The following is a 53064-nucleotide window of genomic DNA, read 5'->3' on the forward strand; positions in this document are numbered from 1 at the left end:
TTCACAAAGAGAGTAACTGATGCTACAGAGCCAGATGTCAGGGGAGAAGCTCCAGGTGGTATCAGATTAAGTACCTTTGCGTCATACTTAATGCCAACCTCTTTTAAAAAGCAGATGAAAAAGCTAAAATAACAATTCAACCCAGCTAATTCCCAATTCATACCACATTGTTTGACTAGAGGTAGCAAAACTGAACTTCAATGCTGTGATACTCCCCCACTCACACTGCTTGAATAGTTGGGCCTCAACTTTCTACACATTAAAACCAATTCAGTCGGTCTACAAACCGGCTCTCAAATTCTTGGTAGACAGCCCAATAGCCATCACTGTTACATCCTCAGAAAGAATTGCACTCCCGAGTTGGGAAAATCTTGTGTAATACACACACACACACACACCTTGTATTCAAGATCCTAAATGGCCTAGATCCTCCTCCACTTAGTTTTGTCAAACAGAAAACCCAAATCCATGGCAGCAGATCTGAGAAGTTTCTCATGACAGACCTCTCAGGTCTGCCATGAGAGGTGACTAATAGTTCCCTTAGGGGAAAAACACCTTTAGACAATCTACTTTCTCTGTGAGAGCTTCCCATGTCCAGAACACTGCCACCAGACAAACTGTACCACCTATCACACCTTCACCAAAAAAAAAAAAAAAAAAAAAGACGTAGTTAAAGGACAATCAGAGTTGTGAACATAAATCTCTAGCTGTGTATTGCTGCTATCCATGTTCTGTAGTTTGTGAGGTGTGGCAACACTTGCTTTTATGTATCTTGTTTTGTGGTATTACTGTCTGCGTGCTAACGTTACATGTCATATCTCACTCTGCATGTGCTCACTGCTTGTAGGTATTGTTATTGTAATTGTTTTGAATGAACTGCCCAGGGACTGCGTTTGAAAATTTGCCGGCTAGCTGAAACTGGCACTAACTGAAACGCTGATTCATGTGCACTGTCCCTGTAAAAGCCTTTTTGTATACACATTTTAAACTAAATAAGTGATATTTCCTGGGGAAAGAAAAAGGCACTACATTGTAGTAATGACCCAGCTGTCTAGCCAACGTTCGCTGCTGAATGAAGGGAAGTGAGTATTCAGCAGTAGCTAGCTACCCACCCGAGGCTAACCCAGCTAAACAGTAATCATTATGCAGATTCTGTTGCAAAATGAAACGGTTCACCCCAAACAGAAGAAGCAAACAAGTTTGTTGGACAAATCCAGGGAGGTCCCTTCCCATTTGGTTCTTAAACTAAACAGTTTCTGTAATGAATACACCCCTAGTAATCACACACAGGCACAGATGAAAACTTTTATTGTTTGCTTTGAATAAAAAACCCAGTCCACTGAGGCCCACAGAAGAGGACGTCATGCTGGGTTTAGAGACAACTGTTAGAAAAATGGACCCAAATAAACAAGCTTAAAGTCTGTATGTAATTTATATATTTGATGCTCAAACAAACTACCCCCAGCACAGACATTTTAGTGAGTTATTGCATTGTATCCTTGCTGTGTCATGAGTGGCTTGAGCCAGACCCTCATGCAGGCTTCTGTGCAACAATGAGAAATGGAGATACAGGACATCCCTTTGAACTAGGCACTTGATCCTATGGGTGAACCGAAACTGTGTTGCCTTGATTCCTCGTCTCCCCAAAACACATTGGCGCAGAAGAACAGAGGTTCCTCCCCTCTGATCTTCTGCTACGATATGTTTTGAGAAGACAAGAGGAAGTAAAGAATCAAGGCAATACAGTTTAGGTTCACCCCATCCCACCACCCATTCTACTGTACCACCCTTCATCTTAGACAAGATAATTTTAAGGCTGCGTTTATACACGCAGCCAATTCTGTTCTTTTTCATAGCTGCTCCAAATAACAATTAGTGAACAGCAGAATTGGGCTGCCTGTATAAAACAACCTAAGACACAACCCCATTTAGCAATCAATATTCTTTCTGTATGTTGGTCTCATTTTAAATTACTGAAAGCTTTCAAAACCTTAATGGGGGCAGAATCCAACACACTTTGCACTACAGTGCATCAAAGCCAGAGAATAAATTTAATTTGACTATACACTCCGTTATTAGTTCAAATGTAGTATTCTAGTTATTCACTGGCATTAAGGCACAACAAGAAATTATTCTTAACTCCCTGAGGACACTAAAAGAAACGCAATACTGAACTTGTAGTTTAAGACCTGTTCACACGGGGGGGCAGGTACCATAACATCGTCAGTATCATCCCAAATAGCATCCTATTCCCTGTAAAGTGAACTACTTTTGACCAGAGCCAAGCAGTGCACTATATAGGGCTGCCATTTGGGACTCACAGGTCATCCACAGTTAGCAGAACTGGAATACAATCTCAGGATTAACAGAAGACACCATTATATAAAACAACTTCAATAGTAAAAAGTGCAACTGTGTACATTTCCTGCAAGATATAAATTCCCAAATCTAGCTAGTATTTTCTATTTAAATCATGCCTGGCCAAGATAGCATCAGACATTGTCAGAGTTCATTACTTCCCATCAACCAATCTTCACCCAATTTGTGCCCAATCATTCAAACCCTCCAAAACATTAGCTTCAATATTGCTATGTAACTAATACGCTAAAACCAAAGGGCTCTACAATTAAATCAAATATTTTAACCAATTAGGTTGACATCACTTGTGTAGCTTAGCAAGCCACCAACCACCATGCAGTGCCATGGGACAGAGTCAGAGGCATCCAATCAAGAGTTCAATCAGGGTATTGTTTCTCTCCGTCAGACATCAAGTACGGTTGGTGGGTCAAATTCTTTCTGGCATTCTGGTTTCTTTGAGAGGAACGAGGATGTGGAGTTCAGGATGAGGTTAACAAACTGACAAAGAGGTATAAGGGAATAACAATTTGGAAAGCTCCTTAGAAATGTTGGAAACCAAAATGTGACCTAAATGTCAGGAAGAAGCATACTTAGATGGCCTGCTTTAGCGAGCTCTTGTAGCAGTTTACATAGATTACGCTAAAGATATAACCGTAGCAAACAGCAGCACTGTGCAACTCTAGTTACACAATATCAGTAGCCTCGAGTACAGGGCAATCTACAGAAATCTTTAAAAAAAAAAAAGTTCTGACCTATGATCCATCTTTCCCTATACCTAGTTATGCAACCAGAGTTAAACTGTCACCAAACAAGAAGAGTATAGCCAAGTTCATCTAGCACCATCACTAGTGAAGACATGGAAGTAAATAAAACAGAATATCATTTACAAAAAGTTTATATCTAGCTAAAATCACAAACGCTGCCATTTGGAGGACATGGATAGCTAGCAGACTAGGTACAGGTACAGTTTTTGTGTGGTTGAAAAATACACAGAAAGCTGTGACAGACCCCACTGGCTATTTTGGTACATTACAGGTTACCCCAAAAAAATGAAGCTGTCAGCGATCCTCAGTCATTCGGCCTTCTACACCTAACAGAATATAATCAAATACCTGTTACAAGAAAAAAAAGAAAAAAACTCATTGCTGAAAAGGACATCCCTCAAATATTTGTATACACAATTTAGCCACCTGGAAGTTTTGAAGAGATCGATGGATTGCATCATTTCCATTATTAAAAGATATGGAAAAGTGGCATTCAAAACAGTCTACCCCAGTGATGTTGACAAATATACAATCTTTTAGTCAAAAGTATAAAAAAACTATTTCTAAAGATGAGGCGTCGCCCCTCTGGATCTGTCCTCCATGCAGCCACCAGTATCCTTCAGGAATGAAGGGGAAATATTAGACAGCTTTTTGATGACTTCATTATGGTTAACACCGTTACGCACGTATGGTTAACAGAGTTATGTAAAAGCGCATTTGCTATATTGTGAATTTCATTTGTAAACTCCATAATTAAAAGCATTACAAGGGACAACTTAACTCTAGGATTTTGCAAATGTATTCGTTGATGATACCTTTGGCAACAATGGCATCCATCTATACAATAAGTAAAAAACATCTACATTACCCTGTACTCAAAGTTCTCTGAAAACTCCCATCCTCCCTGGCTTGTTGGATTGAATCCTCCCCTGTAGCAGTGGCTTCCGCGGGGGGGACCGAAGGACCCTCTGCTGGCGGAGCGACCCCTGCGGAAGCCCATACCACCACGCCCACGGTAGCCTCCACGGGCCTGACCCCCACGCAGGGGGATGCCAAACGTCTCAGAGTTGATACGCCTCTCCTCAGCCCAGGTCTGCCTCCGCTGCCTGCCAATCACAATTTAGACGCTCAACCGGGGGTTGGAGGACGCCGACAGTACCTGATTGAATCCACTATGGTCCTACATACAGTATACGCCATATATCAATAACGCCACATTGTATAGTATCAAAACATTAGCATGGGATAGAACAGATCTGAGAGAAAAGAGACTCACAGTGGGAAACCAGAGCTTCCTCCAGGTTTTTCTGCAGCTTTCCTGAAAAAACAGAATAGCTCTTTATCACGTATTGCCTAAGGGAAGACTATTTGGTATTGTTAATTCTCAAACTAAATCTACAAGATAGAAGGGACAGAGGTTACCGCTATAAAAACATTGGAGAGAGATGATATGGGCAGTTGTCGCCTACCTGCTGTAATCACAGGAGACTTTGTCGAAGAAAGACTTTGACTTGTCGTAGTAAACTTGAAGTGTTGGTGCCTCCAGCCCTTCATCAGCGTTGCCCTTGCTGTTCTGAGTCTCCACACTGGAGTTACCCTGATCCTCCACGTTCCCTGCTGCCTTCTCCGTCTCATCTTGAGAAGAAATGGACAAACACATTCACTCCACAATGGCCAATTACTGTTCTGCACATTTATTTATTTAACTAGACAAGTCAGTTAAGAACACATTCTTATTTACAATTACTGCCTATCCGGCCAAACTCGGACAACGCTGGGCCAATTGTGCACAGCCCTATGGGACTCCCAATCACGGCCGGATGCGATACAGCCTGGAATCAAACCAGGTACTGCAGTGACACCTCTTGCACTGAGATGCAGTGTCCTAGACCACTGCACCACATGAGAGCCACACATGGAGTTCAGCCAAATAGATAAAGTATGCATCGAGGCTGCCCTGAACAAACTACATTGGTGGAATTTAGGCATTTGAATGTACCAGAGGCCATCAGAAATACACAGCGAAATAATCTCCCAGATTGGAAAGATTAGTGAGTCTACAATTTAAATGACTAACAATTCATACATTTTCAGTATTAGGCATTGTCCAGACTTATTTGATCGAGACTTTCACATACAGGCGTTCAAAAGTTCGGGGTCAGTTAGAAATGTCCTCGCTTTTGAAAGAAAAGCTAATTGAATATCTCGTACAATGCTGTGTACTACTTCCTTCACCGAACAGCACAAACTGGCGCTAACCAGTGTAGGGGTGGGAGGGCCTGGTGTACAACTGAGCAAGAGGACAAGTACCTTAGTGTCTAGTTTGAGAAACACACGCCTCACAAATCCTCAACTGGCAGCTTCATTAAATAATACCCTTCTAGGCAGAGTTCCTCTGTACAGTGTGTTCTTTTGCCCATCTTGATCTTTTATTTTTATTGGCCAGTCTGAAATATGGCTCTTTGGCACTCTGCCTAGAAGGCCAGCATCCCGGAGTCACCTCTTCACTGTTGACTTTGAGACTGGTGTTTTGCAGGTACTATCGAATGAAGCTGCCAGTTGAGAACTTGGTGTTGGTTTCTCAAACTAGATACTCTAATGTACTTGTCCTCTTGCTCAGTTGTGCACCGGGGCTTCCCATTCTATTCTGGTTAGAGACAGTTTGAGCTGTTCTGTGAAGGGATAAGTACATAGCGTTGTACAAGATCTTCAGTTTCTTAGCAATTTCTCACATGAAATAGCCTTCCTTTCTTAGAACAAGAATAGATTGACGAGTTTCAGAAGTGCTTTGTTTCTGGCCTTTTGAGCCGGTCATCAGACCCACAAATGCTGATGCGCCAGATACTCAACTAGTCTAAAGGAGGCCAGTTGTATTGCTTCTTTAAAATAAGAACAGTTTTCAGCTGTGCAAACATAATTGCAAAAAAGGGTTTTCTAATGATCAATTAGCCTTTTAAAATGATAAACTTGGATTAGCTAACAATGTGCCATTGGAACACAGGAGTGATGGTTGCTGATAATGGGTCTCTGTACGCCCATTTAGATATTCCATAAATCTGCCATTTCCAGCTATAGTCATAAACAACATATTTCTGATAAAATACATTTAAAATGGACAAAAAAAATAAGGGATTCTTTCAAAAACAAGGACATTTCTAAGTGACCCAAACTTTTGAACGGTTGTGTGTGTGTGTAATACAGACATATTCAGAAAGTATTCAGACCATGACTTTTTCAAAATTTCTAAAATGGATTCAATTGTCCCTCACCCCAATCTACACACAACACTCCATAATGACAAAGCAAAAACAGTTTAGCAATTTCTGTAAATGTATTAAAAATAATTACATAAGTTTCCAGCCCCTTTACTCAGTACTTTGTTTAAGCTCCATTGGAAGTGATTACAGACGCGAGTCTTCTTGGTATGACGCTACAAGCTTGGCACACCTATATTAGGTGACTTTCTCACATTCTTCGCAAGCTCTGTCAGGTTGGATGTGGAGCATTGCTGCACAGATATTTTCAGGTCTCTCCAGAGATGTTCGATAGGGTTCAAGTCCAGACTCTAGCTGGGCCACTCAAGGACATTCAGAGACATGTCCCGAAGCCAAGACAACACAGGCATGGCTGTGTGCTTCAGGTCATTGTCCAGTTGGAAGGTGAACCATCGCTCCAGTCTGACGTTCTGGAGCAGGTTTTCAATAAAGGATCGCTCTGTACTTTGCTCCGTTAATCTTTCCCTCAATCCTGACTAGTCTCCCAGTCCCCTTAGGCTGAAAAACAGCAACAGCATGATGCCATCAAAGGAATGTGCCAAGCGTCACGTCTGGAGGAAACCTGGCACATCAGGCCAAAAAGATCAATCTTGGTTTCATCAGACCAGAGAATCTTGTTTCTCATGGTTTGAGACTTTAGGTGCCTTTTGTCAAACTCCAAGCGGGCTGTCATGTGCATTTTACTGAGGAGCAGCTACCGTCTTGCCACTCGACCATATAGGCCTGATTGGTGGAGTGCTGCAGAGATGGTTGTCCTTCTGGAAGTTTCTCCCATCTCCACAGAGAAACTATAAAGCAACCATCAGGTTCTTGGTCACCGGCCTTTCTCCCCCGATTGCTCAATTTGGCTGGGCGGCCAGCTCTAGGAAGTCTTGGTGGTTCCAAACTTCTTCCATTTGAGAATGATGGAAGGCCACTGTATTCTTGGAGACCTTCAATGCTGCAGATATTTTGGTACCTTTCCCCAGATCGGTGCCTCGACACAATCCTGTCGGAGCTCTTCGAACAATTCCTTCAACCTCATGGCTTGGATTTTGCTCTGACATGCACTGTCAACTGTGGGACCATCATATAGACAGGTGTGCCTTTCCAAATCATGTCCAAGCAATAGAATTTACCACAAGGAAACCACAAATTTCAAGTCTCATAGCAAAGGGTATGAGTACTTGTGTAAATCTGGTATCTGATCTTTTACTTGGAATAAATGAGCAAATGTGTCAAAAAACATAAATCCACTTTAAATAATTCAGGCTGTAAAACAAAACGTGGAAAAAGTGAAGGGGTCCGAATACTTTCTGAAAGCACTGTAAGATCTACTTTATTCAGTCAGACACCTTTTATATACTAGTCAAGTTTGCTGTTCGTCAATCAAAGCACAGTAAGTAACCTATGCGCCACCGCTCTGTGGCTGCATATATGAAACAAGTGAAAGAAAATAAATATGCCAGAAAATAGGCCAAGTTGATTCACAGACAATGAGTGCATCATGTGCTCTCCAGCCATGTGTAAAAAAAAAGAAAAACAATTGACTGCAATGACAGCACACACACGGGGAGGGGGAACAGAAGACTGTCAAACCAGCATTGTTTCCCTGTCATTGCTCACTTTGTGACTAACAGGCTCCTGTCCTATCAATACATTGAATGATAGGCATCTTCTAGCGGGAGAGGGCTCGGCTGACTTTTCTGACTAGCGAATTGACAAGTAGTCTCGTTAATTGAAGTGGAAAAAGTAGCCGGCTGAAAATTTGTCTGTAATCGTCTGTTTAGCCGACAGACCGCGCTAGTGGAACACCCTGCAACTTGGCTACATTGTGCTCAGGCTTGCCTCGTGTTAATCTCGGTCCCCTGAACACAATCACACATGCTTCGGATGCCGGCCATGTTTTGCCTGTCTGAAGAAACCAGCCTTGCATGCATGACCTGTCCTCAAAAACACTAGGCTAAATCGAGCTCCTTCACCCATAAGTGTTGGATCAAATGTTATGAGGGCCTGATCTGTACAGTTCTGGTACCTTTTAGTTTGAGCTTGCTCTGGAACTCCCTGTCAATTTCTTCCTTGTCGAACTGGGCGTTGGCACTCTCAAAGTCGAAGTCCTTCTCGAACTTCATGGGTCCATCTAGGCGCACGTTGAAGCGGCCCCTGCCGCGTTGTCTTCCCCCACGACCACGCCTCTGAGGTGGGCGGCCGCCAACTGGGAAACAGGAAGAATAGACAACATTACCACCAGAAACATGTAGTAAACGCCAAACAATACAATGATGCCACAAAATTATTATAATAAGTTACCCCAAAAGCAGTGCCCCTTGTTCAAAACCGAACCATGAAGAATATGAATAAACAAAATGCAGGAAAATGTCCACTATAGCATAGATTGGAGGTTTGCTGTGCTTCTATCTACCAATTGACAGAATAAAGCAATGGCTTGCCATCCATCACAACAGAATACTTAAAATGTCACCCTAACAGATTTATACAAATAGAAATTCCAGCAGCATATAAATAGCATGAAAAGCATTACCCATCCATACAACATTAAAATTGCCAAAATATGGCGTAACAGAATTACCATAACACACGAAACAGAGCAGTGATTTTTTTGACTTCCGGCGCCGACAGAAATGGCCGCCTCGCTTCGCGTTCCTAGGAAACTATGCAGTTTTTTTTGTTGTTTTTTGTCATTTTACACTAGTACCCCAGGTCATCTTAGGTTTCATCACATACAGCCGAGAAGAACTACTGAATATAAGTTCAGCGTCAACTCACCATCAGTACGACCAAGAATATGTTTTTCGCGATGCGGATCCTGTGTTCTGCCTTACAACCAGTGCCACGGGATGGTTCCCATGCAGCGACCCAAAAAAACGACTCAGAAAAAGAGGGAAACGAAGCGGTCTTCTGGTCAGACTCCGGAGACGGGCACATCGTGCACCACTCCCTAGCATTCTTCTTGCCAATGTCCAGTCTCTTGACAACAAGGTTGATGAAATCCGAGCAAGGGTAGCATTCCAGAGGGACATCAGAGACTGGAACGTTCTCTGCTTCACGGAAACATGGCTAACTGGAGAGACGCAATCCGAAGCAGTGCAGCCAGCAGGTTTCTCCACGCATCGCGCCGACAGAAACGAACATCTTTCTGGTAAGAGGGGCGGGGGCGTATGCCTTATGGCCAACGTGACATGGTGTGATGAAAGAAACATACAGGAATCCTTCTGTTCACCTGATTTAGAATTCCTCACAATCAAATGTAGACCGCATTATCTACCAAGAGAATTCTCTTCGATTATAATCACAGCCGTATATATTCCCCCCCCCCCAAGCAGACACATCGATGGCTCTGAACGAACTTTATTTAACTCTGCAAACTGGAAACGATTTATCCGGAGGCTGCATTCATTGTAGCTGGGGATTTTAACAAGGCTAATCTGAAAACAAGACTCCCTAAATTTTATCAGCATATCGATTGCGCAACCAGGGGTGGAAAGACCCTGGATCATTGTTATTCTAACTTCCGCGACGCATATAAGGCCCTGCCCCGCCCCCCTTTCGGAAAAGCTGACCACGACTCCATTTTGTTGATCCCTGCCTACAGACAGAAACTAAAACAAGAAGCTCCCACGCTGAGGTCTGTCCAACGCTGGTCCGACCAAGCTGACTCCACACTCCAAGACTGCTTCCATCACGCGGACTGGGAGATGTTTCGTATTGCGTCAGACAACAACATTGACGAATACGCTGATTCGGTGTGCGAGTTCATTAGAACGTGCGTTGAAGATGTCGTTCCCATAGCAACGATTAAAACATTCCCTAACCAGAAACCGTGGATTGATGGCAGCATTCGTGTGGAACTGAAGGCGCGAACCACTGCTTTTAATCAGGGCAAGGTGTCTGTTAACATGACTGAATACAAACAGTGCAGCTATTCCCTCCGCAAGGCTATCAAACAAGCTAAGCGCCAGTACAGAGACAAAGTAGAATCTCAATTCAACGGCTCAGACACAAGAGGCATGTGGCAGGGTCTACAGTCAATCACGGACTACAGGAAGAAACCCAGCCCAGTCACGGACCAGGATGTCTTGCTCCCAGGCAGACTAAATAACTTTTTTGCCCGCTTTGAGGACAATACAGTGCCACTGACACGGCCTGCAACGAAAACATGCGGTCTCTCCTTCACTGCAGCCGAAGTGAGTAAGACATTTAAACGTGTTAACCCTCGCAAGGCTGCAGGCCCAGACGGCATCCCCAGCCGCGCCCTCAGAGCATGCGCAGACCAGCTGGCCGGTGTGTTTACGGACATATTCAACCAATCCCTACACCAGTCTGCTGTTCCCACATGCTTCAAGAGGGCCACCATTGTTCCTGTTCCCAAGAAAGCTAAGGTAACTGAGCTAAACGACTACCGCCCCGTAGCACTCACATCCGTCATCATGAAGTGCTTTGAGAGACTAGTCAAGGACCATATCACCTCCACCCTACCTGACACCCTTGACCCACTCCAATTTGCTTACCGCCCAAATAGGTCCACAGACGATGCAATCTCAACCACACTGCCCTAACCCATCTGGACAAGAGGAATACCTATGTGAGAATGCTGTTCATCGACTACAGCTCGGCATTCAACACCATAGTACCCTCCAAGCTCGTCATCAAGCTCGAGACCCTGGGTCTCGACCCCGCCCTGTGCAACTGGGTACTGGACTTCCTGACGGGCCGCCCCCAGGTGGTGAGGGTAGGCAACAACATCTCCTCCACACTGATCCTCAACACTGGGGCCCCACAAGGGTGCGTTCTGAGCCCTCTCCTGTACTCCCTGTTCACCCACGACTGCGTGGCCACGCACGCCTCCAACTCAATCATCAAGTTTGCGGACGACACAGTGGTAGGCTTGATTACCAACAAAGACGAGACGGCCTACAGGGAGGAGGTGAGGGCCCTCGGAGTGTGGTGTCAGGAAAATAACCTCACACTCAACGTCAACAAAACTAAGGAGATGATTGTGGACTTCAGGAAACAGCAGAGGGAACACCCCCCCCCCATCCACATCGATGGAACAGTAGTGGAGAGGGTAGCAAGTTTTAAGTTCCTCGGCATACACATCACAGACAAACTGAATTGGTCCACTCACACAGACAGCATCGTGAGGAAGGCGCAGCAGCGCCTCTTCAACCTCAGGAGGCTGAAGAAATTCGGCTTGTCACCAAAAGCACTCAAACTTCTACAGATGCATAATCGAGAGCATCCTGGCGGGCTGTATCACCGCCTGGTATGGCAACTGCACCGCCCTCAACCGTAAGGCTCTCCAGAGGGTAGTGAGGTCTGCACAACGCATCACCGGGGGCAAACTACCTGCCCTCCAGGACACCTACACCACCCGATGCTACAGAAAGGCCATAAAGATCATCAAGGACATCAACCACCCGAGCCACTGCCTGTTCACCCCGCTGTCATCCAGAAGGAGAGGTCAGTACAGGTGCATCAAAGCTGGGACCGAGAGACTGAAAAACAGCTTCTATCTCAAGGCCATCAGACTGTTAAACAGCCACCACTAACATTGAGTGGCTACTGCCAACACACTGTCAATGACAGTGACTCTACTCCAGCCACTTTAATCATGGAAATTGATGGGAAATGTAAATATATCACTAGCCACTTTAAACAATGCTACCTTATATAATGTTACTTACCCTACATTATTCATCTCATATGCATACGTAGATACTGTACTCTATATCATCGACTGCATCCTTATGTAATACATGTATCACTAGCCACTTTAACTATGCCACTTGGTTTACATACTCATCTCATATGTATATGCTGCTCTGTACCATCACTCATATATCCTTATGTACATATTCTTTATCCCCTTACACTGTGTATAAGACAGTAGTTTTTTGGGGAATTGTTAGTTAGATTACTTGTTCGTTATTACTGCATTGTCGGAACTAGAAGCACAAGCATTTCGCTACACTCGCATTAACATCTGCTAACCATGTGTATGTGACAAATAAATTTGATTTGATCGCCATCTCAACTTGTCAATCTGCACAGCAATGCAGACAGTTGCAAGCAATGGACCACCATGTAACCTACTACAGCACACAGGATGGTGGAGTTGTGTAAACGAACGTGGGCTTGACAGTTTAAGTAAAAGTCACTACGGCATGCAGAGTCTGAAACGGCATGGAGCTGAGCACAGAGGACGGTTAGAGCAGAGGTGCTCAGTTAACCTGCAGGCCGTTGACTGGCTTCCCTGCCTTCACCTTGCGGCTGCTGCTCAGACACTGCTCTGAGTGCTTTCTGGGCCTGGAATGGTACAGTCCATTAGTTTAGAGAGCTCAGCTCAACTTTAATAAAGAGATTTAGCCCCACACTATTGACTACCTATAGAAACAGGCAAAAGTTGTTAAAATGTTGAAACTCCGACAGACTGTTAAGAGTTACAAAAAATGTCAGGGGTCATTTGTTTTTAGGGGTTGCAGCACAACAAAACACAGGTAGCGCCTCCGATAGGTCTCACCTACGGAGCTAAATATAGAGTTGGTAAGCCCTACAGTGGTATAGCGTTGGTGAGAAATGGGCGCGTTGCAGGGCGCACCCCAGGCCTGGTTACTGCGGGCCCCGCTGACTGTCTCACCCTGGTGATGGTGCTGCTGCTGGGCATGGCCGGCGGCTGGAGCCGAGGGGGTCGTTTGGCCTGGAGCGGGACTCCTACGGCCCAAGCTGGGAGGCGGAGCGTAGGGGGCCGACGGGGCTGCCTGTTCTACTGTGGGGCTCTTCCTCAGGGGGTCCAGGTGGGGGCTGGTGTGGCCTGGGTGAACAGAGGGTTAGTGTTACACTGGGCTACTCAACACATGAATCAGACTCAACACTGGTTCGTCAAGAGTTAAGCTTTATATCCATGAAGTGTAAGTTATTAAACGCGTTGAAGGTTGTGTGTTGTGAAAAGCAATCTGTAATTTTATTGAGAAGAGGCAACAAAAAAAAGAGACAGTGATAAAGGGGGGGGAATGCCATTTTGAACCACATTCTAGTATTCCAAAGCAGTATTGGGTGACATTATGCTCTCACAAGATGATACATAGGCCTAACATACAGTACCAGTCAAAAGTTGACACAGCTACTCATTCAAGGGTTTTTCTTAATTTGACTATTTTCTACATCAAAACACATTTGGTTACTACATGATTCCATAAGTTTTTATATTTTGAGATTCTTCAAAGTAGCCACCCTTTGCCTTGACAGCTTTGCACGCTCTTGGCATTCTCTCAACCAGCTTCATGAGGTAGTCACCAGGAATGCATTTCAATTAACAGGTGTCCTTTGTTAAGTTAATTTGTGTCATTTCTTTCCATCTTAATGCGTTTGAGCCAATCAGTTGTGTTGTGACAAGGTAGAGGTGGTACACAGAAGACAGCCCTATTTGGTAAAAGACCAAGTCTATATTACGGCAAGAACAGCTCAAATAAGCTAAGAGAAACGACAGTACATTACTTTAAGACATGAAAAAAATCCAAGAGCTTTGGAAGTTTCTTCAAGTGCAGTCGCAAGAACCAGAAAGCGCTATGATGAAACTGGCTATCATGAGGACCGCTACAGGAAAGGAAAACTGAGTTACCTCTGCTGCAGAGGATAAGTTCATTAGAGAGTTACCAGCCTCCAATTACAGCCCCCCCAAAAATGCTTCACAGAATTCAAGTAACAGACAAATCTCAACATCAACTGTTCAGAGACTGCGTGAATCAGGCCTTCATGGTTGAATTTCTGCAAAGAAACCACTACTAAAGTACACCTATAAAAAAAGGAAACAAGCAATGGACATTAGACAGGTGGAAATCTGTCCTTTGGTCTGAGGAGTCTAAATGTGAGACTTTTTGGTCTTTGTGAGATGCAGAATAGGTGATCAGATGTGTGCTTCCCACCGAGAAGCATGATGGAGGTGAGGTGATGGTGTGGGGGTGCTTTGCTGGTGATACTGATTTATTTAGAACACCTCCATTTAACCAGCATGGCTACCACAGCATTCTAAAGTGATACGCCATCCCGTCTGGTTTGCGCTTAGTGGGACTATCATTTGTTTTTCCAACAGACCAATGACCCAACACACCTCCAGGCTGTGTAAGGGCTATTTGACAAGGAAGGAGAGTGATGAGTGCTGCATCAGATGACCTGGCCTCCACAATTACCCAACCTCCACCCAATTGAAACAGTTCGGGATGAGTTGGACCGCAGAGTGACAGGAAAGCAGCCAACAAGTGCTCAGCATATGTGGGAACTCCTTCAAGACTGTTGGAAAAGCATTCCCAATGAAGCTGGTTGAGAGCAAAGGGTGGTTACTTTGAAGAATCTGAAATATGTGTTATTTCATAGATATTTACAATGTAGAAAATAGTAAAAATAAAGAAAATCCCTTGAGTAGGTGTCCATGTGCCACAAGAAAGGAAATATTCAGGTTAGCCATCCCTTGAAAGAAAACGACCATGTGCTCTACAGATGAGTTGTAGGGAGGGAATAGGTTAAATCTACAGCTAGTTTCAAATGAGTTTGTTTCACCAAGGTGAGTACGTAGTAGAACAAATCAGTGTTTCTCTTCCTCGTGTGTGTCCTTTACCTTTAGATACAAGGACAGTAGCAGTACCCAGAGAGTGTGAATCAGTGGGGAGAGCAGCGCCAATAGCACTGCTCTGGGACTGGGTTGCAGCGGAGCTTGTGTCGCTCCCAAAGGAGGAGGGCGTCACTGATCTTCCTGTATGGAGAGGAACAGCAGGTGTAGAGTATTGAGGGCAAGAACTGCACAAGTGTGAAGAGTCCTCTCTGATTCTTTCAATTATTCTTTTTTATATCTCACGTGCGATTCACCCGAATCTCGAAGAACCAATTACAAATGTCAGTTGGTCGAAAGGTGAATGAGGTGAGCCCCTCCCATTATCTAAGGAGCGACTCACCTGTCCTATGGTAATTCTCACGAGTACTTCTCTAAGCTTTCCTCAGCACGAAAATATATGTTTAACTGTTTCGCAAGTGCCGCGAGGTTACACCACCGAGCGCAGAAATTTCAGCTCTAGTCTTGTGTTGAGTAACTTACCAAAAACATGTTGCTTTGTCTCCTGTGTTAGCACGCTATGCTATTAGCCCACTAGGTGAACACTAGCTAGAAAACACAAGCCTTAACGGATAAACGTCGACTAGCACACACGTTACCAATACTTATAAAATGGGCCGCCGTACCCATGGGAAATAAACATGCTCAGGCAGCTCTAACTAGACAAGCGAGTTGAGGTTCACTAAATACTGGCCAGTGCTACCTTAAGCCACACCACTAGCCGTCACAATGAATGCTAGCTACAACCATCTTGCTATTGCTAGCTTAGCTCCCATTTTCTAGTTCGCCTAGCATTAAGTTGCTTTGTGCCTACTAACTGAACCAGTCCCACCACACTGTGACCCAGTCTACAAGACTGCCTGTAACAGGCTAGCTAAGGCAGCAAGTCTGGCTGTACCGCTAACCTAGACTGGGCAAAACGCTCACATGGCCTACCTCAGCTAGTTCAGTTATTTTGTATGGTTTAGATAACGCTGTCATTTTTATACTTACCGACTACAACTACTAGGTTCTCAGGTTCAAGAGAGTCAAAAACCAGGTCAGCTACAGTATCAAGGCCAGGCTTGCCACCACCTGCCCGGCAGATCTAGATATAATGGCAACCTGGTCTCCAATCGCTCTATGAGCCAAGGTGCTGCAGCTGGGAGAAGGGCAGTTCTCTAGCACCAGTGCTAACTGAGTGACCAGCAATGTAGCGTGCTGCAAACCAACAGTCCAACTTGTCGCACAGATCAGTGGGGGAGCAGTCCCATTTAGCTGATTTCCCTGTAGGGAAGAAGGTGCGCCAGACCTAGGGGTACACCCCAGCGCCTGTGTGCTGAGCTGCCACCTCAGGTGGACCAGACCGGACAAAGCGGGCTGTTATGTGCCTTTTACTGAGGAGTGGCTTCCATCTGGCCACATTAGTGGAGTGCTGCAGAGATGGTTGTCCTTCTGGAACTTCAGAGGAACTCTGGAGCTCTGTCAGAACAACCATTGGGTTCTTGGTCACCTCCCTGACCAAGGCCCTCCCCCGATTGCTCAGCATGGCGACCAGCCCTAGGAAGAGTCTTGGTGGTTCCAAATTTCTTCCATTTAAAAATGTTGGCGGCTACTGTGTTCTTGGGGACCTTCAATGCTGCAGAAATGTTTTGGTACCCTTCCCCAGATCTGTGCCTCGAAACAATCTTGTAGGACAAATCAGTCGACCTCATGGCTTGGTTTTTGCTCCGACATGAACTGTCAACTATGGGACCTTATATAGACAGGTGTGTGCCTTTCCAAATCATATCCAATCAATTGAATTTACCACAGGTGGACTCCAATCAAGTTGTAGAAACATCTTAAGGATGATCAATAGAAACAGGATGACCCTGAGCTCATTTTCTAGTCTCATAGCAAAGGGTCTGAATACTTATGTAAATTAGATGTGTTTATTTTTAATAAAACGCGTTCATTTCTAAAAACCTGTTTTCGATTTGTCATTGTGGGGTAGTGTCAATTGATGAGGATTTTTTCAAATGTATTTAATCCATTTTAGAAGGCAGCTGTAACGTAACAAAATTAGAAAAAAAGGGGGTCTGAATACTTTCCAAATGCACTGTATATTTTTGGGGTGGGGGAAAATACCTCAAGAAAAAAAAAGTACAAATTAAAAATGGACCTTCAAATCATACAGTTTCTTGATTGTGTCCAGCTTGATAATAAATCACAGAAATGACAGCTAGACAGTGAGGTAAGAGTCATTCATCTTGATAGCCCCTCGATGGCCAGGCAAGCTCTGGTTAGCGGAGATCATTCTCGTGCTGTACGACAAGCCCTGGCAACTGGGGGGGGGAATCTTCTGACCCAAGCAAACAAAGATTTATTTCCACCCTCACTCAAACACAATGGCCTTCTGGGCCTGGCCCATGAGGTCAAATCTGAATGTGACAGGCCTGCCTCAGTCATTGACTATCCAGAGTGTCAGGGCCCCTTCTACACACTCGCTGTATGCAAACAAGTGGTGCATTTGAGAAAATGTGACAACAAAAAAAAAGTTGTGCTTTTTGCAGGTCCTTATTGCTTTGTCCTTATTGCTTTCTCCTCAGTCTATCTAGACACTATTTTGGCCTGTCATATAGGCTTTGGAAATAAGTGGTTAGAGCGTTGGACTAGTAACCGGAAGGTTGAGAGTTCAAACCCCGAGCTGACAAAGTACAAATCTGTCGTTCTGCCCCTGAACAGGCAGTTAACCCACTGTTCCCAGGCCGTCATTGAAAATAAGAATGTGTTCTTAACTGACTTGCCTGGTTAAATAAAAAACTTAAGTTCACAAAGCAAGTATGTGAGCCGCATGCGCCGTCAGTTCACCATTGGTGCCTACAGTTTGCCCCAGGCTTTTCCCCGGTTTCAATCGTCTCACCTTGGAGCTTGTGGCTTTCCACCCACCACTTCTACAGAAGAACTTCACCATTTGTGTCCAGTACGCATATTGTGCATTTACTTGGATACACCAAGAGCGTCGCCAAGGGGAGGCCACACTCGTCAACAGTTATCACATTGGATTGTGGACGCTATTTTATTGGCCTATAATAACAAGGGATTACAGCCGCCGGACAGTAGAGGTATGGCTACCTCTTGGGCACAGTTCAAAGGGCATCTACTTACAGGAGATTTGCAATGCAGCTTGTTGGGAATCCCTGCATACATGCACAGGTTCTACCGGCTAGACATCACTGCAACTTCCTTGGTACATAGTGTCCTCAGTGTCAGGGCCTCTGAGGGTTGATATGTTAAGACTACCTGGCTTTGGAGAGCATGTTTGCAATAATGGAGTTGGCCATATCCCAAGTGCAATATGGGGACAAATAATTGAGAGAAATCAAGGTTACTTTCATTACCATGGTTCTCTGATGTTATGAGTGAGATATTCCCCTACTTGTAAGAGCGTGACGAAGTTCGGCATGCTCGAGAATCACCACAGGGTGAGCAAGTAGCTCCTTATTATGAACGGAGGGGTTCACCTCCCTTCGACTGGTCTGTCTAACAGACGTGTGTAAATGGTTCCTCAAGATTCAGCTGAATCCCACGTGAGATCTCACTCATAATATCAGAGAATCAGGGTTACAGAAGTAACCTGACTGGGCTCATTGTTTCCTGATTTGCTTCCTGACCTGTGACCCTTCGCTGAGTACTAGCAGCATCTTCGTAATGGAGCGGAAATGGCGAGTACTATCACACTGAATATCAAATGTGTAAAACATAAGGGAGCCGACAGTCTACGTGACTCTTTTGGCATAGTGGAGCCCAGTCAAACCTTCTGCATCTGAAATGCCCAGCTTGATCCAAGAGCCATGTGGCAGCCTGCAACCCTTGGAAAGCATAAATGACTGTCACTTCCTGACAGAGCTTAAAACATACCTGCATTTGACAGGTAGATCGCTTAATGCATAGCATTAGCTTGCATTTGAAGGTATAACGTGACTGACAATATAAGCTTTAGAACACAGTTGACATTAGTAAAGTATGACTGACTAATATCAGACCTTGAACACACTAGTGATTAACCTAGCTAGCGGTCCCTTCCTCACCATATCCAGGCTTTGTGTTGCTGTGGCTCTTACCGTCACCAACGGTGCCAAACTGCATTGACACCAGGGGGCTGGTGTTACACTGGTTGTACAGGGGCACGGGAGCTCGGTTGAACAGGCCGTTGGAGCCCACCGACTGGAATGGAGCTGAAGTGGCAGCAGGAGCAGGTGGAGGGGCTGAGCACACAGAGGACTGGAGAGGAAGAAAGCGAGAAAGGGAGTTGAAGCCAAATATCACTGCACAGGTGCACTTATTAGGGTTGTGCATCTCTAGTTTCATGAATGAGTCGATACGCATCTAGATGCACGGGCTTTGATACTTTAGATTGAAACGATCTGGTACGATTTAGTTTGATTAGTGGAACGAATTGATGCACTAACATTTTTAGCATAAACACCTTAATTTTCCATTTTAAAATTAAATATCTGCTGCCTATGAGAGTTCAGGAGCTGGGCCTCTTTGTGCTACATCTGTCTGAGATTACTACTCTAAGCTGAGTGACCCTGTGTGTGTGTGTGTGTGTGTGTGTGTGTGTGCACCTGAGCTGAGCCATTGGGCAGACCACCCCACTATCAGATTAGGAGTGGGAAATGTACAGTATGTTCATCCCCCTCATTTATCTATTCACCACCTGATTAATTTAATCATTTTTTCAGATTGAAAATGTTGAGCTAGTACCATGTCAATATTTTTTTTGAAACCATCTTGGCATTTAGACAGTTAATATAATGCAGCTTTGGATTTGACCTGTCTCGAAAGCAAATAGTTTAGAAGTTTACAGAGCTTCTCCCGCTCTGACTAATGAATGAGAAATGATAGCGGTCCTTTTTGAAATTCTTATTCATGTAAAAATGACCAAATACACTGACTGTTTAAAGCAAAACTTTCAAAGCTATTTCTTATGGTGAACCTGAATAATCTAAATAATTTTTTTTTGGAATGATTGAAAACCCCAATCAGCAGTTGGATGAGAGTTGCGGACTTCGGTAGGTTACACAACTCTGGTAAGACACGCATTTGGTAACAATGACCCAGCTAATTACATTGGTTGTCACTCTAATAATGCCTATGATTTGACATTGCGAAAGCAATTTTACAAGCATCTGAATGCTGAAGGTGCCAAATGTACAAATAACCTATTAGGCCCATCTCTCGTTGGCGCGGGCATCTGCATCTCCCACACCATTGCTCTGTCAGCCATATGCAGTTATATGCATAAAGTTGGATAGGCTACTGAACTGAAGGAGAGGACGCATCATTTCAGTCATAACAGAGGAGTTATTTCCAGAACAAGACCATATGGTGACCCGATTCAGGAAACTAGGCGTATGCCGCAAGTCTGGACAGTTGTGAAGAGGGCACAACAAAACCGATTCTCCCTCAGGAGACTGAAAGGATTTGGCATAAGTCCTCAGATCCTCAAGTTTCTACAGATGCACCATTGAGAGCATCCGGACTGTTCGCATTCTTATCCATATTTTTTTTAAACTGCATTGTTGGTTAGTAAGTAAGCATTTCACTGTTGTATTCGGTGCATGTGGCTAATAAAATTTGATTTGAAGTCATGACTTCAGACTGAAACTAAAAAAATAATTTATCAAAATGCTTTTGGAGGCAAAAATGCCTTCTAACATGTGAACTGTCATGTGCCTTAATAACAAACTTATGGCATCTGTAAATACAAATAATATTGTTGAATTACTAGAGCCTAGTTGATTTAGCCAAAGACAGGAACCTTCCTGCTAGCCATGATTGGCTGAGACGAGTGGGCTGGACATGCCGAGAGATGAGTTTCAGATTGGTCTGCGGTGTAGCATCTTGTGTCTATAAAATGAGCTGCTCGTTATGCGTAGATAATCCATTCTACTGCCGTTTGAAAGATGAAATTAGCCATGGAGAACTACAAATATGTTGCTACTGCTCTCAATAACATTACTGCCCTGAATTTCAGGCGCTATCGACAAAGGTCAGTGGGGAAAAGTTGTGATGGACTTTCTGGAGGATGATCGTGCCATGTCGACTCTCTGAAAATGGATCAAATCGATGAGGAAATCCCTGATTTAGGTAAAAACATTTATTGAAGGAGACATTGTCAGAAGACTCCACAGTGATGGGGAAGAAACTGCGATCAACAGTGTTGTCACGGAAGAAGTTGACACAGTTTGCACAACTTGTTTGGCCTAAACGGAAACGACCAAGGACATCTTATTTAATAAAAAGGGGTTGCAGTCTGCTGTGAAGCTTTCATCCATTGAACCGCGTAAGAATTTAGCTACAGTTTCAGATATGTTTCTAATTTTGTCAGAAAGTTGTTTCATTGCAAGTTGAAGCTTGCTGGTTGGCTTGTTAGCTAAAGATGGAACCTATTTGGTTAACTATGACAATCGGTTTGTATTACTAGTAACACTACTATGGATTACAGTTCATTTTTTAGAAGCTAACGTGACATCTAAACAAAAGACCAAGTTAGTTTGCTGTTAGCTAGCTAGCGTTAGATGGCTGGCTTGCTAGCTAATATTAACTTACTTGTATTAAGTAAGTGTGTAACGTTAGGAATGTTCTCAGAGTGCCATTTAACATTGAACCTATAACTAGCAATGTTAACTAGATATTTGTATCTGGGATTTGTCCTTCAGGATCAGTAGAACACACCTGACCTCTCCACCAGTCATACTAGGAGAAAGTTCTAATGCTTCCCATCAACAAGAGAGCTGGCCCAAACAAGCAAAGGCAGCAGAGCAGTCAACGACATGTAGCATTGTCACTAACTACAGAATTGGGGAAATGCGTGAGGACCTGAAGTGTGATAACTGCAGTGGCCAAAACAAGAACAAGATTGTGCACTGGTATTGTGCCTGGTGGACCATGCACAAGCTCCACCATAGTCTTGGACCTTCACTTCCTGATCACAGGCCACACCAAGTCCGACTGGTGCTTCAGCCTTAAGTAGCGCTTCAGAAAGACCCAAGTGAACACTGTCGGAGATGGCTGGTGTTGTGAAGGGCAGCACCTTGACAGGGGTCAACATCCCACAGCTAGTTGGACTGGAGGATGGTACAGTGCTGGTGGAAAGCTATGGCGGGCAACACCTGACTCCATACCACTGCCACAGATCAAGCAGTACCAGCACTTCAGGGGAAAATAATTGTCATTGCATTGTATGAGGTTATTATTCTGCTCTAAACTTAGGTCAATTGATGTTGTGCAGGGTTGTAATGTATGATTTTTTTGTGATTGTTCCGTTTCACAGCTTCGGTGCTCTGGAGCCTGGTGTTGTCGCCAAGGAGCGTTTGGACTGTCAGGACCAGGTTTCAGCGCGACTCTGACATCCTTCCTCCCATAGATAGTCTGCCTGTACAAGGACCACCTGGACTGGACACAGCTAGACAAACTTATCTTTGAGAAGATCAGGGAGTTGTGACGAAGAGGCAAATCGACATCACATGCCCAGCATCAAAGTCAAGGGCAGGACAGAAACAGGCTCTCCAAATACAGATTCCCTTGTTCATGCGTGGTTCGGACAGACCAGTCATCAGCACTATCGGCAGTGCCTCTATTCTAACACTACTGCTCAGCCACTTTACCCCTGATTGTATGCATATCATCTATCACGGATATCGTTATTGTACATACCGGTACTGTATATCATTTGTATTGACACCATTTTTTGAAATTGCTGCTATGCAAGTAACCATTTGGCTGTGCCGTTTACACCTTTTGTAGAGACCCATTCACTTAGCAAAATATTGATATAAAATGAATGTGGTCGTATGATTTTGTGACATACAATCATGTGACTGTATCAAGTGTCAACCACAAATATGGAGGATGCATCTGTTTATGTACTGTACATTTGCACCTCAAATCATGTTTCAACTCAGGTTGCATGGCCTTATCACATAGTATTGCATACATAAGTTGTGTAACAGTATTTCAAATATGCTAATGTACTGGTGTGAATGCATTTTGGCAGTGGTGTAAAGTACTTCAGTATTTTTTTTTTTGGGGGGGGTATCTGTACATTACTTTACCATTTATATTTTTGGCAACTTACTTAACTACATTCCCGAAAGAAAACAAAAAAAGTAGTTTTTACTACATACAGTGGGGAGAACAAGTATTTGACAACCTGCAAAATCGGCAGTGTTTCCTACTTACAAAGCATGTAGAGGTCTAATTTTTATCATTAGGTACACTTCAACTGTGAGGGAATCTAAAACAAAAACCAAGAAAATCACATTGTATGATTTTTAAGTAATTAATTTGCATTTTATTGCATGACATAAGTATTTGATACATCAGAAAAGCAGAACTTAATATTTGGTACAGAAACCTTTGTTTGCAATTACAGAGATCATACGTTTCCTGTAGTTCTTGACCAGGTTTGCACACACTGCAGCAAGGGAGTTTGGCCCACTCCTCCATACAGACCTTCTCCAGATCCTTCAGGTTTCGGGGCTGTCGCTGGGAAATATACTTTTATATGGATTTTCTATTGGGTTCAGGTCTGGAGACTTGCTAGGCCACTCCAGGACCTTGAGATACTTCTTACGGACCACTCCTTAGTTGCCTTGGCTGTGTGTTTCGGATCGTTGTCATGCTGGAAGACCCAGCCACAACCCATCTTCAATGCTCTTACTGAGGGGAAGAGGTTGTTGGTCAAGATCTCGCGATACATGGCCCCATCCATCCTCCCCTCAATACGGTGCAGTCGGCCTGTCCCCTTTGCAGAAAAGCATCCTCCCCAAAGGAGGATGTTTCCACCTCCATGCTTCACAGTTGGGATGGTGTTCTTGGGGTCGTACTCATCCTTCCTCCAAACACAGCAAGTGGAGTTTAGACCAAAAAGCTCTATTTTCTTCTCATCAGACCACATGACCTTCTCCCATTCCTCCTCTGGATCATCTAGATGGTCATTGGCAAACTTCAGACGGGCCTGGACATGCACTGGCTTGAGCAGGGGGATCTTGCGTGCGCTGCAAGATTTTAATCCATGACGGCGTAGTGTTACTAATGGTTCTCTTTGAGACTGTGGTCCCAGCGCTCTTCAGGTCATTGACCAGGTCCTGCCGTGTAGTTTTTGGCTGATCCCTCACGATAATTGATGCCCCACGAGGTGAGATTTTACATGGAGCCCCAGACCGAGGGTGATTGACTGTCATCTTGAACTTCTTCCATTTTCGAATAATTGCGCCAACAGTTGTTGCCTTCTCACCAAGCTGCTTGCCTATTGTCCTGTAGCCCATCCCAGCCTTGTGCAGGTCTACAATTTTATCCCTGATATCCTTACACAGCTCTCTGGTCTTGGCCATTGTGGAGAGGTTGGAGTCTGTTTGAGTGTGTGGACAGGTGCAGTTAATACAGGTAATGAGTGGAGAACAGGAGGGCTTCTTAAAGAAAACTAACAATTCTTACTGGTTGGTAGGTGATCAAATACTTATGTCATGCAATAAAATGCAAATTAAATTACTTAATTATACAATATGATTTTCTGGATTTTTGTTTTAGATTCCATCTCACAGTTGAAATGTACCTATGATAAAATGAGACCTCTACATGCTTTGTAAGTAGGAAAACCTGCAAAATCGGCAGTGTATCAAATACTTGTTCTCCCACTGTACATTTTCCCTGACTCCCAAAAGTACTCGTCACATTTTGACAGGAAAATTGACATGGACACATTGACACACTTAGAGAACATCCCTGGTCATCCCTACTGCATCTGATCTGGCAGACTCACTAAACACAAATGTTTAGTTAATTATGTCTGAGTGTTGGTGTGCCCCCTGGTCAAAAATAATAAGACGAATGTTGGATAGGGGTTATAGCATTTCTTTCACATGACCCATCAATTTAGACAAGCGTGTCTGGGTAAGCATGTAATATTTATAAAATATTTGTTTAGCTGGAATTTTTCCCTATTGTAGGCTCCTACCACTTTTAGTCTTAATCTTCACTACACTACTCACTGTTTAGCACATGACCTCACATGTGAATACTTAAAGATAGGTGGAACTGGCTTAAGAGGGTGGGAACAAGGCTGAATGGGTGTAGACAAAGGAGAGCTCTCCAGTAGGTCCCAAAACAGTCAATGGCCCTTCTCAAAAGTAAGTTTGCAAGTTTATCAACTTTCAAAGCAGAATTACTTTCCCATCGCTCTTCAAAAATGCAGTGTATTATATACACCATTTTGTAGCTATGTAAAAAACTCATTTTAAATTTTGCTAAATAAGACTGATTTGAGCCATTCAGTCACATGCCTAAAAAATGAAAATAAGTGAAACCGGTTCTGACTGATGCATGTTTAATTTGTATCGGTTTGGGCTCCCACAGACCGATGCATTCATATCGTAAACATTTGAACCGGGGACCAAGGCAAATCGTATCGGTACATCGCTATGTGTTACGTTCCACAGCAAGAAAACCAAAATGTAGCTCAAACAGAAGAGGGTACAAACAAAGTCACCGACCAATAACCGAAACAGGTGGGGTTTTAAGATGGGTTCTGAAAGACACTCATGGGGGTGTCCACTGAAAGTTGACGAGTAACAACTGGAACCTAAAAAAGACACCCACTATGATGGCCCACTAAATTTGCCCAACAAGAGGCAAACAAAAAGGCACAGGTGAAACACCTTCACACCAATGAGATAACCAGCACAGGTGTAACCATACTGACTAACGAGGTGACAATCGGTGCACCCTATGTGCTAACGAGCTAAAGTCCAACCTCAAAACATAAATGGAGAAACCAAAGCCTGTAACATGAATAATGCTTTCTATAATAGAATGCAAATTGACACTTAGCTGATTCTTGACTTTTACTACATATGTCTGTTTTACAAGGGTGTACTTAGGATATTGAAGTACTTTGTGGTTGGGAGAAGCTGTACCTGGACGATGGCAGGGTCCTGCGGGAAAGAGCATGTTGGCTTTGGCGGCTCACACACAGTCAGGTCCTTGATGTCACTGCCTCTGAAGATTATGTACTCAAAGATCTCATCTCGGGGCGGGATGGGCCTATCAGTGGGCCGATCCTCAGTGCCAAAAGACCGAACTAAATGGGGAAAGACAAAGCATTCAGTTAGCATAAGCAGTGACATGACATGCAATGTGTAGCCAAAATGTACTTTGAGTCAGGTGTACTGTTGGACTGGGGGAAAAAAAAAAAGTTGTTCACCCCCTCGCAAAATAAATGTACACATACATGTTATTTAATCATTGCACCCACACTGTTTGCGCGCTTCGTGGCCAAGCGCCAAAAGAGAAATTGGTTTGATTTGTGACGCGCAACGCCCCGCAAGTCTGGCCTCTCCCATCTCCTCATTGGTTTTTAGAGCATATACCCACGTGGGTGATTGAAAATGAACTTTAGGTCCACACTCTGGTCGGTTATAGTAATGCTGTAAAGTTGGTTTCCAACCGCCATATAAAAAAGGCCAAAGAAAAAGAAGCCTGAAGGAGGAGAGATGACATTTTTTTAATTTTATATCTGTGGATTAATTGTCGGAGTAGAGGACAGGGTGCATTTCAGGTAAAATAACAACCCAATGTTTATATTCCAGGACAAATTAGCTAGCTAACTAGGGGACTTTAAGTAGCAACCACCTAGTAGACCAGGTATGGTAACTGCTGGTGGTGAAAGAGAACAGAGGTAAAGAGTAGAGGGTAAAGATACTTTTATGTTATGCACTAGAAACTAATTAAACCCTTTAAAGACATTTGTTTATTACAAAAAGCTAAAATATTACATTTCAACCACAGGTTTTTGTATTAAGTAAATTGTGGAATATTATGCTTGTACAAAAGCACTACCTATGTATTAGTGTTGTCAGTGTTATTTTATTTACCTGTAGCATAATCTGACAGAATTAGATTGACGGTAAATCAAACAATTGGCAATTGCGATAGAGCTGTGACTGACCACAATGAAATTGGAAGCAATTATCTAAACATGGCCATTAATAATTGAACAACAACAAGGCTACAGCCTATAACTTCAGTTTGTAACCTTCCCACTAGCCATGATTGGCTGAAATAAGTGGGCTGGACATGCCGAGAGAGGAGTTTGGATTGGTCTGTCGTATAGAAGGCTTTTGTCTATTGGAGTTGGTCAGTCTGTTGGTAAACTCAGCGTGAATGTAAGTAGGGTATTATGCCCTCTGATCACATGCAGTTATACTCCAGTTATCAGAATGCATGATTGCAGTGCTTTAGAGAACATAAGTACACCCGAAATACACTGCTCAAAAAAATAAAAGGGAACACTTAAACAACACAATGTAACTCCAAGTCAATCACACTTCTGTGAAATCAAACTGTCCACTTAGGAAGCAACACTGATTGAAAATAAATTTCACATCCTGTTGTGCAAATGGAATAAACAACAGGTGGAAATTATAGGCAATTAGCAAGACACCCCCAATAAAGGAGTGGTTCTGCAGGTGGCAACCACAGACCGACCACTTCTCAGTTCCTATGCTTCCTGGCTGAAGTTTGTCACTTTTGAATGCTGGCGGTGCTTTCACTCTAGTGGTAGCATGAGACGGAGTCTACAACCCACACAAGTGGCTCAGGTAGTGCAGCTCATCCAGGATGGCATGAGTCTGCTCAAACGGTCAGAAACAGACTCCATGAGGGTGGTATGAGGGCCAGACATCCACAGGTAGGGGTTGTGCTTACAGCCCAACGCCGTGCAGGACGTTTGGCATTTGCCAGAGAACACCAAGATTGGCAAATTCGCCACTGGCGCCCTGTGCTCGTCACAGATGAAAGCAGGTTCACACTGAGCATGTGACAGTCTGGAGACGCCGTGGAGAACGTTCTGCTGCCGAAACATCCTCCAGCATGACCGGTTTGGCGGTGGGTCAGTCATGTTGTGGGGTGGCATTTCTTTGGGGAGGCCGCACAGCCCTCCATGTGCTCGCCAGAGGTAGCCTGACTGCCATTAGGTACCGAGATGAGATCCTCAGACCCCTTGTGAGACCATATGCTGGTGCGGTTGGCCCTGGGTTCCTCCTAATGCAAGACCTCATGTGGCTGGAGTGTGTCAGCAGTTCCTGCAAGAGGAAGGCATTGATGCTATGGACTGGCCCGCCCGTTCCCCAGACCTGAATCCAATTGAGCACATCTGGGACATCATGTCTCGCTCCATCGTTGCACCACAGACTGTCCAGGAGTTGGCGGATGCTTTAGTCCAGGTCTGGGAGGAGATCCCTCAGGAGACCATCCGCCACCTCATCAGGAGCATGCCCAGGCATTGTAGGGAGGTCATACAGGCACGTGGAGGCCACACACACACTACTGAACCTCATTTTGACTTGTTTTAAGGACATTACATCAAAGTTGGATCAGCCTGTAGTGTGATTTTCCACTTTAAATTTTAAGTGTGACTCCAAATCCAGACCTCCATGGGTTGATAAATTTGATTTCCATTGAGAATTTGTGTGATTGTTGTCAGCACAGTCAACGATGTAAAGAAAAGTGTTTAATAAGAATATTTCATTCAGATCCAGGATGTGTTATTTTAGTGTTCCCTCTCTTTTTTTGAGCAGTGTACATCACACAGATAAAAAGATTGGCCGCTAGCTTCTTTGCTAACAAACACACTTCGGAAGCAGTAAGAAGGGTAGTTCATGAGCGTGTTATGCTGCGATGCTGACTAGTCAGTCATTGATCATGTTATGAAGCGTGCGTAACACTTAGAACAAATACTGATAAAGAGAAAGGTGATGTATAATTGGTTTCCTAAGCCCTTGATGAAAGTGCGCATACAATCATACTTGAAAACATCCATTACAACAACATTCCCTTAAAAACATTAGATGTGACACACTGCCTGTTCAAATCAGTGTTCCATCTTCACTAGAATTCTATACTAGCACTCAATGAGCAAAAATTTGTTTGATATTGTTTCATTAACTTTCCGACTTGGTCAGAAACACAGGGGGACAGATGCGAGTACCAAAATAAGTTATGTAAACCATTGCCAAAAGATATTTAATCTGGTTGACTGAATACTTACGACTTTCTTTCCAACTTTGTTGTAACAATAACAATTTGGCAAATAAGAGATGAAATGTAGTCTACTTCAAAATGCACACATTCAAGGTAAATATGAAAGTAGTTTAATTAGGATATAAGCCATATAAATTTGTTTTAAACTCGTTTTTCACTCTCAAAATGACAATTGTTCATAGAGAAACAACGAAATGTGAGCCGAGTCCATGTCAATGGTTAAAATCACATGAACCTTTTTTTTTAGGTCTGAAAGAATGTATATTTGAGTGTAAATGCCATCATTGTAAATACAAATGTTCTTAACGGATTTGCCTAGTTAAATCAAATTTATATTTTAAAAAATGCCCCTTTAAATTGCGAGTGAGTAATGGGCCTTGGATGTCATCTAGCTATGGTTCTGTACTGCGGCTGCTCATTTCATGGCAAAGTTAATAAATATAAATTATATACACTTCTGCCAGGTAAGCCTACTTCGCAGGTAACATTTCATTGAGAAGGTTGAGGAAAATATTTCTGTCCACCCTCAAGAAGTTTAACACAACTGGCTACACGGAGTGTTAGACAAATGTGCGCACCACTGACAGCCACTATATTGCTGGAAATTAATTGGCAGATTGTGTTAGGTTTGGCATTTTAAGACAATAGTGGCTAACCGGGGGTGGAATTATGTCAATATTGCATTGATTAAATAGTAGATGGGAGCTTGCAGTGTCAGATACTTGTGAGGTTTGTTTATGACTGCATGAGAAGGAACACATGGAAAAAGTGCATATACTTCTGGAAATGTTTAGTGAGTTAGTCGTAGGTGGGCTGTGAAAGGGAGATACCTAGTTAGTTGTCCAACTGAATGTAGTCAACTGAAATGTGTCATTCACATTTAACACCAACCCCTCTGAATCAAAGCTACCGGTAGCATGCGATTTACCTGTTGGAGACCCCTGAATAGATTCTACCAGTGTCTGGAACTATTGGAGAGATGCAACACCCTTCCACAAAACATTCCATAATTTGGTGGAAAACTGTCTCAGGCACCACTCCAGAATCTGCTATAATTGTTCAATTGGGTTGAGATCTGGTGATCTACCTTTACAAGTGACTGAGACAGACACTTTAAACCCTCTATGCTCCATTGAAACACCTCTTATGTCATAGTAGCCAAAATAAATGGGAAACTGGCCATTTTTAGACTTGACTCCATGATGAGATGTTAAGTGCGTAATTAACTCAGGAATCACACCTGTGTGGTAGCGCTTGTTTTCAATATACTTTGCCTGCAGTCCAAACACTTAAGACATACCCATGTCCACTTACCATATACCCTTGGGGGAATCCCCGTCACCATCTTGGAGGGCGGTCCAATTGATTAGCCAAGCAAGGCAAGTTTGCAGCGTAAGCACCCCAGCCCTCATTTTTAGTCAGCTCTGAGAATGTACAATTATGTTCACGCCGGGGCCATGAAACTCCCCATAATTCAATTTGCGACGATTGTACATCCGCTACATAAAAACATCAATGGAGAAGTCAACATACAAGTGTAAGTAAAAACGAAAGCAAATAAGTTAGTGTGCTCCTAATGCACATGACGGCACAAACAAGACCCGTAAAAATGTTTGGTTATCTTTTGGGAATTGTAGAAAACATTTTCCGTCAGAAGTTCCAGCTAAGAAAGCTAACGTTAGTTATCTAATTAATTTGCTAGCTATCATACAGTAGGCATATGTTAATTATATTTAATGTAAGTAGACATGCACTCATTTGACTGTAGCGCATATAAAATCACCCACAAGCTACCGGTGAGAAATTTAGCCAAAGGTGGTACATTTAAAAATAATTAATTCCTTCCTTTTTTTCCCCTTTACAAATCAATACAGGTAGTACATATAAATAATACACAAAGGGGCTAGGGGGTACAATATCACATTACACAAGGACCTTAAGGGACATACATACACTTACGCTAACAGCTTTTTTGTTAGTAGAGTATTTAAATTGTCTTAAAATACAGTTCAAATTCTTTTTGTAAGGTAAAATGTGGTGTTTTGTTTGTATATTTACATTTGTGAATATGAAATTGACCAAATAATTTAATTACATACAAATGTTAACTTATTTCTATCATAGGTGAAGAATCCAAGCAGTACATCTCACCACAAATAGTGTAAGATTTTCATAAATGTGTTCAATTATAAATCTACTGATGTCTTGCCAGTTCTCTTATATGAATACAATGCCAAAAGATGCACTGTTTCTGGGTGGTCATTAAAAAAGGAACAATTTGAGTTGATGTTTTCATTAACTTCATATAGTGGTTGGCAGGATAATATTTATGAATAATTTTAAAGGAAACCTCCTTAATTTTGTTAAGTAGGTATGTGTGGCAACAGCCAAACTTTTCCAACAGATATCAATAAATCCATTCCAATAAGGCATGACATAAGGTATAGATACAACATCCTGCTGAAACAAGGTTCGTATCGCTCTGTTGAATGGACCAAAAGAGAAATAAATCTTTCCTACTGATGAGTCAACAGGGTCAATGGAAGGTAGGTTCTGAGGGTCAGGTCTTCACACGCAAAAGCTTTAGGTGTTACAGGAACCTTGTAAAGTGATAAGAATTCCTTATAACTAAATAAAATAACCTCTACATTTACCAGTTGGCTCACCAATAGAATATTATTTCAGAACCAATATTCTAAAAACTACTAAGTATTTTTATACAATAGATCCCAATTATTCCATGTAATATCTCTGGAGAAAAATGTGGCTTATAAATTGAGGACCATGACAAGAACCTGCCAATGAAAAGCAGAACATTTCACTGGAACTGTCAATATTATAATAGCAAACCAACATGAAGTTAAGGCCACCAAAAGTAGAGAAGACATGAGGAATACAATTCCACATAGAAGTGGGTTCTTAGGTATTGCTTTATCCAATTGATTTTAAAAGCAGGATTTAAGGTAGTAAAGTCCAGAAAAATTCAGCCCACCATTCTCATAAGTGTTCATTACAGCAGTTTTCTAAATGTAATGGGTACGGTTTCTCCACAGAAAGTTTTAAAAAGCATCTGGTCTATCTCCTTCCTCCCTCTCCCTGCAAGTGTATACTCGTCAGACCTCATCAGAAGTGTCCACTAAATTTGAGGGGATAGGGTGTCCTTAAGTGTTTGGACCGTAACCCTTGTATCCCTCATTTACTCAAGTGTTTACTTTATTTTGGCAGTTAGCTGTATATAACCAAAACTCGTTTGGTTTGCAGCTTCGATAATTTACGGGCACCAGTTTTTCCCCCCCATGCAGTGTAGAGCGCAACATTTTTTTTTGCCGGCTGGCAAATTCCCGAAATTCAGCATCACTGACGTGGAGTTGCTTGTGAATGTTAGCGATGCAGTTGTCGCGCTGCGTCACCGCACCGCAGGTTTACATGATACTCTCAGCTTGTACTTGAAATAAACATGTTTAACTAGCTCCATCACCAGGTAACTTTAGGTTTAACAAGCCAACACTACTAGCTAGTTAGCAAGTTGGCTGGCTGACTAGTCAATTAGCTAACTTCCTAACGTTAGCTAAGTAGACACCTTTTTCAGAACAGCATAAAAACAATTAGTCACAGTGTGATGAAATTACGTTTGCTTACAGGCATCTCTGTAACGTTATGTAGTTAAACGTTATTTGGTTGGTGCACAACAGTGCGGACATTTGCATGAGTTAACGTTCTTTACCTTTTGCAAGTGCGACAGTCGAATTCTCAGTGTCAATAGTGTAGAGAATCCCTTCGTAACGAATCTCGGCCTTAGAAATTAGGCTGATTTTGCTCCCGATATAAGGGGTTCCTCCACTCATGATGGCTTCAAAATCCAACTAGATCCCTCACTGAGCGTTGCTTTGAAGCATGTATGTGGCTAGCCCTTTTTGTGCTTTTGCGTGCTACTCTTCGATGAGGTTTAACTGCGGTTGGTATCAAATATGTTGCATTACCGCCACCTACTAGACTGGAGTACAACTCCCTTATACTTTGCTTGAAAAAATAAACAAACAAATACCCTACAATCTAACACTGCACTCACAATTATTATATATATATATTTTTAAATAACACCACCCTACTCCACTATTTACTATTTAGTCCTACCTCATATGCCAACAACCTGAAATGATGAGACATCACAACTTAACACTCCTGAGTGGCTCAGTGGTAGAAGGCTACTGTACCTCAGTGCAAGAGGTGTCACTATCTGGCTGTGTTTGGGAGTCCCATAGGGAGGTGCACAATTTGCCCAGCTTTGTCTGGGTTTGGCCGGAGTAGGCCGTCATTGTAAATAAGAATTTGTTTAACTGACACTCCTAGTTAAATAAAAGGTTAAAAAAAGAGGAATTGTTTTCAAATTAACACACCCTGTGACTCTTCTGATGTCATGTCTCGCTCACCCAAATGCCACCACAAGCTCAATTTTCCGCGACTTACGTTCCATCCCTGCAGTACAGTTGATAACCATTGCTATAAATGCTAAAAATCCAATCTTACTGAAACATACAGTTGAAGTCAGAAGTTTACATACACTTAGGTTGGAGTCATTTAAACTCATTTTTCAACCCCTCCACAAATTTCTTGTTAACAAACTATAGTTTTGGCAACTCTGTTAGGACATCTATTTTGTGCATGACACAAAATAGATGACACAAAAGTCATTTTTCCAACAATTGTTTACAGACAGATTATTTCACTTATAATTCACTGTATCACAATTCCAGTGGGTCAGAAGTTTACATACACTGAGTTGACTGTGCCTTTAAACAGCTTGGAAAATTCCAGAAAATTATGGCTTGGCTATAGAAGCTTCTGATAGGCTAATTGACATCATTTCAATCAATTGGAGTACCTGTGGATGTATTTCAAGGCCTACCTTCAAACAGTGCGTCTTTGCTTGATATCATGGGAAAATCAAAAGAAATCAGTCAAGACATCAGAAAAAAAATCATAGACCTCCACAAGTCTGGTTCATCCTTGGGAGCAATTTCCAAATGCCAGAAGGTACCATGTTCATCTGTACAAACAATAGTATGCAAGTATAAACACCATGGGACCACACAGCCATCATATCGCTCAGGAAGAAGACGCATTCCGTCTCCTAGAGATGCACGTACTTTGGTACAAAAAGTGCAAATCAATCCCAGAACAACAGCAAAGGACCTTGTCAACATGTGAACACAACTGGTACAAAAATCGACAAGGAAGAAGCCACTGCTCCAAAACCACCACAAAAAAAGCCAGACTATGGTTTGCAACTGCACATGGGGACAAAGATTATACTTTTTGGGAGAAATGTCCTCTGGTCTGATGAAACAAAAATAGAACTGTTTGGCCATAATGACCATCGTTATGTTTGGAGGAAAAAGGGGGAGGCTTGCAAGCCGAAGAACACCATCCCAACCGTGAAGCATGGGGGTGGAAGCATCATGTTGTGGGGGTGTTTTGCTGCAGGAGGGTCTGGTGCACTTCACAAAATAGATGGCATCATGAGGTAGGAAAATTATGTGGATATCTCAAGACATCAGTCAGGAAGTTAAAGCTGGGTTAAAAATGGGTGTTCCAAATGGACAATGACCCCAAGCATACCTCCAAAGTTGTGGCAAAATGGCTTAAGGACATCAAAGTCAAGGTATTGGAGTGGCCATCACAAAGCCCTGACCTTTTTTTTTACTAGGCAAGTCAGTTAAGAACAAATTCTTATTTTCAGTGACGGCCTAGGAACAGTGGGTTAACTGCCTGTTCAGGGGCAGAACGACAGATTTGTACCTTGTCAGCTCAGGGATTTGAACTTGCAACCTTTCGGTTACTAGTCCAACGCTCTAACCACTAGGCTACCCTGCCACCCCAATCCTATAGAGAATTTGTGGGCAGAACTGAAAAAGTGTGTGTGAGCAAGGAGACTTACAAACCTGACTCAGTTTCACCAGCTTTGTCAGGAGAAATGGGCCAACTTCCACAACTTAAGCTTGTGGAAGGCTACCCGAAACATTTGACCCAAGTTAAAAAATTTAGATGTCAATGCTACCAAATACTCATTGAGTGTATGTAAACTTCTGACCAACTGGGAATGTGATGAAATAAATAAAAGTTGAAATAAATCATTCTCTCTACTATTATTCTGACATTTCACATTCTTAAAATAACTGACTGACCTAAGACAGGGGATATTTACTAGGATTATATGTCAGGAATAGTGAAACTGAGTTTAAATGTATTTGGCTAAGGTGTATGTAAACTTCCGACTTCAACTGTACATGTAAAGTAATCAATAAGTTATATTATTGTAACATTAAAAAGTACATTTCAAGCTAGAACCCAACACATCTCTGGGGACATGGTTCGATGTCACAGGACAAGAATAAGACAAGGAAGTCTATTTGGGTTTCAAGGTCCTTTCAAGTCCCTGAGCGTAATAAACATGTGACAGGCATGTTTACCTATGAGGTCTAAGGGGATGGATCAGTCTCTTTTTCACTCTATTTCTCGTGGGGAATAGTCTGACGACTTGAATATTTAGTGACAGTTTCTGAAGCAGGGTCTGTATTCTCAACGTGGAATTTTACTGGCTGGTTTGCGTAGCTTGTTTATGAAGAGCAGTGTTCGAGTGAGAATCGTCCCAGTCAACAAGCGCCAAACCTGTGTGCCGGCGAAGAGAGTAGAATGATCTGTGGTGGCTGCGTTGCATGACGGGCCATCCGTGCTATTGCACTGTCAGATAATAAATCCACCAATGGTGCTACATGCTGGAGTCCTTGTCGATGATTGTTCACAACACAACGCAAAAAGTGTACTGTTGCAAAGGCAATTAGCATAAATTATATTGTATTAGGAAAATATAGCATATTTGGACAGTACAAATGACCTTAAACTCAAATTATTCATAAACTCCTAGTGAACTCGGGAATGCACCATCAGAAAGAAAGAAAATAAAAAATTTAATAAAGTAAAACCGGTTGCAACATTTAAAAACCTGTCGTACCCTTTATTACTAGTCAGAGCTCTGAAATGTAAAAAGTCTTACAACAGTGCACCGTTTTGTCCCTCAACGGCTCTAGATGAACAAGAGAAAGCACTATCCTTGCATTTCCCTGAGTTCTGGGAGTGGAAGTTGCAGGCGAGAACAGCACGTATCCTGTGCACAGGTGGGAAACGGAGGGCTGGCTTTGCTAGTTAGCCAGATTACATTTCGTCATGAGACTCAGAGGAAATCCTCAAATTTCCTGGTATCTAGGGTCACTATATGAGCTCACCCTACACGACTCACAACACAACTGTCTCACTAACTACTCTGAACACACAGTACTTTTTACCCTTATTGTACAAGGTAAGTTGACTGAGAACACTTTCTCATTTACAGCAACAACCTGGGGAATAGATACAAGGGATGAATGAGCCAATTGCAAGCTGGAGTTGATTAGGTGGCCATGATAGAATGAGGGTCAGATTGGGAATTTAGACAGGACACCAGGGTTAACACCCCTACTCTTACGATAAGTGCCATGGGATCTTTAGTGACTACAGAGAGTCAGAACACCTGTTTAACATCCCATCTGAAAGACAGCACCCTGCACAGGACAATGTCCCCAATCACTGCCCTGGGGAATTGGGATATTTTTTTGGGCCCAGAGGAAAGAGTGCCCCCTACTGGCCCTCCAACACCACTTCCAGCAGCATCTGGTCTCCCATCCAGGACCAACCCTGCTTAACTTCAGTGGCAAGTCAGCAGTGGGATGCAGGGTGGTATGCTGCTAGCATCATACCATGATACAACTGTCTCTGCTCAACTGTTTCTGCTCACACACAATACAACTGTTTCTACCACTTACGGGGGGGACTTGCTAGGGTAGCTAGCAAGCTTGAGGTGGTCACGCCAAACCTTCAATAGTGCTGAGCAATTTGTGCCTTTTTAGGTCGGTTCGGTTTCGGTTCAAATATAAACAAAATTATCACGGTTTTAATTATTTGGATTGAATGCTGTAACAACACAGAATAAAACAATTAATAAACATCCCATGATGATAGTGACTGCCATTACTGCTTATCACTTATTAACTATAATTTATTCCTATGACTTATAAAGTATTTCAGTTGTTGTGTATTTTACATTTTCTTTTATTTGATGACTTTATTATTTCTTTGATGACTTTATTATTTGTATCCTCATAGACGAGCTAGCTGCTGCCTATGCTGTCTGAATTTTTTTGTTTGTTATTCAAAGTAATGAGGCATACTTTTATTACCGCTGAATACCAACTATCGATCATGAAGATCAGTATTTTCAGGTAGAGATACACCTCATGAAGCAACAGCTGCTCTCTATATCCCTACACGATTGTGCATTCTTCTCTCTTCAGTAGCAGGCATGAAAGAAACACAGACCGGACAAGTAGATGCGCATATACTGTATGGTCATTGTAGTTAATGTCCGCTAAACTATGTAGAATATTAGCCTGTTGGAAACTACAACTCCCTATTACATCGCACAGTTCAAGCTGGATCTGATGTATCTCTAGAGAAACTGCAATGTGCACATTGAGCTCACAGGGGAAAAAACGAACAAAATGGAATTAAAATAATTGAACCGACTTCAGTCAATTAGTTGTTTAATTAGTTGTTCAGCGTCATCGCTGTCCTCCTATACTCCTTTGCGACTCCTGCCAAGGAAGGGTTTCGCATCCACCCAGTATTTCCTCCCCTGTCCATCTCTCCTTTTCCTCCATGGCATGCTGCTTGGTCCTGTAGTGGTGGGATATTCTGTCACGTCTGTTTAAATGAGCAGACCAAGGCGCAGCGTGAGTAGTTCCACATTATTGATTGAGGTGAAACTCAACGTGCAGTTCGTAGCGCACATAGCACTAAATAAAAACAATATCCCACAACGCAGGTGGGAAAAGGACCACACTAAGTATGATCCCCAATTAGAGGCAACGATCATCAGCTGCCTCCAATTGGGAACCATACTCACACCAACATAGAAACAAAAAACTAGACAACCCCCTAGTCACGCCCTGACCTAAAACACCATAGAGAACCCTGAGGGCTTTCTATGGTCAGGGCGTGACAACACCAGTACTTCAAGGAGATTCATGTCACCCATGGGGCTTTCCATCAATTGTTGGAATGTGGCTCCAGTTATGCTCTGAGGCATTCTCCCAAATTGGTAGAACCCCAGGGGGCAGATGAAGGCATTTTTTTTTCTTGTCTTCTGGGCTCATTGTGATCTGATAATAGCCACTTCTCAAGTCTAATACCAGTGAGGCTATTCAGAGCATCATCATTGTGAACTGATCTGGAATTGTGCATTTGCTCAGTGTTCTATAGTCAACGCACATTCTGACTGACCCATTCTTCTTTCTTGCCACTACTATAGGCTCCTGGAGTCAGGGATCATGCTGGTCGCCAGCAGTTCTTGGAGGTGTCTTCAAACATCCTCAATATCAGTTGGAGGAAGTAGTCTTGAACGCTCTCTAAATGGGCTGGGATCATTTAGACGTCTGGTGTGCTCGACACCTTTGCCCACTCATGGGTTGAGAATACAGCCGATCTCTTCATCTTCTTCCTGAGCACAGGGGAGTCACCAAAGTCGAAAGACCGAGAAATGGAAGGGCATTCTGCTTTACTAGTAAGTGTAGAATCAGTGACTGCCTCAGCTCTGAAAACTTTACCGACAGTAATACCTGAAGGGAGTGTGATATCCCAGGTGAACTCATTTCAAGCAAAGATGGTGATGTGTTCTTTCTCCACAAAGAATGCTGGAATCACTCCTCGATGAACTACAGTAACAGCCCACCTTCGGTGATATCCCTATCACCAGTACATCCGTGTTTTGTAGCTTTGAGGCCTTCAAGAAGCAGTTGAGAGGGATATGATATCCTGGGGGAAACTTTGCTGAACCAGGACCTGTCCAGGTCAGATGGCCAACCTGTTCGTCATTCCTCTTCACAGGGAGGGCCTGCTTCACACGGAGGGCCGTCTCATAGGCATACTTGCACAGGGGTTGGATTCTTAGTGATTTCACAAACTCTGGCCCTGCCACTCTATGGCACATCTGGGCTAGCCGCCTAAACAGACTGCCGTTCGTTCCAATGATGATATACGAGTCATCTTCTCCAGGGGTTTCAGGGCACACAAGTGCTAGCGCCTTCATCTTTTCTTGAACACCGGCCACTTCTGCTGGGAAACTCCAAGTCAAGAACTACATAACCAAAGTAAGGGTATATGGTGTTGCTGACAGCCCAGATAGCAAGCCCAGTCACTGGGTATATAGGAACGTGGGCTAAGTGTTGCCGATACCAACTTTCAAACAGTGTGATTACTTGTGATCCACTGTCTAATAGAGCATTACATGAAATTCCATTGAGTTTGACAGGGACAGTGGATGATGGTTCTATTAGACCTTGAGGAATGTCTGGACATTGTATGTTCTGTGGCATAGCTTTCAGACATGAGCTAGTTTTCACTGGGGGCTGATGCACCCCCTTTCCTTGGTCCCGTTTCAACATTTTTCTTCTGCTGGAACAGTCTCTTCCCCAATAGCGTGACATTTTCCTCATTCTCACAATGAGAAGCAATATGTCCATCACAGCCACACCTGTAGCAGAACCTGGAATCTCGTGCTGGAGCTGATGTGGAGGCTGTAGGAACACTTTCTATTTTTGTGGGCCCTTGTTTGCTGATTCTGGACCATTATTTGACTGCACTGCTAATGAAGCTGCTGTTTGTTGAAGCTCTCTAACCTGGCCCCAGAATGCTGCATCATCACCATCTTATAGAGAAGGGGACGTTTCCCATTTGGAGTGACTGCCCTGATAGCTGATTAGTTGGGACAGGCTCTGGGGGCCTGTTGTCTTGAGTCATCAACCAGAACATGCCTTCCTCAAGTGTGCACACCTGTTCTCTTAGACCCTCTATTTCCTTTGCCTGCGGTGATGCTGTTGAGGTCCTCTGCATTATACACACTGGAACTCTCAGTTGCAGTTTCTGTAGTTCTAGCTCCTCTTCCTCTTTAATCTCAAGAAACAGGTCTAGGAAAGTCACATGAGCCCATCGCATTAACTGCTCTAGCCTGACTAGATTAGTTCTGGCCTGGTCCACGCAACCTTTTCTTACAGCTTTCTGTAAGAGGCCATCTATTTGCCTAAGAAAATCACACATTTGAGGTTCTGAAACATAAATACAGATCTTCCCCTCTCTCACTGCTTCCAAATGTACTCTCAAGGGCTTGGAGGTAGTCCGTAGGAGACGCAGTGGGATATCCATCCTGGACAGTTTGTATGATCTTCAAGGCAGGTCCCTTTAAACTCTCTGCGATCCGCTTACGCTTCTCACGTTCCGAGCAGTCACATTCATTGATCATTATTGTGGTCTGGTCCATCCACTGCTGTCCTCTTCGACTGGGGACAGGAAAACTTCCCGGAAAACACTCTGAGCCTTTTGTAAGAGCTTCCATCTTGTGGGGGTTTTACTACCTTTGATATTACATCCCCCATTGCTCTTGCAATGGCCTCTGTGGGGGTGGTTTGTACAGTATGCCCCCCCCCCCCAAGAAACCAGAGATATCATCCACTGTTTTCCCTTCTTTTGCCAGGGAGTCTTTTAGCAAAGTTGCGAAATCAGATTAATCTTTAAGTGTCTTGTCTGACTGACTGGTAAGTGGAAAGGACCCAGGTATCATTGCCTTTAGGTGGAAATTTATCATGGTCCACACTCTCACTACACGCAGGCTCTGTGTGTCAACTTTGAATCATTTCCCACTGACATGCACTCTTCCTAGGGCTTTAACCTGTTGTAATGAATTCATTTGGAGTGCCTTCGGGAATGCCCGTCACTAAAATAGCTTTGCTAAGGTTGACACTTTCCCCACAACAACATTCTACCGTTTTAAGATCTGCCATGTTGCCTTCAAGTGATCACCCAAAGAAGTCTGGGATGTAGTAACCCTCATCTTCTGAATCACCTTTGTCACCTTTGTCACGTGTGAATTCATGTTCACCTAGGCTCTCAAGTGGAAGGGGAGCAGTTGTCGTTTGGGCCCTAGTACTGTTTCACCAGCAGTGCATCTCTCCAGCACACCCTGGCTTTCCGAGAACCCCGCTTACCTCATTCGGAGCGCTACGCTGGAGATTCAGGAACCTTTCTCTCCCAGTGCTCCCTCATCTTTGAGCTGCAGCCCTCTTCTTTTCCCTTGGACCGCTCGAAGATAGCGTACCTTATAACGCTAATGTCCGGTGGGACTCTAGCCTGGGCTACAGCGGTGTGGGAGCAACAATCCACTGTGTGCTTCAGTCTGGAGGAGTTCATGGCAGAGGTTTTTGATTCTCCGTTGTCTGGGAGAGAGGCTGTTCGGAAGCTACTCCTACTACGTCAAGATTCCCGTAGTGTGGCAGACGACGCAGTCGATTTCCGCACGAGAATGAGATCCAAGATACCCATAAGGTGATGGCCTTCGTAAAAGCTAAACGTTCTACAGAGGTCAGACAAAGCAAATGACTGAATGTTCACCTATTTGGCGATTAGGGTCATGGATAAATGTGTCTAGCACTGCAGACTTGTCTCTCTTTTTAAGATACTGTAAAGCGTTTCCAGTGGCATCAGTGGGTGTTGTTGTTATTATGTAACGTTACTGCCTTAGTTCTGGTGAGTCAATTCTAGTTTAATTTTATTACCATGAAGCTGCTAATTTCATTTCTGGATGGTACCCTAGGCTATGTCATTTCTTTAAAGACACTAGTGGTACTGCTATTATAAAACATTTGTACTTTATTTTAAAACAGCCTAGTTTTGCGTTGCAAAAAAGTATTTCTTATTTATTTCTTATTTGCAACTTGTTTTAAATCCTTCACTATTTCAGCACTACAAGCACACCATGTGTGGATATCTTTGCATGGGGATTAGCAGTTACCTTGTTCAATTACGTGACCAGGGTGGGTTTTCTTTTTCATACCAGACTTCTGAGTATTGTTTGTTTGTTTTTGTTTTTTATTTTTCTTAAACTTTTCTGTTTTTTATTTGCTCTTTTTGGAAGAAAATGTAATGGGCCTGTTGTTATTGTAATCTGGCTGTCGCGTTCTGACCTTAGTTCTTTTGTTATGTCTTTGTTTTAGTATGGTCAGGGCATGAGTTGGGTGGGTTGTCTATGTTCCTTTTTCTATGATTTGGGATTTCTGTGTTTGGCCTGGTATGGTTCTCAATCAGAGGCAGCTGTCATTCGTTGTCCCTGATTGAGAACCATACTTAGGTAGCCTGGTTTCACTTTTGAGTTGTGTGTGATTGTTTCCTGTTGTAATGTTTGTTTCACATTTCAGGACTGTTTCGGTTTTCGTTTGTTATCATTCACTTTGTTATTTTGTATTCTTTAGTGTTCAGTTTAATAAACCAAAATGGACACTTACCACGCTGCACATTTGTCTGATCTCTCCTACTCCTCCTCAGAGGAGGAAGAGGAAACCCGTTACAGAATCACCCACCACCAAAGGACCAAGCAGCGTGGTAACGGGGAGCAGCAGCGATCTCCAGACTCCTGGACATGGGAGGAGATCCTGGATGGCAAGTGACCCTGGGTACAACTGGGAGAGTATCACCGCTCCAAGGCAGAGCTGGAGGCAGCGAAAGCCGAGAGGCGGCGGTATGAGGAGGCAGCACGGAAGCGCGGTTGGAAGCCCGAGAGGCAGCCCCAAAAATGTCTTGGGGCGAGGCACACGGGGAGTGTGGCTAAGTCAGGTAGGAGACCTGAGCCAACTCCCCGTGGCTTACCGTGGAGAGAGGGGGACCGGGCAGGCACCGTGTTGTGCCGTGAGGCGCACGGTGTCCCCGGTGCGCAGGCATAGCCCGGTGCGGTACACAGCAGCGCCTCGTATTGGCCGGGCTAGAGTGGGCATCAAGCCAGGTGCCATGAAGCCGGATCAGCGCACCTGGTCTCCAGTGCGTCACCTCGGGCCGGGGTACATGGCACCAGCCCTACGCATGGTGTCCCCGGTTCGCCAGCACAGGCCTGGCTACGGGGAGCATCCAGCCAGGTAGGGTTGGGCAGGCTTGGTGCTCGGGACCACCAGTGCGACTCCACGGTCCGGTCTATCCGGGATCTCCTCCACGCACCAACCCTCCGGTGGCAGCCCCCCACACCAGGCTGTCTCTCCGTCTCCTCCCTACAGGTGCTCCCGTCTGTCCTGAGCTGCCAGAGTCTCCCATCTGTCCTGAGCTGCCAGAGTCTCCCGTCTGTCCTGAGCTGCCAGAGTCTCCCGTCTGTCCTGAGCTGCCAGAGCCGCCCTTCTGTCCTGAGCTGCCAGAGCCGCCCGTCTGTCCTGAGCTGCCAGAGCCGCCAGTCTGTCCTGAACTGCCAGAGCCACCCGTCTGTCTTGAGCTGCCAGAGCCGCCCGTCAGCCAGGAGCTGCCAGAGCCATCCGTCAGTCAGGAGCTGCCAGAGCCGTCCGTCAGTCAGGTGTTGCCAGAGCCGTCTGTCAGCCAGGAGCTGCCGGAATCGCCCTTCACTCCGGAGCTGCCGGAGTCTCCCGCCTGTCCGGTGCTGCCGGAATCTCCCGTCCGTCCGGTGCTGCCGGAATCTCCCGTCCATTCAGGACCCGTGGCTAGGGTCCCCAGTCCGAGGTCAGCGGCGAGGGTCGCCGCTCTAAAGAGGCCACAGAGAAGGTTAAAGAGGCGGAGAAAGACTATGGTGGAGTGGGGTCCAAGTCCCGCGCCAGAGCCGCCACCGCGGACAGACGCCCACCCAGACCCTCCCCTATAGGTTCAGGTTTTGCGGCTGGAGTCCGCACCTTTGGAGGGGGGGGAGGGGGGGGGTACTGTCACGCCCTGGCCTTAGTTATGTTTGTTTTCTTTTATTATTTTGGTTAGGTCAGGGTGTGACAAGGGTGGTTGGTTTAGTTTTTGTATTGTCTAGGTGTTTTTGTCCTGTCTAGGGATTTTGTATATCTATTGGGTTTTAGTATGTCTAGGTATATGGAGGTGTAGCGGATGTGAAACGGCTAGCTTAGTTAGCGGTGGTGCGCGCTAAATAGCATTTCAATCGGTGACGTCACTTGCTCTGAGACCTTGAAGTAGTGGTTCCCCTTGCTCTGCAAGGGCCGCGGCTTTTGTGGAGCGATGGGTAACGATGCTTCGTGGGTGACTGTTGTTGATGTGTGCAGACGGTCCCTGGTTCGCGCCCGGGTATGGGCGATGGGACGGTCTAAAGTTATACTGTTACATAGGTCCATGGTGGCCTGAATTGGTTCCCAATCAGAGGCAGCTGTTTATCGTTGTCTCTGATTGGGGATCCCTATTCAGGTTGCCATTTTCCATTTTGGTTTTGTGTGTTATTATTCTATGTTTAGTTGCCTGTTCGCACTAGTCATATTGCTTCACGGTTCGTTTTGTTATTTTGTATAGTTTTGTTCAGTGTTGCATTCTTTAATTAAATAGAATGTATGCTTATCACGCTGCACCTTGGTCTCCTCCTTATGAGGAACGTGACTGGGCGAAAGCATGAGGAAGCTTTTAAGAGCTTTCATTTTTGTGGAACCCAGCAGGAAAGTGTCCTGGAAGCATGGAGTCAGGTGAAGACAGAGTGGGAATTGTCATGGTCTCAGACTTTGGTTTTCATGCATATATAATTATGCATAGCTTATCACATTGTTAATACTGTTATGTTTTGTGTGTCTTTTTGTTGCTTTCCAAGTCTTATGCTATCACTCTCGCAGGAACCAGAAGGAGAGAGTGGAGAAACACAAAGCGTTCCAGCTGAAAAGGAACAAGACAGCAGATTCAGCTGGAATGGCATTTTGTTGTGTGATGAGAGATGGAAATAAAATTGTGTATGGTGTGATTATAGAACAGAGGTCATAGGTCTCTGAGTTTGTAAACCTCACTGTGAATGTTTGTTATCATTGTTTTTTTTTCCATTCGTTAGTTTTTATCAAATTTGTTTTATTATCGTTTGTCCATTTATTAGTATTTACTTTCTCTTTCTTTCAGCAGAATAATTAACACGGTTAAAATGAATGTATTACCTAAGTTTTTATACTTATTTCAAAGTATTCCTATCTTTCTGACAAAATCGTTTTTTATTTCCATAGAGAGAAACTGATATCTGCTTTTATCTGTAAGAAGAAAAACCCTCATACATGAGAGAGTATTGCAGAGATCTCGCCCCCAGTGTGGTCTAACACTTCCAAACTTTCAATATTATTACTGGGCAGCTAATATAAGAATCATTCTAAATTGGATGACAGAAATCCCTGACGTTTCAGGCCCGAACTGGTTGACCTTGGAGATTTCATCCTGTGGCACCCCCTCCTTAGCTGCCTTACTATACTTAAAACGTACATTACCTGAGCCTGTTTCCAAATACACTAAAGACTGTTCACATTCACAAAATATCAGGAAACTGTTCAGGCGATCGGTTGGTCAGTGAATTTTCAATTTCAGCCCTGTTATTAAAGAGCCATACATTCTCTCCTTCGTTATTAGACTGTTTCATATCTGGTATGAAATAGGGATCTCCTCACTGAATGACTTGTGCGTTGATATGGATTTTGCATCTTTTGCACAGGTGGTAGAAAGTTCAATGTCCCTAGATCCCATTTCTTTAGATACAAAACTAAGCAATTGTAGGTATCTTCATACACTAGTCACTTCCCATCACGCCCACCTACTTCCCTTCTAGATTCTATTATTAAAGTGAACCCTTACATCAAAAGGGGCATAAGCTTGATCTATATGTTAAACTCGCACAATCTGGATTCCCTGAACTCTCTTAAGAACCAAGAGCAAAGGATTTAGGTGAACAACTTTCAGATAAAATTTGGCAGAGTATGCTTCAGAGTTTTACATTCTTCATCGATGTGTCTAAGGCATGCTGTAATTCGGCATGCTGTAATTCGGCTGCAATTGGTCAAAGGCAAAATTATCCAAGATTAGACCAGAAATAGATTCCACTTGTGACCGATGCAAGCAGTCTCCTGCTACTTGTGTTTTGGATATGCCCGAAATTGACAGACTTCTGGATATCAATTTTTGAGATGTTTTCTAAGATACTGGAGACACCTACAGTATAAACCTTGTGTCTTTATTACATTATTTGGAATGGCACCACAGGAGGCCCCTCTAAACATGCTGGCATTTACTACTCTTGTGGCTAGACGTATTATACTATTTAAGTGGAGGGATCGGTTTCCGCTTACTTTTAGCCATTGGATAAAGGAAGTTATGCAACATCTCAATCTAGAGAAAATACGCTACTCCATTAGGGGATCTGCAATTACATTTCACAATATCTGGCAACCTTTCCTATCCTTTGTAGAAGACTTCTTTAACCAACCCAAATTAGAATTTGTATCCCTATTATTACACTATTACTATTATTATTACTATTTTTTACTTTTTTATCAGTATGGTATCATGCAAGATAACTAGAATTCAGAAACTCATAGTAAACTCAGTAATTCACCAAAGGAAAAAAAGAACTTCAATAAAGTAAAACCGGTTGCAACGTTTAAAAACCTGGGGTACCCTTTATTACTAGTCAACTCTTGCTCGACCCCCAAAACACGCTGAAACGGATGCACACACGTGTACACACCACCTCATTATTGCAGAGTCCTAGGAAGACTACATTTGCGTTCTGGAGGACTGACATAAGCACGATGCTGCTCATTTGCTCATCAACTTAGCCTATAAAATGCCCATTTTGTTTGAATATTGAAAGTGATGTGTAGGAAGTAGAATATGTCAGTGATATTTCTGCTGTGCGCAGCCTTGATGGATCCCATGGGATGATGCAGCACAGTCTATGCCGATAAGCCTATCCTTTGCCTTGTTATATCCTTATTTGACGGGTATTACTAGAGTTGGTTATGTAATTGTTACCCAATGATGTGCATTATTCCAGAGGACGATTCACACAGGATTAGTTCTTCTAAACTGCCCCGTTAGGGATGAAGATATTTCAACGTCATGCCTAGATGATAATAGGCTACACTGATAACTCATGTGTTATATCTAGCTTAGCTGTCAAAGAATGCACATCTGCACAGTTTCACATTGCACTTCACTCTCTCGTTTAATGACAGCGTGATCCATTGCTCAGCATGAAGGTGGAGGGCTTCAGTTGTCGACTGTCCTGCAAGGGGTCTTACCAGAATGAGGCCATTTTGTTGCACCACTGAGGTCATCGGACCCGGACCGAGTCTGACACTTGGATGATTGGCTTCTTCACCCTGTGTACCTTGTCGAAACGTTGTTTCATTGCTCTTTGGTGCCTGGTCACTGCCTGCTTTTCTTTGGTGCACCTAGTCGGCGGTTCTGCTACTCTCTGTGTTCTGAGTATGTCTAGTGGCAGTTCCATCTCACGACCTAGCATGAGAAATGTCGGCATACCTGTGTTGTGTGTTTGCTTGCTCTGTAGTGCATTAGCGTTTGGTTCAAAGCAGTTTGGAACGTGCACCCCTGGACCAGTTGTGCTCTGATGCTGTTCTTCAGCGTTTGGTTGAAGCGTTCCACCCCTCCGTTAGCTTGTGGGTTGTAGTAGGCCGGGCAGATGTGTTTGATTCCCTTGTTGCTGAGATAGGAGGAGAACTCGACAGAGGTTAGCTGGGACCCATTTTCCGTGGTGAGGGTGAGGGGTAGGCCCCACCTTGTGAACAGGCTGTCTAGGATGTCCACGATGGCCTGTGTTGTGACAGTTCTGACAGGAACCACTTCTGGCCACGTACAGTGGAGGTCATATGCCACCACAAGGAAGCCCTGATGGTGAGGGACAGCGTTCCCATGGATCTCGCCACAGATGTCCAGCTGGATGTGCTCCCAGGGGAGGGACAGCCACGCGAGAGGCTGCAGGGGGGGTGGGGCGGATTTTCCTGTTTTCCCACTGAGGAGGCATGTAGCACAATCCCTGATCAGGGCTTCAATGTCGTGGTCGATGCCTGGCCACCCACACAAGGTCTCGACATCGCTGCTTGACCTTCACTATGCCCAAGTGACCCTCATGCGCCATTGATATAACACGGGAGAAACAGACTCCCGTGTGCTTCACCCTGGCGAAAGTCGCCAGCTTTTCCAGCGGACGTGCTGGCCATCCAGTGCGTATGTAGGTGCGCAGGGTAGACCATGTGGGATTCTGGTCTGATGCTTGCTTCAGCTCCTCCAGTGAGACGGCTGACTGAAGGGGGGCGTAGAGCATTTGTACGAGCTCTGTTTCATTGTCATCTGGCAAGACGGTCGGAGTAGGAGCATCAAAGGAGAGTGAGAGGAGGTCTGCCACAACGTTATCCCTCCCCGGAGTGAACTTCAGCTGATAGTCATACAGTCTGAGGCGGTCGGCCCATCTGTGCAGCCGAAGTGGCTTGTGGCCAGTTCCTGATGCTGACAGTAGTGTTGTGAGGGACTGGTGGTCGGTTCGGAGCGTGAACAGCTAGCCATATAGGTAGAGGTGCCACCTTTCGCACGCCCAGGTCAGTGATTCTTGTTCGCCCACAGAGTACTGATGTCCAGTGGGGCTCAGGGCCCTTGAGGCGAAGGTGACAGGTCTTTCACTGCCATTCTGTAGCTGTGAGAAGACAGCTCCTAGTGCTCCAGTTGAGGCATCACAGGTGACAATGGTGGGGCAGACGGGGTCAAAGTGAGCCAAAACTGGGGCTGTGGTGAGCTGACTCTTCTGTGAGCAGACCACATCTGAGCAGGCTGCCGTCCAGGCCCATGGCTTGTCCTTCTTGAGGAGCTGGCACAGGGGCACTGTGGTCTGAGAGGTGTGGGGCAGAAACCGGAGGCAGTAGGCTGTCATGCCCAAGAATGAGGCCAACTGAGAGGCTGAGGTCGGTTCCGGGATGTGGAGGACAGCTTCAATGTTCGACATGAGTGAGGCAATTCCTTTGGCCGACAGGCAGAAACCCACAAACTCAACGGCTGGAGCTGCAAAGGTGCACTTTCCACCGTTCAGGGTCAGGTTGTTCCGCAGTAGAGCACTGGATACTCTGTGGAGTCGATGGTCATGGATGTGGATGTCAGGGCAGTGGACTACAATGTCATCCAAAAGGCATGTGTGTATATCTGAACACACCAGCATATGTGACAAAGGCTGTGAGGTCTCTGCTGGCTAGGTGGAGGGGCACCTGAAGATTACTCTGACGTAGGTCGAGCTTCGTGAAGACCGTGGAGCCATGAAATTGTGCGCTCAGCTCCCCAGCTGTAGGCAAGGGGTACTTATCCGGGACAACAGCCTTGTTCACAGCACAGAGATCCACACAGGTCCAGATTCCACCTGACTTTTTGGTCGTGATGACCACGTTTGAAATCCAGGGGGCAGTGTTGACTGGCTCAATGATGCCTGCCTCCAACTGTGACTGGAGATCTTTTGTGTCATCATCACGCAGTGTAAAGGGAATGTGCTGCAGGGGCTGCATGATTGCGGTCACGTCCGGATTCACTAGGGGCCTGTGAGTAAAAGCTGTGAAGCAGCCCAGTCCATCAAGCAGAGTTGGCCAGTTATGTTGCCATGTGCCGGTAACTTGGTGGATAGTTGACCCACTGTCATCTCTCAGTGTGAACCCCAAGCCTGTGAAGAGGTTGAGGCCCAGGAGGTCTACCATACCCACACAGGGCAGTGGAGGGCTGTTGGAGTGGTAGGTGACTGAAAAACTTGTAGTAAGTTGCAAGGTTGAGCAACGACACAGCAGCGCCAGTATCCAGTAGCAAAGGTAAACCCACCTAGACCAGCTGCACGGTGCATGTCTTGAATGACACATGGTTAGTGGAGACGGTTTGAATTTCAGTGTGTTCATGTTGAAGAGTGAGATGAAAATAAGGGCCTGTTCTGGATGGAGCTAGTAGCTGGGGCAGAATGACACACTTTAGCAAAGTGATTGTATTTTGAACCGTTCTTGCATATTTCCCCATGGGTTGGGTAATTTAAAGCCCTTGAATTGTGAGAAGTAGCCCCACAGTTGCCACAACTACTTCTGTTTGTTTGTCTGTGTGCCTGCTGTAGTGCGCCTGCTCGGGCTGAAGCCACTGTGTGAGATTGACTGAATGGCTGGGGCCAGTGTATGCTGCATAGTAGAGCATTCCAATGCCGCTTCAACCTGGAGTGCTATTTTAATAGCTCCATCAAGTTGTAAATGATCCGATTCCAAAGCAGTTTCTCCCTTGTCTTTTCACATAATGTCCCCTCTATCAGCTGATCCCTGATGATCTCGTCCTGAAGTGTCCTGTAGTTACAAGAGCTAGCCAAATCCATCAGGTTAGCCACGTAGCTTTGAATGGACTCACCCGGGCTTTGGTGTTTTTCCGTAACCGGTAGAGTCAAAGGGGCCCTCGCTCTTCCCCGGAGAGGCTGACTGCAGTGGTGAATGTGGGAGCAGATCCAAGCGCTCTGAAAATCCTCTGTAGTGAGGCAGTGATGGAGCAGTGCTGTCCTCCGCTTGTCGGAGATTGAAAAAAAGTCCATAGCTTCAAGATAAGTGTGAAAACATTCAAGCCAGTTATTCCACGGGGCTGGAAGTTTGCCAGGCACGGCGAGGAATGGTGCTGGTGGTGATAAGCTGAATTCAGCCATCTTCGTCGCCAATGTTATATTTAGCTTAGCTGTCAAAGAACGCACATCTGCACAGTTTCACATCACTCTCTTGTTTAATGACAATGTGCCACTCATTCTGACAACCCATTCATCCGTAAAGCAGCACACCATCGTAAATCATAACAACGTACAGTACGATGAACAGCACGTCATACCACACATAACATCATGCTTGGCTGTCAAATGTATAGGTGTCCCCATAATATTTACATTGATGAAGTCTGATCATAATCATTATTTAAGCGATCCATGGTCATTCCTAATAACTGTCAGGATGGTGTATTGGAGGCGAAGTCAAGTGCAGGAGAGCAGATACAATGAACAGGCGCACTTTTATTATAGTTCCAAAAACGAGAGCACTACATGAAGCAAACGCGCTCAAAAAACGGAACATAAAAGTAGAGCGCGTAAACTAACTCTACCTAACATTAAAACAATTACACACAAAACATGATGGGAAACAGAGGGTTAAATACAAGTAGCTTAATTGGGGAAATGTAAACCAGGTGTGTATGGAAACAAGACAAGACAAATGGATATACGAAAAATGGAGCAGCGATGGCTAGAAAGCCGGTGACATCGATCTCCGAAAGTGCTGGAAACAAGGACTACACTAACTCAAAAAAGTTCTGGGACACTGTAAAGTCCATGGAGAATAAGAACACCTCCTCCCAGCTGCCCACTGCACTGAAGATAGGAAACACTGTCACCACTGATAAATCCACCATAATTGAGAATTTCAATAAGCATTTTTCTACGGCTGGCCATGCTTTCCACCTGGCTACTCCTACCCCGGACAACAGCACTGCACCCCCAACAGCAACTCGCCCAAGCCTTCCCCATTTCTCCTTCTCCCAAATCCATTCAGCTGATGTTCTGAAAGAGCTGCAAAATCTGGACCCCTACAAATCAGCCGGGCTAGACAATCTGGACCCTTTCTTTCTAAAATTATCTGCCGAAATTGTTGCCACCCCTATTACTAGCCTGTTCAACCTCTCTTTCGTGTCGTCTGAGATTCCCAAAGATTGGAAAGCAGCTGCGGTCATCCCCCTCTTCAAAGGGGGGGACACTCTTGACCCAAACTGCTACAGACCTATATCTATCCTACCGTGCCTTTCTAAGGTCTTCGAAAGCCAAGTCAACAAACAGATTACCGACCATTTCGAATCTCACCATACCTTCTCTGCTATGCAATCCGGTTTCAGAGCTGGTCATGGGTGCACCTCAGCCACGCTCAAGGTCCTAAACGATATCGATAAGAAACATTACTGTGCAGCCGTATTCATTGATCTGGCCAAGGCTTTCGACTCTGTCAATCACCATATCCTCATCGGCAGACTCGACAGCCTTGGTTTCTCAAATGATTGCCTCGCCTGGTTCACCAACTACTTCTCTGATAGAGTTCAGTGTGTCAAATCGGAGGGTCTGCTGTCCGGACCTCTGGCAGTCTCTATGGGGGTGCCACAGGGTTCAATTCTTGGACCGACTCTCTTCTCTGTATACATCAATGAGGTCGCTCTTGCTGCTGGTGAGTCCCTGATCCACCTCTACGCAGACGACACCATTCTGTATACTTCCGGCCCTTCTTTGGACACTGTGTTAACAACCCTCCAGGCAAGCTTCAATGCCATACAACTCTCCTTCCGTGGCCTCCAATTGCTCTTAAATACAAGTAAAACTAAATGCATGCTCTTCAACCGATCGCTACCTGCACCTACCCGCCTGTCCAACATCACTACTCTGGACGGCTCTGACTTAGAATACGTGGACAACTACAAATACTTAGGTGTCTGGTTAGACTGTAAACTCTCCTTCCAGACCCATATCAAACATCTCCAATCCAAAGTTAAATCTAGAATTGGCTTCCTATTTCGCAACAAAGCATCCTTCACTCATGCTGCCAAACATACCCTTGTAAAACTGACCATCCTACCAATCCTCGACTTTGGCGATGTCATTTACAAAATAGCCTCCAATACCCTACAAATTGGATGCAGTCTATCACAGTGCAATCCGTTTTATCACCAAAGCCCCATATACTACCCACCATTGCGACCTGTACGCTCTCGTTGGCTGGCCCTCGCTTCATACTCGTCGCCAAACCCACTGGCTCCATGTCATCTACAAGACCCTGCTAGGTAAAGTCCCCCCTTATCTCAGCTCGCTGGTCACCATAGCATCTCCCACCTGTAGCACACGCTCCAGCAGGTATATCTCTCTAGTCACCCCCAAAACCAATTCTTTCTTTGGCCGCCTCTCCTTCCAGTTCTCTGCTGCCAATGACTGGAACGAACTACAAAAATCTCTGAAACTGGAAACACTTATCTCCCTCACTAGCTTTAAGCACCAACTGTCAGAGCAGCTCACAGATTACTGCACCTGTACATAGCCCACCTATAA

General features: G+C 44.2%; 1 protein-coding gene across 2 annotated transcripts; it reads right to left on the reverse strand.

Annotated features, from left to right (window-relative positions):
* Positions 1 to 1291: 1291 nt before the first annotated feature.
* On the reverse strand, positions 1292 to 32986 carry LOC109889612 (protein LSM14 homolog A). 2 transcript variants are annotated; one of them, XM_020481176.2, is made up of 10 exons: positions 32794 to 32986; positions 25946 to 26109; positions 19085 to 19244; positions 15009 to 15143; positions 13035 to 13208; positions 8412 to 8591; positions 4592 to 4757; positions 4399 to 4440; positions 3991 to 4228; positions 1292 to 3739 (listed from the first exon to the last, which is right to left on the reverse strand). In XM_020481176.2, exons 1-10 carry the CDS (start codon positions 32912 to 32914, stop codon positions 3686 to 3688), a joined length of 1434 nt encoding a protein of 477 aa, XP_020336765.1. In that variant the 5' UTR covers positions 32915 to 32986; the 3' UTR covers positions 1292 to 3685. The 2 variants fall into 2 exon arrangements, with proteins under 2 accessions (XP_020336765.1, XP_020336766.1); XM_020481177.2 differs by lacking the exon at positions 15009 to 15143 and having other exon boundaries at positions 32794 to 32972.
* Positions 32987 to 53064: the final 20078 nt, after the last annotated feature.

The sequence above is a fragment of the Oncorhynchus kisutch genome, linkage group LG4 (genome assembly GCF_002021735.2).
Source record: "Oncorhynchus kisutch isolate 150728-3 linkage group LG4, Okis_V2, whole genome shotgun sequence".
NCBI lineage: Eukaryota > Metazoa > Chordata > Actinopteri > Salmoniformes > Salmonidae > Oncorhynchus > Oncorhynchus kisutch.

What these genes read in the sequence shown, in the direction of transcription:
- LOC109889612 (XM_020481176.2), bottom strand. Translation starts at nt 32,914, where the DNA reads ATGAGTGGAGGAACCCCTTATATCGGGAGCAAAATCAGCCTAATTTCT. An exon ending in GTTTGGCACCGTTGGTGACG is followed by an intron (nt 15,144 to 19,084) that starts GTAAGAGCCACA and finishes CTCTCCATACAG; the next exon opens with GAAGATCAGTGACGCCCTCC. An exon ending in GGAAGCTCTGGTTTCCCACT is followed by an intron (nt 4,229 to 4,398) that starts GTGAGTCTCTTT and finishes TGTGATTGGCAG; the next exon opens with GCAGCGGAGGCAGACCTGGG.